The sequence below is a fragment of the Oncorhynchus tshawytscha genome, linkage group LG09, assembly GCF_018296145.1.
Source record: "Oncorhynchus tshawytscha isolate Ot180627B linkage group LG09, Otsh_v2.0, whole genome shotgun sequence".
NCBI lineage: Eukaryota > Metazoa > Chordata > Actinopteri > Salmoniformes > Salmonidae > Oncorhynchus > Oncorhynchus tshawytscha.
Genome location: NC_056437.1, coordinates 84,940,852 through 84,996,505, shown reverse-complemented (window position 1 = coordinate 84,996,505; position 55,654 = coordinate 84,940,852). Strand labels below are relative to the sequence as shown.

Below are 55,654 nucleotides of genomic sequence, written 5' to 3'. Positions count from 1 at the left end.
ACCATCTGCTCAAGAAAACATCAGTCCACGGCTGAATCTAGTTGATGATCCCTGATCTAAACCATGATCTCACACTTATCACCTCTTTGAAGCATTGTCTTATCCCGCTCATCACACACAAATCACATTGCCATGTTAATATACTGACTGGCAGCAATCCAGCTGATCAGCAACCTGATGTGGACTGTCTTTGGATGGGCAGAGGTGGACCTGACTGCCTGTCTAGAGGGAGACGGAGAAATGGGGCAGGTGCTTCGGTGCAGCAACGGCCAATTGCAGGGTAGAGGGCAGGGCTGGTCAGGGGGAGGGTATCAAAACCAGAATCGTATTTAAGGCGTGGGCAAACACTGGAGATGTCTACTTGTGCTGTGCCCCTGTCCAGTCGGCCAGTTTCTCTCTCTCTCTCCTTGTCTTTCTGTCTGTCTGCCTGTTTTTCTCTCTGCCGGACCAGGTCTCCTCCACCATGCTGGTAAAAGCGCTCCTTCAGACCTCGCTGGTCCTATGGCTGGCACAGCACACACTACAAGGAGGTAAGAGACATAACCAAGACTATCTGTGTGGAGGATAGAATGGCTGATGGAAGAGTGATGAGAGGAATGTGGAAGAGGGATGTGAGGGAATATGACAGAATATGAGAGAAAGTGAGAACATTGTCTAAAGGATGTAGATCACAGGTGAGAGAAGAGAGAGAAGAAGAAAGGCCCACATTTGTGTGAGGATTGGGAAGGATAGAAAGAGAGATGAAAACATGCCACCATCATTTCTTAATTTGTAGAGTTGATACATCAGAAATAGTATTTTTAATTCATGTTGGAGTAGTTTCAAGACTGTCTTTGTAGAACATTATTATAATAGCATTCAGACACGTTACGTTGTGTTGTGAAACACTGTACAGTAGGTGTCAGCACAGGACTGCTTGTTACCACCTTAAATCTTCACGGGTGCTTGCTGTGTGCACAGCAGTGTAAATTGGACTTAAATGTTTAAATGTCAATTATTTATTAGTTTATTGTAGTTTCCGAAAATATTGTATTGTTCTGTAAATTATGGATTTGCTTGTTTCTCAACTTAGATTAAAAAAATAAAAATAAAAATGTTTTTAATAATAATATTCATATTATATTCATATATGAAACGTGAACCCGTTTTGTTGTTGGATGTGTTGCTTTGTGGTCCACATTTAGTTACCTATTACGCACAACTTGCAACTTCCATAAAAAAAACTTGCCAATTTGAATTGTCCAAATTAAATTGAAATAACATTTGAATTATAAGATATGTTTAATATAACATTCATTCCCTAGTTGTGAAATTCCTTTGACACATGTAGTCAAAGAAGCTCTAAAATTCACAGAGAAAATCATCAAATAATTGCCAGCATAATTGCTTTAATTGAATAGTTGGGGATAAAATGAAAACAATTAAAAATTGTATGGAACATTTGAACAATTCAGAGTAACTACTTTGTTTTAAACCCTGACAACATGCATTTCATGTTTCTGGTGACTTTATCTGAGAGGTCTGGAAGGCCTGTCAACATACAGATGTAGGATCTTTATTTGAGCCAGTTTGCTACAGCAGAAAAATAATCCTGCAACAACAGGAAATGTGAATTATTATGTGGATTATAATTAATTGATATTTTCCTGGGAAAATCAAGTCTGAATTTTCAAAGTGAAAATTACAAACCTCAAATACACTACAAGTTTCACATTTTATGCATTGCAGGACATTTCTCCTGCAACATGGGGATCCAATTAAGATCCTACCCCTGTACAGCTGAGTGACAGATAGCTGTAGACATGTTGCTAAACTATCAGGAATCAACTTGGGTATTATGCTCAGATATCTCTGCAAAACCGCCCAACTGACATTTATGTGTCAAATTTCCAATGTCCGTGTCAGACCACGGAAAAAAATGGGCCTACGTGGTCCTTGCTTCCTGGATCTCAGTGAAAAAGACCTGCTCCAAGTCTGGTGACCCCGCTAAGCCTCTGTAGTTTCATCTCGTCTGATTGCTTTGAATCAAAGCATGGGAAGGTGAGGTGGCAGCAGCGGTCCAAATTTGACAACCTGTTGTGAAAGAAGCCTTTACAACCTGCACACAGTCCCTCCTTTTTGTCTGTCTCTCCACTCCATCAATGGGAATGTCTGTTTCTCTTGCCTCAAGCTGCCCAGTTGGAGCTGAGTTTGCATGGGATGGGAGTGAGATGTTCACTGCTCATCATCCGATGACATCACTTAATATTTAATCAGCTGTAGTGTTTCAAATGCTTACGTTATGGATGGTGTAACACTGGCACTGGCCAACAGGAAACGATGAAGGCCTTCATCTCTCTCCAAACCACAGCATAGCAGCATAGCATACTTCATAGAGTGATTTGCAATTCTGTTTTTCATCTCTATTAGGAGTGAAACCTCAAAGTGGCGGCATGGGGAAAATGCTACCCAGGGGTAAGTGCAATTATTAGTCTCTGTATGTCTGTCTGTCTCTCCCACCCCACATCTCTCTCTTTCTCTCTCTCTCTCTCTCTCTCTCTCTCTCTCTCTCTCTCTCTCTCTCTCTCTCTCCTCTCTCCTCTCTCCTTACACTGCTGTGCACTAAGCAAGCACTATGGTGCTCACTGATCACTGATGTCTCACATCTCCCTGTGGAACTTCCACCAACAATCAGCCCCTAACGGATTCTGTCTTATCTCAGGACTGCACTCAATTAACCCGTCTTGAGCATAGTCTAAACTAATTTGCTCAACTAAATATGGCTTCTGCTTAAGTTGTCTGGCATTTTTAGAATGAATTAAAAAACGGAAAGTGGTGCAATCGTCAGTGAGAAATCTGACTTAGATTCTGTCTTGCAATGCTCATCCTCCTTATTAATGATTTAATATAGACTCATATGATACAACGTTTAGATTTTTTTCCCACCATAGAGAAACATGCTCCACTATGATGCATCACTGATCACTGACGTCTCACATCTCCCTGTGGTGTCTTGTGGTCTTCCAGGGGCTGGTGCTCTTGGGATACAGGGAGGCTATGGAGCCAAGCCCGCCAAAACCGGAGGAGCTGGGGGTAATATTGATTGATTGCCATATTTATATTTTTAGTGCTGCCAATCATCATTTGTGATTTAATTTATGAACCATCATGACCTGTCTTTCTAATGAATCACAGGTGGTCGTTATCCAGGGGGGGCTCAGCAGCTTGGAGGAGGTGAGTTTCTCAAAGATAGAGCTAAAACGCGTACACTGAGTCTACTGTACCAAACATTAGGAACCCCCCCGCCCTAAGAACAGCCTCAATTCACCTGGACATGGACTCTACAAGGTGTTCAAAGTGTTCCACAGGGATGCTGGCTCATGTTGACTCCAATGTTTCCCACAGTTTTGTCAAGTTGGCTAGATGTCTTTTGGGTGGTGGACCATTCCTGATACACACGAGAAACTGTTGAGCATGAAAAACCCAGCAGCGTTGCCGTTCTTGACACAAATCGGTGTGCCTGGCACCTACTACCATACCCTGTTCAAAGGCACTTCAATCTTTTGTCTTGCCCATTCACCCTCTGAAAGGCACACATACACAATCCATGTCTCAAGACTTAAAAATCATTATTTAACCTGAGGCCCCTTCATCTACACTGATTGAAGTGACTTTAGCAAGTGACATCACTAAGGGATCATAGACTGACCAGGTGAATCCAGGTAAAGGCTGTGTCAGGTGTTCTTAATGTTTTGTATTCTCACTGTAAGTATTCTCTGTTTGATTCAGCTTGTGTTTATCTACTCTGTTCAATGTGTTATTTGTGTGTATCAATATGTGACATGTCTCCACTGTCTTTCCTAAAGGGGGATACAGAGGCCCAGGAGGGGCCGGGGCTAGGGGAGGATATGGTAACGGAGGCCAGGGAGGCTATGGTAATGTCTACTACTTTACTTAACAAACAGTCTCTGAACAAGGCTTGTTAAGATTAAATGTCTTAGTAACTTAGGTTTACATGAAATCCACAATGGTTATATGCCAAAAATGTCTAACTCTTGCAGCAGTTTTCCTTGTTGATTTAAATATTCATTCATTTATTTTAATAAATGTCTACATAATATGACTTCTTCCCATTTGTCTGATTGTAGGTGCTGGTCTGGGAGCAGGAAATGGCCAAGGAATGGGGACGGGAGCCGGACTGGGCTCACAGGGTGGGAAACCACGTGGAGGTGGAGGTGAGTGTGGCATTCAGGACAAGAGATGTTTTATTCCAAAGTTTGTACTGCCGAGTAAACATCATCTGTCTGTTTGTCTGTGTTTGTCAGGATATGGTGGTAATGGCTATGGCACACAGCCAGGTACGTGTTTGTTCTGTTACCTGGTATTTGTTTGTATAGAACACACAATATTTAAGATCCTCAAGACCGTCTCCTCTGTCTCTGTCTGTTGGATCTAATCATAGTTAAGTTGAATTTGTGACTTTGTCTGTGAGTGCAGATTGGTTCTCATCTAATAAACCAGAATGTGATCTTGGAATAAAATAATAATAACTCCAGGGGTGGAGATTTAAGCTTTCTGTTTGTGGTTATGTGGTTAAATGACATGATGTAAAGAGTTATGTGTTGCATGTCCTTTGACCTTGCTACTTGTCTTGTTGCTAGGTTACGGGCCTGGAGCTGGAGCCAGAGGCTATCCACGACCAGGTAAGCAGCCAATCCCTGCTGGCCTGAACCATCTAAAGGCCAATACTATAGTCTACTATTTTACAAGCCAGTGTTCATATCTTTTACAGCTCACACCTCAAGCACTTAATTCATTGAACAAACTGTCAATCCCAATCAATAAATCAGTGGGGATTTCCATACAAATTGTAATCTGCATACTGTACACTGTACAGTGTACGTTAGCCAGCTGGGTCCTACATAGACACCAAGCATCTGTAAACTGGCTTTTTAGGATCTTTTAAAAAGATTTTCCACTTTGAAATTTCAGACCTAATTTGCCCTAATGAGAAATGTATTAACCCCTACATAAATGTCCATTAAACTGACTGGTTTTGTTGGGTATCTTTTTATAATGTTACTTAGATTGATGCACAGGTGTGTCAATTTACTCTTAAAAATGAATTATTTTTCTGCTGTAGCAAACTGGCTGGAATTAAGATCCTACATCTGTACAAGCAAAGTGGTTGATTGCTGCAAAGCCTCTGTACCTCATACACTGCATGTGGAGTTCGATCATTCCAATTGACAGTGCCCCTTTGCAAACATTAGGTGCTGGAGCTGGGTATCCCAATGGACAGGGATCTAAGGGACCAAAACCGGGTAAACTTTCCAATCCTGCTGTGTCCGTCTGTGTCCGCATTCATGTTTGTTTGTTTTTACCAGCGTTTTTCAGCTTGTGCCTTCAGATGTGCTCTTCGTGTTGCCGTTTTCAATCTCTTCTGTGTAATCAGTATTTATGCCTTTCGCTGATTCACTCAGACATGGTGTAAATGCAGGTTGTTTGCTCAGTGCATTAACAGGTGTCTATCTACTTACCATCAATGGTTGTCTTTATTTTTCAGTTGCCATATTCTTTCAAATGGGCAGCCATATATATTTTGTTGTGGTGTGATTGGAATTGTGTTAGTAGTAAAGTATGTAAGTGGGTGTGTCTGTGTATGGTTATGTTTGTGGATCAGAGCATCGTATCTGCATGAGTCCGTCCTATAGTCGCCAGTGTTAAGTAATCACTATTGTGGTCTTCAGGATATGGTGCAGGAGCTGGAGTGCCCAATGGACAGGGTGCTAAACCCAATGGTAAACATCTGCTACCCTGTGGGTTTGTCTGTCTATGTGTGTCTTTGTCCCAGTTTCTGTAAAGGTGCACGTCGCATGTAGACACATTATGCCAAAATCATGATATTGATTGTGTAAGTTCACATACTGTCTACATATGGTGTAGGTATCATTTTCAGTCATAGTTTTGTTTGAATGCTATTGAGACACCATGCCAATATCTATTGTCATGTGTGGATCACAGCCCCTGTCGGCATGTTGTGGTTGTGGGTTTTGTTCCTAACTTTGTACAGGGATTTGGGTTTTTCTAACAGCATGGGTTTGTCCTGGGTCTTCTTGACCAATCACTAGAAAGTGACTCCTAACGATGATCAAAGTATTCTATTTTCAATATTTGAAATCACATTGTCATGTAGAATTCTAGCTTCATTTTGGGGTTCAGACGCCAGTCTTTTTATTGGTTGGTTTTTGGGTGAATCCTTTTGAATAACCACTGTTGTGGTCTCCAGGGTATGCTGCAGGAGCTGGAGGAGTTCCCACTGGACAGGGTGCTAAACCATCCAAACAGGGTAAACCTCGCTTTCCTTGTTTTCATGTCATCTCTTTATAATTATTAGTCTAGAACTTAAGGTTTCATACGTGCACCTGGTGGCCTTTCCTTCTTCTCTGATCTGGTTCTAAGTCTCTGATCTGGTTCTCTATACTTACTAAGTGCTTTCAAGGTTTCAGCGTCAGTGCTCGAGCCGCTGGTATATCCAATGGGCTTATGGTTTGACGTGGATGTTTTGTGAGTCTTGTGGAAGTTTTTTAATTTTTAATTTTACCTTTTTTTAACTAGGCAAGTCAGTTAAGAACAAATTCTTATTTTCAATGACGGCCTAGGAACAGTTGGTTAACTGCTTTGTTCAAGGGCAGAACGACAGATTTTTACCTTGTCAGCTCGGGGATTTGATCTTGCAACCTTCCGGCGACTAGTCCAATGATCTAACCACTACCAGATGGACAGGGAGCCAAACACTATAGACATACAATACCAGATGGACAGGGAGACAAAAACTATAGACCTACGATACCAGATGGACAGGGAGCCAAACACTATAGACCTACGATACCAGATGGACAGGGAGCCAAACACTATAGACCTACGATACCAGATGGAGAGGGAGCCAAACACTATAGACATACAATACCAGATGGACAGGGAGACAAAAACTATAGACCTACGATACCAGATGGACAGGGAGACAAAAACTATAGACATACAATACCAGATGGACAGGGAGACAAACACTATAGACCTTCGATACCAGATGGACAGGGAGCCAAACACTATAGACATACAATACCAGATGGAGAGGGAGCCAAACACTATAGACATACAATACCAGATGGACAGGGAGACAAAAACTATAGACCTACGATACCAGATGGACAAGGAGACAAAAACTATAGACCTACGATACCAGATGGACAGGGAGACAAAAACTATAGATCTACGATACCAGATGGACAGGGAGACAAAAACTATAGACCTACCAGATGGACAGGGAGCAGATGGACAAGATGGCCCGAGCCAAAAACTATAGACCTACGATACCAGATGGACAGGGAGACAAAAACTATAGACCTACGATACCATATGGACAGGGAATCAAAAACTATAGACCTACAATACCAGCTGGACAGGGAGACAAAAACTATAGACCTACGATACCAGATTGACAGGGAGACAAAAACTATAGACCTACGATACCAGATGTACAGGGAGACAAAAACTATAGACCTACGATACCAGCTGGACTGGGAGCCAAACACTATAGACCTACGATACCAGATGGACAGGGAGACAAAAACTATAGACCTACGATACCAGATGTACAGGGAGACAAAAACTATAGACCTACGATACCAGATGGACAGGGAGCCAAACACTATAGACCTACAATACCAGCTGGACTGGGGCTCGCTAGAGACTCCTCTTCACCTGCTATTGTTTGTTTTCATTGTTAGTTGTCAACTGGGATGCATATCATCTTCCTGTTGTTTGTCTATGGTTTCCTTCCAAAAGTGTTTGTGAATGTTGCTCTTCATCTAATTACAATGTATTAAATCTTAAAATTTATCTCAATCAGTGACTAACTCCAGGTGTTCATAGAAACCTCTCTTTAGTATGTGCATATCAGCTGTCTGAGGTTGCTAATGAATTTGATATGGTGTTTTCTTCATGTGTTATTTTAACATGTTATCTATGTTGTCTCTCCAGCGTCTTTGTCATCCAATGTCTTCACTTTTACGCCTGCCTCAATTGAGTTCTCATTTACATTAACACTATCAGTAGTTCTTGATTTAATATATCCAGATTGGGAAAGCATTTCATTCAGTTGTGACAAAAAACTTGAAGTGACCTTCAATTAACATTTACTTGACTTCTTAGCTGAACATGTTGAAGTGTTTAGTGAAGCTATGTGACTGTGTGGTAAAATGTGTATAGATTTAGCAGGTGGAAACTTGTGGAATAGACACCGCCTGGAATGAACTTTTAACCAATCAGCATTCAGGTTTAGACCCACCGATTGCATAACATGCATACTGGTTGTTTAGGGACTGGTGATGGTGGAGCAGAGCAACCTATTGAACAGGGTGCTAAAGGCAACCGTGTGTTTGCCTGTCGTCCCGTCTGTAGCTCAGTGTGTGATCCTGTCTGTGTCTGTGCCCTGGTGCCTGTTGTGTGTTTGCCTGTCGTCCCGTCTGTAGCTCAGTGTGTGTGATCCTGTCTGTGTCTGTGCCCTGGTGCCTGTTGTGTGTTTGCCTGTCCTCCCGTCTGTAGCTCAGTGTGTGATCCTGTCTGTGTCTGTGCCCTGGTGCCTGTTGTGTGTTTGCCTGTCGTCCCGTCTGTAGCTCAGTGTGTGATCCTGTCTGTGTCTGTGCCCTGGTGCCTGTTGTGTGTTTGCCTGTCGTCCCGTCTGTAGCTCAGTGTGTGTGATCCTGTCTATGTCTGTGCCCTGGTGCCTGTTGTGTGTTTTCCTGTCGTCCCGTCTGTAGCTCAGTGTGTGTGATCCTGTCTGTGTCTGTGCCCTGGTGCCTGTTGTGTGTTTGCCTGTCCTCCCGTCTGTACTCAGTGTGTGTGATCCTGTCTGTGTCTGTGCCCTGGTGCCTGTTGTGTGTTTGCCTGTCGTCCCGTCTGTACTCAGTGTGTGTGATCCTGTCTGTGTCTGTGCCCTGGTGCCTGTTGTGTGTTTGCCTGTCGTCCCGTCTGTAGCTCAGTGTGTGTGATCCTGTCTGTGTCTGTGCCCTGGTGCCTGTTGTGTGTTTGCCTGTCGTCCCGTCTGTAGCTCAGTGTGTGTGATCCTGTCTGTGTCTGTGCCCTGGTGTCTGTTGTGTGTTTGTCTGTCGTCCCGTCTGTAGCTCAGTGTGTGTGATCCTGTCTGTGTCTGTGCCCTGGTGTCTGTTCTATGTATCAGTGTTGCACCACAGAGGACGGCTTGGTTCATTCAAAACTCTGATTTACATGCTAATCCAAATTCATCCCCCTGACTCTGACGGTCTAAATATAGAGTCTCTGCTACATCCTCAGTTTAGCTTTCGTTTAGAGTGAGTGTCACAGTTTAATAGTGAACACTGCTTGTTGCGTGCTGGGGTGTTCAATATGCTGTGTCATATTGGGTTCCTGAAGTATATGTATGGTTCATATTAGTTGCAGTACAAGTGTCGCTAAGACTGCATGCCCATGACTAACGTACCGATTCAACAACTTGTCAATATGTTAGCTTTTATGTCACGTGTTTGGTCTGTTTTTATATATTTTTGTACCTAATGAGTCATTGTTGTGGTCTTCAGGATATGGTGCAGGAGCTGGAGTGCCCAATGGACAGGGTGCTAAGCCCAATGGTAAACATCTGCTACTCTACCTCTGTGTGTCTGTCTCTGTCAAACGTTTAAACTCTAACAGCAGGAAGATATGACGTTACAGTAAATATATTACAATCAGATAGCTGCTGAATACCCTGTTTTAGGTTGTGTTGAATAACCAGTATTATGGTCTCTAGGAAGTGGTCCAGGATGTGGAGTGCCCAATGGTCAGGGTGCTAAACCTAAACCCCATGTTAAACCTCTGCTACTCTGTCTGTTGTTTCTCTGTCTGTTGTTACTCTGTCTGTTGTTTCTCTGTCTGTTGTTTCTCTGTCTGTTGTTTCTCTGTCTGTCTGCTACGTACAGTATTGCATGATGCTGGTATTTATGGATGATATTGCCCTTCTGACAAATATCACTGTCTAGTGTGTGAATATCAGCTGGTGACCTGCTATGATCTGTTAGGGAGTTTTAAGTATACTGTTGCTGTACATTTTGACTGGATGCCTAACTTCCCTATTGTTGCTATTGTGGTATTTGATGCAGTTTTACGCAGTGCTCAGGCATGCATTCTTTAAACGGTATGTGGTGGTTACTAACCAGTGTTGTGGTTTTCAGGATATGGTCCAGTTGCTGGTGATCCTAATGGTGCTATACCCAGTGGTGCTAAACCCAGTGGTGCTAAAACCCAGTGGTGCTAAACCCAGTGGTGCTATACCCAGTGGTGTTAAACCCAGTACGGCCCAGTGATGTACTGGGCCGTACGCACTACCCTCTGTAGCGCCTTAATGCCGGTGTTTGCTAGATATTTGTGCATGGCTTTAACCTATGCGATGAAATACTAAGATCAAGGGCAGAATGTGCTGTGCAGGTGGTATTGATCAATTGTCTATAAGCAGTGTTGAGTAACAGTTGTTGTGGTCTCCAGGGTATAGTCCAGGAGCTGGAGTTCCTACTGTATCTGGTGCTAAAAATGTTAAACTTTTGCTACCCTGTAGTTGTTTCTGTTTCTATGTTTATGTCCCTGTGTCAGAGGTGATCTGCACACTCTCACTGTATTGCATGTTTGGTGATACCAATACGAGTAGGTCTTTGTCAGTTTATGTGTCAAGACCATTTGAATAGATTTGAGAAGGTAGCGCTAAGTAACAGTTGTAGTGGTCTTCAGGATATGGTCCAGGAGCTGGAGTTCCCAGTGATCAGGGAGCCAAAGGCAATGGTAAACCTCTGATACCCTGTCAGTGTGTCTCTGTCAGTCTTTGTGCAACTTGTCTGTCTGTGTCAAGGGCAGCATGCATTGTGTTTGCAAATGCTTTTCATTTATGTTTTGTTGTTGTAACAACTGTTGTTGGTTCCAGGATATGGTCCAGGAGCTGGAGCTACCAACAGTGTTAAAAGCAATGGTAAACCTCTTTCTGAGTGTTACAGGTCTATCTCCATCTCTGTTTCTTTGTTGCTCTCTTATGATAAGATACATCACTTCTGCTTATAGTAAGTACAGAGCTAAGATTAATTGAGTAACAAGTGTTCAATAATAGTTGTTGTGGTCTTCAGGATATGGTCCAGGAGCTGGAGTTCCCAGTGATCAGGGAGCCAAAGGCAATGGTAAACCTCTGATACCCTGTCTGTTTGTCTCTGCCTTTGTGATGCATTGCTGCATGTCTGTAACCTCAACTGTTTGTTAGAATTAGCATATTGAGGCCTTTGACAGATAGAGTATGCCCAAGCCAGTGTGATAACACTAAATGTTGATGCTGGTTTGGTCTGTTGTAGAACAGGGTTGAGTAAGAGTTGTTGTTGGTTCCAGGATTTGGTCCAGGAGCTGCAGCACTAAATGGTGCTAATCCCAGTGGTGCTAATCCCAGTGGTGCTAATCCCAGTGGTGCTAATCCCGGTGGTGCTATACCCAGTGGTGCTAATCCCAGTGGTGCTGCTAATCCCAGTGGTGCTATACCCAGTGGTGCTATGTGGTAATCCCAGTGGTGCTAATCCCAGTGGTGCTATACCCAGTGGTGCTAATCCCAGTGGTGCTAAACACAGTGGTGCTATACCCAGTGGTGCTAATCCCAGTGGTGCTATACCCAGTGGTGCTAAACCCAGTGGTGCTATACCCGTGGTGCTAATCCCAGTGGTGCTATACCCAGTGGTGCTATACCCAGTGGTGCTAATAGTGGTGCTATCCCAGTGGTGCTATACCCAGTGGTGTTAATCCCAGTGGTGCTAAACCCAGTGGTGCTAAACCCAGTGGTGCTAAACCCAGTGGTGCTATACCCAGTGATGTTAATCCCAATGGTGATAAACCCAGTGGTGCTATACCCAGTGGTGCTATACCCAGTGGTGCTATACCCAGTGGTGCTAAACCCAGTGGTGCTAAACCCAGTGGTGCTATACCCAGTGGTGTTAATCCCAATGGTGATAAACCCAGTGGTGCTAAACCCAGTGGTGCTATACCCAGTGGTGCTAATCCCGGTGGTGCTAATCCCAGTGGTGCTAAACACAGTGGTGCTAATCCCAGTGGTGCTAATCCCAGTGGTGCTATACCCAGTGGTGCTAATCCCGGTGGTGCTAATCCCAGTGGTGCTAAACACAGTGGTGTTAATCCCAGTGGTGTTAATCCCAGTGGTCCTATACCCAGTGGTGTTAATCCCAGTGGTGCTAAACCCAGTGGTGCTAAACCCAGTGGTGCTAAACCCAGTGGTGCTATACCCAGTGGTGTTAATCCCAATGGTGATAAACCCAGTGGTGCTATACCCAGTGGTGCTATACCCAGTGGTGCTAAACCCAGTGGTGCTAAACCCAGTGGTGCTATACCCAGTGGTGTTAATCCCAATGGTGATAAACCCAGTGGTGCTAAACCCAGTGGTGCTATACCCAGTGGTGCTATACCCAGTGGTGCTATACCCAGTGGTGCTATACCCAGTGGTGCTAAACCCAGTGGTAAACCTCTGTTACCATTACTAAATGTCAGAGTCTGTATCTCTATTGCTGTATCTTTCATGACTTCAGACTGAACCCAATGGTCATTGACGAGATCTACAGAGCTAACTTGTATTGAATAACAGTTGTTGTGGTCTTCAGGATATGGTCCAGGAGCTGGCATTCCCAATGGTCAGGGTGCTAAACCCAATGGTAAACCATGGTTACTTTGTCTGTGTCTACGGCCCTATTCAATGTGTGTCTTTCTATCTCAAAATTGAGGTTGAGCTGAATGGTGCATGCTGTGTGGTAATGCAAACGTTTGTAGCATATTATGCTTGCATGGTCTGGTCATTTTTAGAACAGTTTTGAATAAGAGCTGTTGGTTTTAGGATATGGCCCAGGAGTTCCAAATGATCAGGGAGCCAAAGCCAATGGTAAACCTCTGATAACATGTCTGTGTCACACTCTGTATCAAAGTGGAGCTTCTTTGACTGTATGTTGCATGATAAGTACTACAAACGTTGGTGCGATATGACTCCTGAACGTTGAGAAGGATTAATATATTTGTGCATGGCCAGAGGGGAAAGGTCCCAGGGCAGCATGTTTTGTGCTCATGCAAGTGATTATTCACAATAAGTCAGTGTTGACAGTGTTGCGTAACAGTTGTTGTGGTCTCCAGGATATGGCCCAGGAGTTGGAGCACCCAACGGTGGTAAAGGAAATGGTAAACCTCTTTCTGAGTCTTCATCAGTCTCTATTTCTCTGTCACTTTAGAGGTAAACTGGCACCTTTCTCTTAGTCCACCAATCACTGGGTGACACTCTTTTTCCTGGTCCTTCGAGCCAGACATTTAAGTACTCTGAACCATTCCATCAGGCCAATTAAACATGTTATTACAGTGAAATGCTATAGCATCTCTTATTATAAATAAGGTACAGAATCTCGGATGATAAGATCTCCAGAGAAAACTTATGTTGAGTAACATGTATTGAGTAACAGTTGTTGTGGTCTTCAGGATATGGTGCAGGAGCAGGAGTTCCCAATGGTCAGGGTGCTAAACCCAATGGTAAACATCTGCTACCCTGTCTGTGTCTACATCTGTCTTCAATGTTTGTCGTCCATGTCAAAGTTGAGGTCGAGCAGGATGCTGCATGCTGTGTGATAATGTTACAGTTTGTAACATATTTTTGCATGCCTGTTGCCAGTTCATTGAGCATATTGTAGAATTTGACCGATCCATGGATGCTGGCCTGGTCAATTGTAGAACAGTGTTGAGTAAGAGTTGTTGTGGTTCCAGGATATGGTCCAGGAGCTGGAGCACCTAACGGCGCTAAAAGCAATGGTAAACCTCTGATACCCTGCCTGTCTGTGTTGCATGCTGTATGGTACTCTATCTTTAGAAGAGTATTGGTGATAAGCGCCTGAACACATCCAGCTGGTGTTTGCTAGATATTTGTGCACGGCTATAAGCTATGGGATGAAATACTAGGATCAAGGGCAAAATGTGTTGTGCAAGTGGTTTTGATCAATTGTCTATAAGCAGTGTTGAGTAACCGTTGTTGTGGTCTCCAGGATATGGTCCAGGAGCTGGAGTTCCCAATGGTGGTAAAATCAATGGTAAACCTCTTTCAGAGTGTTACAGTCTCTCAATCTCTATTCATCTGACACTCTCCTATGTTTAGCTACAGAACCTCTAATGATTAGATGTACACAGCTAACTTGTGTTGAGTAACAAGTGTTCAATAATAGTTGTTGTGGTCTTCAGGATATGGTCCAGGAGCTGGAGTTCCCAGTGATCAGGGAGCCAAAGGCAATGGTAAACCTTTGATACCCTGTCTGTGTGTCTCTGTCTGTCTTTGTGCATCTTGTCTGTCTGTGTCAGACAACATGTGTTGTGTTTATGCAAGTGGTTTTGATTTTCTATAAGCAGTGTTGAATAACAGTTTTTGTGGTCTTCAGGACATGGTCCAGGAGCTGAGGTTCCCAATGGTGGGGCTAAAAGCAATGGTAATGCCAGTTTAAATCTCTGAGTTTAAATAACTGGATGGCTCTCATTATCATAACCTACAAAACGTTTGATAATAAATTCTACAGCACTAACTTGCTTTGACCCAGTGTTAAGTAATAGTTGTTGTGGTCTCTAGGATATGGTCCAGGAGTTGGAGCCCTCAACGGTGGTAAAAGCTATGGTAAAGCTCTATCTGAGTGTTACAGTCTCTCAATCTCTCTTTCTCTGTCACTCTTGTATGATAAGCTACAGAACCTGTGACTATAATCTTACTTGGCTTGTTGAGTAACCAGTGATCAGTATCAGTAGTTGTGGTCTCCAGGATATTGTTCAGGAGCTGGAGTGTCTACAGGGCTTGTTGAGTAACCCGTGTTCAGTATCAGTAGTTGTGGTCTCCAGGATATGGTTCAGGAGCTGGAGTGTCTACTGGGCTTGGTGCTAAAAATTGTAGACTTCTGCTACTGGGTTGTTTCTGTTTCTCTGGCTGGTCTTCATCAGTGGTGATCTGCACATTGTTCTGCATGCTGGATGGCACTGCCACTGCAACAATTATGTCTTTATCAGCTTTACAGTTAAGACCATATTGGAATAAGTCTCGCTTTAACCTCTCTGGTACCAGTGGTACCACTAGTGTCCCACCTCAACAACAGCCAGTGAAATTGCAGGGCGCCAAATTCAAAACAACAGAAATCCCATAATAAAAATTCCTCAAACATACAAGTATTATCCACCATTTTAAAGATAAACTTCTTGTAAATCCAACCACAGTGTCCGATTTCAAAAAGGCTTTACTGCGAAAGCACACCAAACGATTATGTTAGATCAGTACCTAGTCACAGAAAAACACAGCCATTTTTCCAGCCAAAGAGAGGAGTCACAAAAAGCAGAAATAGAGATAAAATTAATCACTAACCTTTGATGATCTTCATCAGATGGCACTCATAGGACTTCATGTTACACAATAAATGTATGTTTTTTTTCGATAAAGTTCATATTTATATCCAAAAATCTCAGTTTACATTGGCACGTTATTGTAAGAAATGCATTGTCTCAAACAAACATCCGGTGAAAGTGCTGAGAGCCACATCAAATAACAGAAATACTCATAATAAATATTGATAAATGATACAAGTGTTAAGCATGGAATTATAGATAAACTTATCCTTAATGCAACCTCTGAGTCAGATTTCAAAAATGCTTTACCGCAAAAGCACACTTTGCGATTATGTTAGGTTAGCTCCTAGCCACAGAAACCCATACAGCCATACAGCCAAACAAGAAGATGTGTCACAAAAGTCAGAAAAAGCATTCAAATGAATCACTTACCTTTGATGATCTTCATCTGGTGGCACTCCCAGGTCTCCATGTTAGACAATAAATGTTTGTTTTGTTCGATAATGTCCCTCTTCATGAGCAAAAACCTCCTTTTTGTTCGCGCGTTGTGTCCATAATCCGAATGCAGAAGGCGCATGCACTAATTCCAGGATGAAAAGTTTTTTTTTAAGTACAATTAAAGTTAGTAGAAACATGCCAAATGATGTTTAAAATCAATCCTCCGTTTTTTTTGTCATAAATAATCAATAATATTTCAACCGGACAAAAGCTTCGTCAATAGGAAAGGAGAAACAAGAAAGGCACGTTCACTATCAGGGCGCATGGCTGATGAATGGAAATTTCCACTGGCCACTAATTGAAAGTGCTGTATCTCCTTCATTTTTAAGAGTAAAAGCCTGAAACAATGCCTAAAGACTGGTCACATGTAGAGGAAAGCACAGAGCTCATGAACTGGGTCCTAAGTCTTTGTATGGTGGATAGGCTTTCAATGGAAAAACAGCATTTCAAAATAATAGTACTTCCGGGTTGGATTTTCCTCGGGTTTTCACCTGCCGTATCAGTTCTGTTATACTCACATACATTATTTTAACAGTTTTGGAAACTTCAGAGTGTTTTCTATCAAAATCTACTAATTATATGCATATCCTATCTTCTGGGACTGAGTAGCAGGCAGTTTAATTTGGGCACGCTTTTCATCCAAAATTCAGAATGCTGCCCCCTACCCTAGTAAAGTTAACCCAACAGACTTATTGAATGCCTATAACTGTTCTGGAAAGGATGTAACCGAGCTTTCCAATGGTCGATTGTAAACAGTGTTGAGCAAGTAGTGTAAAGTAATCACTAGTGTGGTCTAGGATACGGCCCAGGAGTTCAGCAACCCAGCGGTGCTGAAAGCAATGGTAAACCTTTGATACCCTGTCTGTGTCACAGCCTGTCTCTGTCTCTTTCTGTATTGAAGTGGAGCTGTATATTTAGAACTATCTTAAAAAATATATTTTTGGTGACACGAAATTTGCTGATATCCTCCCAAATGCTAGTCAGCTAGTCTCTGTGATATTTTTTTTGTGCATGGCTAAGAATCTATGTTTTGAATTACTAGGATGATTTTTCAACGCCGATACCGATTATTGGAGGACCAAAAAAATCTGATACCGATTAATCGGACGTTTAAAAAAAAATTGTATTTGCAATAATGATAATTACAACAATACTGAATGAACACTTTAATTTTAACTTAATATAATACATCAATAAAATCAATTTAGCCTCAAATAAATAATGAAACATATTCAATTTGGTTTAAATAATGCAAAAACCAAGTGTTGGAGAAGAAAGTAAAAGTGCAATATGTGCCATGTAAAAAAGCTAACGTTTAAGTTCCTTGCTCAGCACATGAGAACATATGAAAGCTGGTGGTTCTTTTCAACATGAGTCTTCAATATTCCCAGGTAAGACGTTTAAGGTTGTAGTTATTATCAGACTATTACTCTCTATACCATTTGTATTTCATATACCTATGACTATTGGATGTTCTTATAGGCACTTTAATATTGCCAGTGTAACAGTATAGCTTCCGTCCCTCTCCTCGCCCCTACCTGTGCTCGAACCAGGAACACATCGACAACAGCCACCATCGAGGGCATCGTTACCCATCGCTCCACAAAAGCCACGGCCCTTGCAGAGCAAGGGGAACAACAAGTTACGCCACCAGATTTTAAGAAAGGCATTGATGTTTATAGTTAGGTACATTTGTGCAACGATTGTGCTTTTTTCGCAAATGCGCTTTTGTTAAGTCATCCCCTGTTTGGTGAAGTTGGTCTTCACACAGTTCGCAACGAGCCAGGCGGCCCAAACTGCTGCATATACCCTGACTTTGTTGCACAGAAAGCAAGAGAAGTGACACAATTTCCCTAGTTAAAAGTAATTCATGTTAGCAGGCAATATTATCTAAATATGCAGGTTTAAAAATATATACTTGTGCATTGATTTTAAGAAAGGTGTTGATGTTTATGGTTAGGTACACATTGGTGCAACGAAGGTGCTTTTTTCACGAATGTGCTTGTTAAATAACCATTTAAGTAGGCTATGATTCAATGATAAATTAACAGGCACCGCATCGATTATATGCAACGCAGGACAAGCTAGATAAACTAGTAATATCATCAACCATGTGTAGTTAACTAGTGATTATGTTAAGATTGATTGTTATTATAAGATACATTTAATGCAAGCTAGCACCTTACCTTGGCTCCTTGCTGCACTCGCATAACAGGTAGTCAGCCTGCCACGCTGTCTCCTCGTGGAGTGCAATGTAATCGGCCTTGATCGGTGTCCAAAAAAAACGATTGTTATGAAAACTTGAAATTGGCCCTAATTAATCGGCAATTCCGATTAATTGGTTGACCTCTAGTTGTAACACTTGTTGTGGTCTCTAGGATATGGTCCAGGAGCTGGAGTTCTCAATGGTGCTAAAAGCAATGGTAAACCTCTTTCTCAGTCTCTGTAACGTCACTGTGTCTGAGCACCATCCAGTGAGGGTTGGACACAGGGAGAGGTACTGTTTAAAGTGGGTCCCCTGTTTGGACAATGACACAGTAGGAGGAGACAGGGCGATATGTTTCTTATTTTAAACCACTCTCTGGGTGGTGGTGTTTTTCATGGTCCTTCGAGCCGGACACAGAATATATAATAATATATGCCATTTAGCAGACACTGTTAACCAAAGCGACTTTAAGTCACGCATGCATACATTTTATAAATGGTTGGCCCCAGCAGGAATCGAACCCAGAACCCTTAGTATTGCAAGCGCTATAACAGAGGGACACTGTTTCTGTTATTATAAGCTACAGAGCTAACTTGTTTAGTGGTCTCCAGGAGCTGGAGTTCCCAGGGATCAGGGAGCCAAAGGCAATGGTAAACCTCTGTGTCTGTCCCTTTTTTCTATTTTCCTTCGTGTCTGTAATATTGTGAAGGTAGCAGTGTCGAGTAACATTTGTTGTGGTCTCTAGGATATGGTCCAGGAGTGGGAGAGCCCAATGGACAGGGTGCTAAAGCAACCAAAACTGGTAACCCCATACAATCTAGCAGTCTGTGTGTTATATCCACCTGCATGTGCCATTAACTGTTGTTTGTAGCGATCACTTTGTGTCAATGGCTAAAGTGCCCTAGGAAAGTATTCAGACCCCTTGACTTTTTCCACATTTTGTTACATTACAGCCTTGTTCTAAAATGGATTAAATAAATAAAAAATCCTCATCAATCTACGCACAATACCCGATAATGACAAACCGAGAACAGGTTTTCAGACACAGATCTGGGGAAAGGTACCAAAAAATGTCTGCAGCATTGAAGGTCCCCAAGAACACAATGGCCTCCATCATTCTTCAATGGAAGAAGTTTGGAACAACCTTGACTCTTCCTAGAGCTGCCTGGGAGAACCTTCCAGAAGGACAACCATCTCTGCAGCACTCCGCCAATCAGGCCTTTATAGTAGAGTGGCCAGACTAAAGCCACGCCTCAGTAAAAGGCACATGACAGCCCACTTGAGTTTGCCAATAGGCACCTAAAGGACTCTCAGACCATGAGAAACAAGATTCTCTGGTCTGATGAAACCAAAATGGAACTCTTTGGCCTGAATGCCAAGCTTCACGTCTGGAAGAAACGTGGTACCATCCCTACGGTGACGCATGGTGGTGGCAGCATCATGCTGTAGCGATGTTTTTCAGCAGCAGTGACTGGGAGACTAGTCAGGATCGAGGTAAAGATGAACGGAGCAAAGTCAGAGAGATCCTTGATGAAAACCTGCTCCAGAGTGCTCAGGACCTCAAACTGGGGCAAATGTTCAGCTTACAACAGGATAACGGCCATAAGCACACAGCCAAGACAACATAGGAGTGGCTTCGGGACAAGTCTCTGAATGTCCTTTAGCGGCCCAGCCAGAGCCTGGACGTGAACACGATCGAACATCTCTGGAGAGACCTGAAAATAGCAACGCTCCCCATCCAACCTGACAGAGTTGGAGAAGATCTGCAGGGAAGAATGGGAGAAACTCCCCAAATACAGGTGTGCCAAGCTTGTAGCATCATACCCAAGAAGACGCAATGCTGTAATCGCTGCCAAAGGTGCTTTAACAAAGTACTGAGTAAAGGTTCTGAATACTTATGTAAATGTGATATTTCCATTTGTATTTTTGATAAATTAGCAAAAATGTCTAAAAACCTGTTTTTGCTTTGTCATTGTGCGGTATTGTGTGTAGATTGAGGAGGGGAAAAAACGATTTAATCAAGTTTAGAATAAGTCTGTGAGGTAACAAAATGTGGGAAAGTTCAAAGGGTCTAAATACTTTCCGAAGGCACTGTTTATGATAATACCCTCTATGAATGATGCACCGGTCTTGTTGGCTCTATGTTTGTGTTCTAGAAGCACACTGGAAGCTTTTGATGAATTGCTTTAGGGATGGTTGACTTGATATTTGACCTGAGTTGCAGGTTTGTCTTATTTTCACTGTGGCTTGAATTTGTGTAAACATATCTTTCTGATTGGTCACAGTTATGTGGTAAGCATGGATGTTGAGTGTCACAAGCTACGGCCTAATCACAGTGATATATAATGTGCATGGATGTTGAGTGTCACAGGCTACAGCCTAATCACACTGATATGTAATGTGCATGGATTTTGAGTGTCACAGGCTACAGCCTAATCACAGTGATATATAATGTGCATGGATGTTGAGTGTCACAGGCTACAGCCTAATCACAGTGATATATAATGTGCATGGATGTTGAGTGTCACAGGCTACAGCCTAATCACAGTGATATATAATGTGCATGGATGTTGAGTGTCACAGGCTACAGCCTAATCACAGTGATATATAATGTGCATGGATGTTGTGCTCTGCAGGCTTGGAGCCAATAGCAGCATTATGTGATGAGTGCTCGCTGTATGTTTTCCTCCACAGGTAACAGGGTCAATCACAATGCGATGAGTTTAGGGATCGTGTCACTCAGTCTCAAGTCAATCACAGGGTTTTGTGCTGAGCTTTGTTGACTTATTCCACAGGCTACGGTGCTGGAGCAGGCAGCTACCCTGGGGCAGGAAACAACGGCTATGGAGCAGGTAATGGAACTGACACTGACAGACAGAAACCTAACCAACATATTCTCTCCTTTCAATGGATAGCTCACTATTCTGTGGCATAAAGAAAGTAATTGGAAACTCAATCTGGCACAGGTTCCATGTTACCTCTTCACAGTACATTCTAATGCATGTTAGGTGATGTAATTGAAATTATTTAAAAAGTAGATGATCGCTTGAGTAATGAATGCACCTATGCTACAGGTCTTGGACAAGGAGGATACCCCCAGAATGGAGCAGGCAAAGCTTTTCGCTTTGTCTTTCTATTTCTGTCTCTCTTTATTTATCTTTGTCTTTCTATTTCTGTCTCTCTTTATATATCTTTGTCTTTCTATTTCTGTCTCTCTTTATATATCTTTGTCTTTCTATTTTTTCTATCTAAATCCATTTTTCACTCTTTCTCGCTCTTGCTCTCTATCTCAGGTGCCAGTCTGGGACAGGGAGGATACCCCCAGGGTGGAGCAGGTGGATACCCCCAGGGTGGAGCAGGTGGATACCCACAAGGTGGAGCAGGTGGATACCCACAGGGTGGAGCAGGTGGATACCCACAGGGTGGAGAAGGTGGATACCCACAGGGTGGAGCAGGTGGATACTCCCAGGGTGGAGCAGGAGGATACCCCCAGGGTGGAGCAGGTGGATACCCCCAGGGTGGAGCAGGAGGATACCCCCAGGGTGGAGCAGGTGGATACCCCCAGGGTGGAGCAGGTGGATACCCCCAGGGTGGAGCAGGTGGATACCCCCAGAGTGCAGGAAAACCAGGCAAAGCTGGCGGTGGTGAGTCTTTTACTTTGTCGCCATGTTTTTCTCTTTATTTCTCTCTTTCTTTCTTCTCCCTCTCTCTCTCTCTCTCTCTCTTTCTATTCTCTTTTTTCTCTTTCACTCTCATTTGCCCTCTTCCTCTCTCTCTCTCTCTCTCTCTCTCTCTCTCCCTCTCAGGTGCTAATCTGGGACAGGGAGGATATCCCCAGGGTGGAGCAGGAGGATACCCCCAGGGTGGAGCAGGCAAATCAGCGGGTAAGGACTATTAATTATCACACTTTTGCACTCTCTAGTTCTAATTTTCTATCTTTCTCTGTTTCTCTTGCTCTCTTATTATCTCTCCCACCTTTCATTTTCTCTCTCATTTCCATTTGCCATCTTCTTCACTCTTCTTCAATCTCCTCTTTTCTCTTTATGAAATATCCCACAGTACTCTCTCTATGAATGATGTGCTGTGCTCTAATGTTTTTTGGTTGTCCTCACAGGTTATGGTGATCAAATGGGAGGAGCATACCCCGGGGCTGGAGCGGGCAACGGCTATGGGAATGGTGAGTCAGCATGCTTCCTCTTGTCAAATGCTAAGGTCAAATTCCTTTATTAAGGTCAAATGCCTTAAAATATAACTACAGTTAGAGGACACTGTAGACTGAAGTATAGAGCTGAGGCATTGACGATGAAATATTGAATAGATATGTTGGGAATGACTGAGGATTACAGTAGCAGTGTGAAACATAGCTGCCTCTCTAGAGACGGAAGACTAACTGCACCAAAGTTGTCACTGAGAAGTGATCTTAAATGAGAGAAGACAGATCCTCAGGGTCTGTACCACCAGGAAGGGACCTTCACTTCTTTTGTTCTCATGCAGGTGGAGGCCCAGCTGGGGGGGCCAATGCAGTGCCTGCAGGTATTTGGCGCCGGCATGTGTCTCTGTCTGCCTGTCTGTCTGTCTGTCTGTACATGGCATGCACCTGTCCTTATCTGTTAACCTTTCTATCCCCTTTACAGGAAGTACTGTTGTGGAAAACTTCTGCCACAACATTTAACAAGCCCACGCTAAAGCTAGAGGAGCTGGAAAGCTGCATGCAGTGTTGTTTGGGGACTTTGTTTTAGACTAAATGTCTGCTTTCTTGTCAAGGTTTTTAACATGCCCCCTCTTCTCCACAGGCTATGGCAATGGCTACGGTGCTAGTACTGGAGGCAATGGTTATGGACCCGGTAGGTCTCATCAACTATAGCCAATCAACTAACATCTGTGGGTGGCTGACCAACTAACTGACCCGCTCACATACAGACATAATTATAATTGATTGATGATTATAATTATGTTTCAGGGATTGGGTACCCAACAGTGTTAGCGGATGGTGCTGCTGGGCTGGGAGGCAAGGCAGGGAAGGGAGCAGGAGGTAACCATTCATAAACCAGTAATAACTCATTCTTTTTTTTATTTCACCTTTATTTAACCAGGTGGCCAGTTGAGAACAAGTTCTCATTTACAACTGTGACCTGGCCAAGATAAAGCAAAGCAGTGCGACACAAACAACACAGAGTTACACATGGGATAAACAAACGTACAGTCAATAACGCAATAGAAAAGTCTATATACAGTGTGTGCAAATGTAGTAAGATTAGGGAGGTCAGGCAATAAATAAGCCATAGTGGCACAATAATTTCAATTTAGCAATTGAACACTGGAGTGATAGATGTGCAGAAGATGAATGTGCAAGTAGAGATACTGGGGTGCCAAGGAGCAAAAATAAAGAACAATATGGGAAAGAGGTAGTTGGGTGGGTTATTTACAGATGGGCTATGTACAGCTTCAGTGATTTTTGCAATTCGTTCCAGTCATTGGCAGCAGAGAACTGGAAGGAAAGGCGGCCAAAGAGGAGTTGGCTTTGGGGGTGACCAGTGAAATATACCTGCTAGAGCGCGTGCTAAGGGTGGGTGCTGCTATGGTGACCAGTGAGCTGAGATAAGGAGGGCTTTACCTAGCAAAGACTTATAGATGACCTGGAGCCAGTGGGTTTGGCAACGAATATGAAGCGAGTGCCAGCCAAAGAGAGCGTACAGGTCGCAGTGGTGGGTAGTATATGGGGCTTTGGTGACAAAACGGATGACACTGTGATAGACTACATCCAATTTGCTGAGTAGTGTTGGAGGCTATGTTATAAATGACATCGCCGAAGTCAAGGATCGGTAGGATAGTCTTTTTTACGAGGGTATGTTTGGCAGCATGAGTGAAGGAATGCCATTGCGAAATAGGAAGCCGATTCTAGATTTAATTTTGGATTGGAGTTGCTTAATGTGAGTCTGGAAGGAAAGTTTACAGTCTAACCAGACACCTAGGTATTTGTAGTTGTCCACATATTCTAAGTCAGAACCATCCAGGGTAGTGATGCTGGACAGGCGGGCTGGTGCGGGCAGCGATCGGTTGAAGAGCATGCATTTAGTTTTGCTTGCATTTCAGAGCAGTTGGAGACCACGGAAGGAGAGTTGTATGGCATTGAAGCTCATCTGGAGGTTTGTTAGCACGGTGTCCAAAGAAGGGCCAGATGTATACAGAATGGTGTCGTCTGCGTAGAGGTGGATCAGGGAATCACCAGCAGCATAAATAATAACTCAATCTGGTAACTACTCTACTCTATGGGAACTTGACTCGCTCTCAGTAAGATGAGGAAGGTCAGTAACACTTTCTATGAGGCAAATATACAAATAAGGCATTATAGTGCATTATAAAACTTGCATAAGCTGTCATAACAACTCATAAGTAGTTATAACATCATAATTTAGGATCTTACTTAGGCCTACTCAAAACAAATAACAACCATTCAAAGTCGGCATTGAGAGAGGTAAGAGGAAAGTATTTTGTCAGGATATAATCATATAACATGCCATGTGTCATGTAACAGTGTGGACACTAGGTGTAATGTAACAGTGTGGATGCTAGGTGTAATGTAACAGTGTGGACACTAGGTGTAATGTAACAGTGTGGATACCAGGTGTAATGTAACAGTGTGGACACTAAGTTTAATGTAACAGTGTGGATACCAGGTGTCATGTAACAGTGTGGACACTAGGTGTCATGTAACAGTGTGGACACTAGGTGTAATGTAACAGTGTGGACACCAGGTTTAGTAACAGTAATGTAACAGTGTGGATGCCAGGTGTAATGTAACAGTGTGGACACTAGGTGTAATGTAACAGTGTGGACACTAGGTGTAATGTAACAGTGTGGATAGGTGTAATGTAACAGTGTGGACAGGTGTAATGTAACAGTGTGGACACTAAGTGTAATGTAACAGTGTGGATGCCAGGTGTAATGTAACAGTGTGGACACTAGGTGTAATGTAACAGTGTGGACACTAGGTGTAATGTAACAGTGTGGACACTAGGTGTAATGTAACAGTGTGGATGCCAGGTGTAATGTAACAGTGTGGACACTAGGTGTAATGTAACAGTGTGGACACTAGGTGTAATGTAACAGTGTGGACACCAGGTGTAATGTAACAGTGTGGACACCAGGTGTAATGTAACAGTGTGGATGCCAGGTGTAATGTAACAGTGTGGACAAGGTGTAATGTAACAGTGTGGACACTAGGTGTAATGTAACAGTGTGGACACCAGGTGTAATGTAACAGTGTGGACACCAGGTGTAATGTAACATTGTGTGGACACTAGGTGTAATGTAACAGTGTGGATGCCAGGTGTAATGTAACAGTGTGGACACTAAGTGTAATGTAACAGTGTGGACACCAGGTGTAATGTAACAGTGTGGACACTAGGTGTAATGTAACAGTGTGGACGCCAGGTGTAATGTAACAGTGTGGACACCAGGTGTAATGTAACAGTGTGGACACTAGGTGTAATGTAATAGGTGTAATGTAACAGTGTGGACACCAGGTGTAATGTAACAGTGTGGACGCCAGGTGTAATGTAACATTGTGGACACTAGGTGTAATGTAACAGTGTGGAAGTGCCAGGTGTAATGTAACAGTGTGGACACTAGGTGTAATGTAACAGTGTGGATGCCAGGTGTAATGTAACAGTGTGGATGCCAGGTGTAATGTAACAGTGTGGACGCCAGGTGTAATGTAACATTGTGGACACTAGGTGTAATGTAATAGTGTGGATGCCAGGTGTAATGTAACAGTGTGGATGCCAGGTGTAATGTAACAGTGTGGACGCCAGGTGTAATGTAACATTGTGGACACTAGGTGTAATGTAACATTGTGGATGCCAGGTGTAATGTAAGTGTGGATGCCAGGTGTAATGTAACAGTGTGGACGCCAGGTGTAATGTAACATTGTGGATGCCAGGTGTAATGTAAGTGTGGATGCCAGGTGTAATGTAAGTGTGGATGCCAGGTGTAATGTAAGTGTGGATGCCAGGTGTAATGTAACAGTGTGGACGCTAGGTGTAGCAATTGTCTCCCATATGGAAATAACTCTGAACCATGCCAATGTTCTGCCAACCATGTCTTGTCAATATCTCCTAGTTGTCTTATGTGGGATTTTCTTCATCACTTTAGGGGACCTCTATCTAACCACAGAGTTACCGCCCAGGGGTTCATCGTTTGTTTTATTCCTCTGCTAACAAGCAGGATGTACACATGGAAGGAGAATAACTTTCACCCTAATTGATGTCACTAATAATATCACACTCCAAAACATGTATGCTAACGAAAGCAATGAAACGCTTCCTGGACATGTCACGGTGGAATACCTAATCACTCACTCTAAACACTCCGAATTACCATCAGGAATGACCATCTGAAACATAACTGATCAATTCATCCATAATCATGTGATAATCCATAAACGTGCACCATATGGATGACCCCTTTAACCAGACAGTTATGTTTGAAAAACATCTGTTTCAGGAATGCCAGCTCATCAAAATATGCATGTTCAGCACATCATTCATGACATCATCTGGATGATTACATCTACATATATCTTCATTCTAAAGGACACATATCGAAACAAATTGAAGTCTCTCCATTTTATGATTACCTTCACACAATCATACACACATTCTGTGTTTCACTTCTCATCTGACATAATCTCTATGCTCACTCTGATCAGCACTGTGTAATCTGTGTAATCCATCTCTGTTTAACTCACATGCCTCCTCCTTCATGCAGTACCCTGTGTGTGTCTGTAGGGGGTGCTGGCTCTGGTCCTGGTAGTGCTCTGCCTTATGGGGGCCAGCCTGTGGTCCCTGCTGGGCTGTGGCCTGATGGTGGGAAGTTGGGCGAGTACGGCCCAGAGCCCTATGGGTTTGCATAGCCTATGGGGCTGGGGCATGATACTGGCCTGGGTAAATACACTCTAAAGAGAGGGGAGGGTGAACAAAGGAAGAACAAGAGAAAATAGAGGCAGAAAAAGGACTGAAAAAACTGAGTGGTCAGGAAAAATAAAGAGGTAGAGAAAGGGTGAAAAGTAGAGATGGAGAGAAGAGAAAGATTAGACAAAGAAAAAAGCAAGTCCGTGATGAACACTGAAGCAGCAACAGAGGGACTCAAAGGTCACTGTCACAGGAAAGCCAGTAATCATTGTCATTTTACACATTTGCATACAGTTGATGCCATAATTGAGTCATATGTTTTCCATGCATTGATGTGGTCTGTGGGGTGGGAGGAGAGATGATGAGACTCTATAAGCGACCCTTGTGGTGTTCCACAGGGGGAGGAGTCAGTCAGCTTCCTTACAATGGAGCCCCAGTCAATACTGCTGGACTGGATGGTAAGAGCATTGTGACCCAAGGAATCTTTTGTATTACAATTCTTTGCTGTGACTTGTGACCCTGCTTATACAGTGTGTGTGTGGTTGTGAATGTTTATGTGAGGTCTTGTTGTAACAGTATTAGACACAATTAAATACACTTGTTGTAATAAACTCTCCCAGCAGGTGATGGAAGCTTCCCTTATGGTGCTCAGCAACTGGGCCTTGGTGGTGATGGAGGCAAATCCTCTGGCAAATATGGTGAGACTGGTAGTGTGTGTGTGTGTGTGTGTGTGTGTGTGTGTGTGTGTGTGTGTGTGTGTGTGTGTGTGTGTGTGTGTGTGTGTGTGTGTGTGTGAGAGAGAGAGAGAGAAAAGAGAAAGAGAAAGAGAGACGGAGATTGTGTGTGTACAATGTGCTTGTTTGTGTGGTGATTTCTCTCTAAACTTGTCTTGTTTCTGCTGTCTCTGACTATCTCTCTAAAGGCAACGGTGGATTGCCACAGGGTGCACAACAGGGTGCACAGCCTTATGGACCTGCGACTGGTGGTGGGAAACCACCTTGCAAAAATGGTACATGTCTTTATGTACATGTCCGTTTGTCCTATATGTGTCGTCTGTCGTTATATGTATGTGTTTGTGTGTCCGCACGTCCGTCTGCTCATGTGCTATATATGACTTTGTGTGTTTTCTGTAGTATGTCTGAATGTGTTTGTCGTTGTTCCTCCTATTTACATGTGGGTACTTGTCTCTTGTCGTTTCAGGAAACGGAGGGGGCTTTGGAGCACAGCCAGCAGGTGATTAAACTCACACTCACAACCACATCCCATACACTGCTTGCCTCAGGAAATTATGTGTGTGGTAACTGCTTAAGGTGTGAATGCATGTGGGTGAGGAAGAGCACACATTTTTCAGTGTTAGTCTGTTGTGAGTGTTCTGTGCGTGTCTTGTAAATGTCCCTTGTGCCTCTGTGTGTCCTGTTTGTGGTAAATATTGTTACGACTCATCTTGTCACTGCTTAGGCTATGGTCAAGGACAGCTGGGTGCAGGTCAGAGTGCCCCGTACAGTAACGGTAAGTTATAAAGTCACATTCCCTGACTGAAAGTCCTGCTCTCTTCTGTCAGAATAACCATATTAGTTACTATCAGTGGAGGCTGGTAAGCGGAGAACGGCCCATAGTGATGGCTGGAATGGAGTAGATCATTATAGTAATTATAGTATAGAGAGGGAGATTATTGGTTGGAATGGAGTGGATGGAATGGAATGAAATGTGTTGCATTCCATTTCATTGACTCCATTCCAGCCATTACTGTAAACCATCCTCCCCTCACCAGCCTCCACTGGTTCCTACAGCTAACCAGGGATGTCCATTAACACCGTTGCATTTTTGTTTGTTTTGTTGTTTGGTTGTTTTGTTGTCTGCTGAACTAACAAAACCTAAACCTCTGACTGTGTGTCTCCTTCAGGAGCAGGAGGGAAGGAAAGCAAATATGGTGGTGGTGGACTGACTGGATTCTTTGGAAATGGAGGGTACAAAGGTGGGTGGGATGTGTGTTTGTTACTCATTTATGCTTGTCTCTGTGACTGAGCACATAAAGTCACCTTACTAGTCATTTAGATCAGAGCTTCATGATCTACCTTGTTTTATTGTCCTCTTTAACCAGCTGCTTCACTTAACAACATTTCTTCTCTCTCTCTCTTTCTCTGTCCAGGTTAAGTCAATCAGCTGAGGCCTTCTTGAAGTGAATATTTGTTCCGTTCAGTCATGTGTTCATGGTGATGTTTGTTGTTTGGTCTGTTGTTACATTTAACTATTCCATTTTTGTTCTGTATTTGTCTGGTTTTTTGTTCATGGTCCTTGTCTTTTGTGTTGTTGTGTGTCTGTCCCCTCTCTTCCTCTACTGGTTTTGGAGATTGTGTTGCCAGTGTGTTTGTGTTCATATCCATTTCACACTAAAGGGCAGAAAGCAACCGTATAATGTCTGTCAGTCTCCTCATTCTTTTAACCTTGGCACCAGTATTGTAAATGTACTGTACATGTGATGTGGGGGTTGAGTTTTAAGACTGAAGCTCTATGAGTTTAAATCAACACCAAATAAAATACATTTTAATGACCTGTTCCCAAAACCTGACACCTGAATTCTTCCGAGGTCATTATAAAGAGAAATATTCTCTGGGATATTGTGATGGATTTTCAATACAGAAGATATAATGTGTATGAAAAACTATTCCTTAATACCTCAGTATGCCAGTGGTGTTTGTTCATGACATAGTACTTCTTATGTTACTGTATTGCTATTACTGACAATGTATTTCCAAAGACCTTTATCATGTTCCACAATGGAAATAGTTTTGTCGTTATCTCAACACGACAGTTTGTTTCATTCGTCTTGTGCATGGCGTCCCCTAAACTTTATCCGTGCACAGGAAACCATAGCCCTTCCTCTCTCAAGTAATGCAACTGTGCCTTCAAACAACTGATATCTCACATACAGTAAACAAAACCAAATGCAACATAACGTAACAATACAACACCTGACAGAAAAATAAATGACAGCTATGCACGTGCTCATCTTGCATCAACATGTACATATTGCCTGATTGTTAACTTCAGAGAACTTTGCATTTGAGACATAAACGAGATCTCCCTGTGTGTGCTATAAGCATTTTATTATGCATAAATTAACCCAATCATTCAACAATCTGAAACTGAATGCAAGCTACCTTGTAAATAAACACAAACAACTACAAAACAAGCAACTAATACTCAAATAGTTTTATTTTGTTTAAATGTAACCTTTATTTAACTAGGCATGTCAGTTAAGAACAAATTCTTATTTACAACGACGGCCTACCCCGGCCAAACCCAGACAATGCTGGGCCAATTGTGCGCCGCCCTATGGGACTCCCAATAATGGCCAGATGTGATACAGCCTGGATTTGAACCAGGGACTGTAGTGACACTTCTTGCACAGAGATGCAGTGCCTAAGACCGCTGTGCCACTCGGGAGTTCAAAGATACAGTATAGAAAACAAAACACATTTTACCAAAACATTTATTTTATTGTTTTAGGTTGGAGAAATCTACCTGAAAAATATCTGGGGTTTTGACATGGTTCTGTTAAAGGAATTCTAAATTCCTATATGTTTCATAGCCAAAATCAAATTAGCACTCTCTCTATTCATTAATGAGTTGTAAATTCATTAATTATGCATGAAGTAGATCGAGACCAGTCTTAAAAGCCAGGTAACAGCGTTTATTGCAAGAGAGTACTGCCACATACACATATTTCCACAGGTTATAAACTGAAAATGACGTCAGCGTTTTCTAAACGTTCTATCTATTTCACCAGTAGAGGGGCTCTCTAGCTCTCGAGCCTTCGCGTTATCAGCACGAAGTCAAGGTCAGTCAGTATAAATCAGCATTCTAGACAGTCTGGAGATCGGCCGTTCCTGCCACCTGGAGATTGTACAACTGAATGAACTAAGGAACAGACCTTCATTGTTACTAAACTCCTGACTACATTATATACAATTGGGAATGGGAGCAAGAGAGAAAATTCATATGTACAGTACATTATAGCATTTGGAGTAGTCAGTTCTGATTGGAATGTATACATAATTAGTCATTTCAACCATAATTTCCTCTAACAGGTTCACCATGCATACCTCTAAAATCGACCACACTCTCTGTTCCCTGGACTGAGGCTCTTGTTGCCATGGAGATTGGGTCCGTCCACCAACACTCCCATACTCACCAGCATGTCCTTTGGAATGAGACGGGAGTGGCGAGACACATAAACCTTCTCCAGGTGGGGATTCATAGGGGAGGGCACATAGTCCATACAGGCAGAGCCACCTAGACTGGGGGCACACACTGCCTCCCACTTGTAGAACATTTGGCCATGCTGGAGGTTGCAGAGATCCTCCTTCACCCCGGCTGTCAGCTCCTTCTCACATTCTCCTAACAGGTCGTCGTTCCACTTGTCGTCCTCGTCCCACACCTCAAATCTCAGCTTCTTACTGGTTGACAGATCCACGGTTCCCAGGTCATAGCTCATTGCCCAGCTGGGGTTGTTGTTGTTGTAGATAACTTTAGTGCGTCCGATTGTCTGGCCTGCGAAAGCCACCTTCACGTAGCCGTCAGTGGCAGTGGTGTGGTCTCCCCACAGGTTGGCCCCTCTCTGAACAGTGATGACCACCCGCGCCAGGCCCTTGCGGGTGGGGCAGCAGTCGGCACTCACCCCGGGGATGTTGTGGCAGCTGCAGACGCAGGAGTCTCTGTAGTCACTTTTGATGCCAGTTTGACAGGGTTCAGAACAGTTCTTCCACAAGGCCTTCTCCAGGATGTAGTCGCTGATGGCCTTGCGCAGGTGCTTCCGAGCTGGGTTGGTGGTGGGCAGCAACTCATGGAGAGATTCCAGCGAATAGGAGACAATGTCCGGATAGTGTGGTAGGGACTCCAGCCATGCCTTGTAGGAGGCGGGATCTTTTTCAGCAGAGAAGAGGAGCTCTGGTTCTGTGGTGTGGCCACCTTTCACCTCTGTGAACCTGTAGGTTGTCAGAGGGGGAAAAGGTTTTTGTGAGGGGCAGTACACATTTCAGCAAGGGAGACTATGTATTGATTAGGGAAGTGTGAAGAGAGAGAGACAGAAATAAAGAAATTGTGTGAGGGAGAATCTATATGTGAAAAAGCAGCAGATTATAATTCCCCACCTATCATTGAAGACACTGGAGAAGCTGGCCTTGCTCTCTGTCTTAGACTTATCCTCCTGACAGTGCTTGAACTCAGTCTTCAAGCTGTTTCTGTCACCCACACTGGCAGACGCCTCCACATCCAGACACATCTTTACCTCCTCCGCACTGAGACCCTGCAGGCTGGCCTGGCACTGCTTGATACTGGTCACAGACTGCACCGTTCCACCCAGGCTCACCTACACACAGGATGAGAGGTAGAAAGTAATGTAATTTCCCAGAGAGATGCCAGTAAACTGCACATCTAGGGGCAAACATCCCTAATTTTGATATGTAGTTTGTGTGCCTATTGCCTTGATGATTTACCACATTGATGTTGACCATCTCTCTCCCTCACCTTGGTAATGTAATGCGTGCCAAAGTTATCAATAAGCTTGTAATAATGTTGTTTGTTTTCTTGTTGATATATTTTGGGGAGATTCTTCACTGCTGTCTTGAATTCTTGGTGTAACTTGGGCTGGCCAGATACTCGATAGCTATTTGTGGAGAGAGAAAAGAGAGAGAGGGGTTAATGTTGTATGGATACAGACAAGCCCTCATAAAATGAAATGAACATGCAAAAACACACTTGTATTTACAATCCCCAAAGGAAACTGAGATGAGGTTTCACAGAGACACATGGGTAAAATGAGCTCATGCTGTGTGGGCCACCTGATGTTTACCTGTAATACCCGCAGGACACACTGTGGCTTGTGAAACTGAACTTGTCACTCTTGGTTTTCTCCATGGAGTACTCAGCCAATTTGGAGTTGGTACCAGCGAGCATAATCTTCCCACTTATTGATCCCTTCTCTAACTCTAGATTGACCTGCCAGTTATTCTCCACAGAAGAGCCACTGGAGCTGACGAGAGACTCACTGGAGCGATGGAGTTTACTGGACACTTTCATACTACAGTGGTGGTTTGGTCTCCAATCCACCACTGCCAAAGGAAGCCTCTGTTGTTTCCCTTCCAGATAGGGATTCTTACAGAGGGTGCAGGTCTTGTCTTTGCGTTTCCACACGTTCATGTCAATGACAAAGGCTCCTTTGCGTTTCATTTTGGTGATGTCAAAGCCTTCCCCTGCTAGGTTGGTTCCAGGAGCAAATTCTGCCTCTTTGCACTCATTGGCTGAGCCGATGGTGCATGATTGGCAACTGGGATGAGGAATGGACAACATAAGCCCTGCCCAGAGGCACACTATCAATAAGGACATCCTGGATGAGGTGAGATGTTTGCGACGGGCACCTACCTACAAGTCACTGTTTCATGCTGAAGAAAAGAAAAGTTATTTGTGAATTAAAGGTTAATTATTATAATGAAGTAAAACAATTATTGATAACCAAGATATAATATACATAACGTATTACAAGTCAGCATGCAAACATAACCTATAGGCTAGATCATAAGCTAACAATGTTTACCATATTTTACACAAACATGAAAACTTGGTGCTGGTCTACATGGAACTTCTACAAAAATATTCCCAATTTACATCATGGTTATTGTTGAATTCTAGTTCCGTCATCATATTCATTCCCTGAATTGAATCCTCAATGGAAATTAATCTTGACCCTCAACTATGAAATACATAATAGGGTATAAGCATAACACTTGCATAAACTCAATCTTGTTCTATTTCATCCCACTTGTTATGTATTTATTTATTTATCCATTTCATAGGCCACTCTCTTAATGACTGTACAGTTTTTTTGGTGCATATTTTGTTCAATTTCTCTTCCTTTTGTTATCTAATGTGGTAGTAAATGTGTTACCGCAGCCTACTATCAAAGTCAAATCCAATTATTAGAATGTGTACTCAAAAATTATATTTTTTGTCCATATTCACATATCTACTTGTGTATGTTTCCTTTCTATAAAAATGGTGTGAAGCAAAACTAAATATACAGCATTAAAACTCACCTTTGACCGGTCTGTCCACTATGTGATGGATGTGAGAGTGAGAGGCTGGGGCAATAATGTACCGTAATTAAGTTCCTTTTTGATATAGGAAAAGGTGTGTTCGTACTCAAACGGGACGAGCAAATGGAAGGTTGAGGGGATGTTGGTCTTAGTATAGACGACGCAAAAGAGTGTCTACCACAGAATAGAACATTCTGTGGTTTCAGAGAGCGAGAATTGAGCGGAGGAGGGGTTGGGGTGGTGGTCTGGTGTGCTGCTCAGTGGAAAAATACGACAGTGGTCTTTCAGTTAAATGCCTTCATCTGACAGACCATTTACTTTGTAATTTCTCTGAAGTGGTGGTGTGGGTTGATAAAATGAAACTGTTGAGAAGATAATGATAGCCTACTAGGTCTAGGAAACCCTTGGTAATGTGATATAAGAAGGATTTTACCTTCTCAATTATAGAACAGCTAATTCAATATAACAATCTACATGTATGTTCTGGAATGACCAAATATAATCAGTTTGTTACAGTAAAAGAGGCAGAGCAATATGAGCTGGCCATACATTTATTTTGTCAATAAAGTTTTTTAAATTTTCAATATGACATTACACCATTACACTAATAACAACAAACACATAACACACAACAAGACAGAAAACAAGACAGCAATCAATCAAATGTATTTATAAAGCCCTTCTTTCATCAGTCACAAAGTGCTGTACAGAAACCCAGCCTAAAACCCCAAACAGCAAGCAATGCAGGTGTAGAAGCATCGTGGCTAGGAAAAACTCCCAAGAAAGGCTGGAACCTAGGAAGAAACCTAGAGAGGAACCAGGCTATGAGGGATGGCCAGTCCCTTCTGGCTGTGCCGGGTGGAGATTATAACAGAGCATGGCCAAGATGTTCAAATGTTCATAGATGACCAGCAGAGTCAAACAATAATAATCACAGTGGTTGTAGAGGGTGCAACAGGTCAGCACCGCAGGGGTAAATGTCAGTTGGCTTTTCATAGCCGATCATTCAGAGTATCTCTACCGCTCCTGCTGTCTCTAGAGAGTTGAAAACAGCAGGTCTGGGACAAGGTAGCACTTCCAGTGAACAAGTCAGGGTTCCATAGCCGCAGGCAGAACAGTTGAAACTGGAGCAGCAGCACGGCCAGGTGGACTGGGGACAGCAAGGAGTCATCAGGCCAGGTAGTCCTGAGGCATGGTCCTAGGACTCAGGTTCGAAAAAGAAAGAAAGAAAGCACCCTTCAAGCATACAGTACCAGACAAAGGTTTGGACACACCTACTCATTGAAGGGGTTTTCTTAATTTTTTACTATTTTCTACATTGTATAATAATAGTGAAGACATCAAAACTATGAAATAATATATATGGAATCATGTAGTAACCAAAGAAGTGTTAACAAAATATATTTTATATTTGAGATTCTTCAAAGCAGCCAGCCTCCCTTTGCCTTGATGACAGCTTTGCACACTCTTGGTATTCTCTCAACCAGCTTCATGAGATAGTCACCTGGAATGCATTTCAATTAACAGGTGTGCCTTGTTAAAAGTTAATTTGTGGAATTTCTTTCCTTCTTAAGGCATTTGAGCCAATCAGTTGTGTTGTGACAAGGTAGGGGTGGTATACAGAAGATAGCCTTATTTTGTAAAAGACCAAATCCATAGTATGGCAAGAACAGCTCAAATAAGCAATGAGAAACGACAGTCCATCATGACTTTAAGACATGAAGGTCAGTCGATGCGGAAAATATCAGGAATTTTGAATGTTTCTTCAAGTGCAGTCGCAAAACCATCAAGCTCTATGATGAAACTGGCTCTCATGAGGACCAACACAGGAAAGGAAGACCCAGAGTTACCTCTGCTGTAGAGGATAAGTTCATTGGAGTTACCAGCCTCAGAAATTGCAGCCCAAATAAATGCTTCACAGGAGACTGCTTGAATCAGGCCTTCATGGTTGAATTGCTGCAAAGAAACCACTGCTAAAGGACACCAATAATAAGAAGAGACTTGCTTGGACCAAGAAACACAGGTAATGGACATTAGACCAGTGGAAATCTGTCCTTTAGGCTGAGTACAGGTTTGAGATTTTTGGTTCCAACTGCTGTGTCTTTGTGAGACGCAGAGTAGGTGAACGGATGATCTCTGCATGTATGGTTCCCACCGTGAAGCATGGAGGAGGAGGTGTAATGGTGTGGGGGTGCTTTGCTGGTGACACTGTCAGTGATTTATTTAGAATTCAAGGCACACTTAACCAGCATGGCTACCACAGCATGCTGCAGGCTGATCATTTTCAAATGTGAAAATTTTGATGTGTCAATCAGAACTATCAAAATAGATACAATGGCATCAAAACAAAGAGACTGATATTTATGGCAAAACCCATCTGTAGGACAACTATTGAAATGTTGAACTGGCCGACACTCAAATAATTTAGCATGCAGAGCAGAATTAGGCCGATACCCACTAATTATCCAAATCCAGAAAAGAGACATTAAATTCTACAACCACCTAAAAGGAAGCGATTCCCAAACCTTCTATAACAAAGCCATCACCTACAGAGAGATTAACCTGGAAAACAGTCCCTCAAGCAAGCTGGTTCTGGGTCTCTGTTCACAAACACAAACAGACCCCACAGAGCCCCAGGACAGCAACACAATTAGACCCAACGAAAACAAAAAGATAATTATTTGACACATTGGAAAGAATTAACAAAAAAACAGAGCAAACTAGAACGCTATTTGGCCCTAAACAGAGAGTACACAGTGGCAGAATAACTGACCAATGACCTGACTGAGCCAAATTTATGTTTCTATTTTGGTTTGACTATGTGATTTGGTGAGCATTCTATGTTTCATATTCTATGTTTCTTTATTTCTATGTTTTGGCTCTATGGTTCTCAATCAGGGACAGCTGTCTATCGTTGTCTCTGATTGGGAATCCCACAAAATTTTCCCTCCTTCAGTATTGGTAGTTAATTTTGTTTGCACTTCCCTAACCTCCTTGTTTCTTTCATTTGTTGTTTTGTTTGTGACATTTTAAAATAAAGGAAAAAATCCAATATAAACTCCCCACGCTGCACTTTAGTCTACTTCAACGCACCCGTGACAGAATAACTGACCACTGTGACTGACCCAAATTTAAGTGACCGTTGACTATGTACAGACTCAGTGAGCATAGCCTTCCTGAAGAACGCCGTAAGCAGACCTGGCTCTGAAATATGGAAACTATTTGCACTTCCTAACCTCCTTTGTATGACCATATTAGAGACACATATTTCCCTCAGATTACACAGACCCACAAAGAATTTGAAAACAAATCCAATTTTGATAAACTCTCATATCTATTGGATGAAATACCACAGTGTGTCACAGCAGCAAGATTTGTGACCTGTTGCCACAAGAAAAGGGCAACCAGTGAAGAACAAACACTATTGTAAATACAACCCATATGTATTTATTTCCCCTTTTGTACTTGAACTAGTTCACATCGTTACAACACACATAATATCACATTTGAAATGTCTTTATTCTTTTGGAACTTGCAAGTGTAATATTTACTGTTAACTTTATACTGTTTATTTCACTTTTGTTTTATCCATTTCACTTGTTTTGACAATGTAAACATATGTTTCCCATGCCAATAAATACCCTTGAATTGAATTGAGAGAGAGAGAGAAAGAGAGAGTGTGGAAACAACATTTTAGATTCATATTTAGAGAAACATTCATATGCTCCTAATAACTAAGTTATTACTTTTTGGTAAACAATTGTTTTTGTTATTGAATCACAATCTATACAGTCAATTAGAATTATTAAGCATACCTCCAACAATATAGGGACAATATATTTTCTCTATGCTTTGCCCTCTCACAACTACAGAGTCATATCAGATAGAAACGGACCCATATAATAATAATAATAATAATAATATAATAATAATAATAATAATAATATGTTACATGAACACACCCATGAATACAATTCTGCCCTCCAATTGGTTTAGTAATGGCGTGTTCATGTTATAGGCTTTCCTATTGGCTAATGAAGAGTGAACATAGAGCGCAAACTGCAAGGGCTGGTTGATTGACATGGCTCCCGCCACCCTGGCTGGCACTACAGTCAACCTTTCACCTTCTTATCCAATGCGCATTTTTATGTATTTTAAAGTAAACTTTGCTGTTGTAGGTCTATATTTGTTAACTACGTGAAAGTAATTAGAAAAATACATAGAAGAAGATGTAAGATTAAAGTACAAATAACTGTTTCTTCTTCATGTTTCCTAAATTCTAGAGAGGATCACCTAATTATTGGTCCAGCCATTATTAAACATTATTTCAAAATAATACCAGACAGTGACTGGTGAGGTATGTATCCCTGTCTCCCTTGTGCTGTTTTCTCATAAAACCCCACTGTCAGTCCCCCGCAATAATTCTCTTCAGTACCGCTCTATACCCACATTGGATTAAAGCGTCACTGTCCGGTACAGGGCATCAATCATCCGATGCGAGGGACTCGACGCCGGTGAATAAACGAGTCACATCTAACAAGAGTTTGGACGGCATCTTTATGGGAAATGGGGGTACCAATACAAGAAAAGATTTGGACACGAAAATCTGTATTTTTCGTGTCGGGTTGACATCTTCCTTATCCATATTTGTTTGAAATCTCCCGGTGCAAATCACAGCAGTAGCACGCTAACGCGTTCCATCGCACTACATCTGTAGTTGTTGGTCGGTGACAAACTAGCTACCGTTAGTTAGCTGTAACCAGAATATGGATATTTTTGTAAAGACAATAGAGGTGATTGTGCTCGAACGTTTAGCTGATTTTACGTTATGACCTGCTAACGTTAGTCCTGTATTGGAAATCTGACCGCTAAAAACCCATTCCTCTGTAGTCAGTGGTATCAAGGTGACGGATGGAAGTAGCTAAGCTAAAGCCACTGGACTTGTGAACCGGTGTAGATAAACTAACTATGGCTAATGCTATGTGCCGTGGAATGTTGTACGCTAGCTAGCGACACATTGAGTAACTAGCTAGCAGCTACCATGAATTATATTGTGTTAGCTAACCTCCGACAGATGTTGGGTGTTATGTCGGCAATCAAATGTAATATGTAATGTATACCACGGGCTTACACCATGTATGTGGTTGGCCTCGTCCTTGTCAACCCCTGTGGTTGACACATGTATCGGTTTTTAAAAGCAAACAGCGGGATAAAAACGCTGTCACCGGGTAGTGGTGCTGAAAAGAAAGAACATATTTTCTGTCGCTAGCTCGCTACAGTACTGTAGCAATGGGAGCTAGCTAGCTATGTAGCTAGCAGCACATTATAGCTAGCTAACCCCCCCAGATTTGATCAATGGTGTCTAATAAATTTTTATTCGCAATAATTCTATTATATGTGTATATAGGTGTACAGTCATTATTTTACTTTTTTGGCGGCGTCGTTTTAACTATTTTGGTTGCTATGGCATTTTTAAATGGACCCAGACTATTAGACTGGGCGAATTCACCTCCTCATCTTCAATTCAACAAATACGTCCTGACTGGATACCGACCAATATCTTCTGTCCAAGACTGTATAAGAAGCCTTTTTTACATGCACAACGAACTGGGAAACATATACACACATGGTGAGTTTAAATATTTTGAGATAAAGATAACTTGCTGGCTGGCTAGCTAAATTTCTCTAGAAGTAAATGAGTGGGTTTGCTAGCTAGCAACAGAGCAGTTCAGGCTTTGCTATGGAGCGATTTCAGTGCAAACAGAAACGATTTGAATTCAATATTTTTGTATTAAGATATTGAATTTGAATTCTATATTTTTCGATTTGTAATGCAAAAATTGAGTTATTGAATTCATGAATTGCACTTGTATTTCATGATTTGAAACTGAATTGAATGAATATTTCATTCCGTTTTAAAATTCAATTTCAATTGCATTAAATATTCAAATACAATATTTATATATTCAGTTTAAATATGGTATATATTGCTTTCATTGTCTGTGTATTAAGTTTACAAAATACAATTTCAAGTTTAGCAAAGTTTCATATATTCAACTTCTCAGATGCATTCAGATTCACTTTTCAAATTCAGTTCTTTAAATTCAGATTCAAAACTAGAGACATCATCCTGGTACTTTGCTAGCAAGGAATGGTAAAAAAACAAACAGATAGAATCACACGCTCCAGGGTTCACTCCAGGATATTTTAACAAGGTGGTGCAGCAGAGTACGGCTGAGGGGAGGCATGGAGCAGGGCAGTGACCCCCTTTGGACTTTTTATTTTTAACACGTGTAAGTGCCATTTCCTCCAATCTAAAGCAAAACATACTCTATTAAATGCTAACAAAAAAATATGTTTTTTACATAGTGGTGCAGCCAGTCTACAAGGTGGCGCAGCACCGCACTTACATTGGGGAGAACCATGCGCTCTGTGTTAAACAGGTTTCAGGCGTTTTCTAAAGCCAATGTGTCATGTTGAATTTATCTTCTTACAATGAATTTGGCTCTAGCGTTTGAACTCTTTGGGCTACAAGCTATTATGACCCCTTTGCTGAAAGCTAAAACTTGGAACATGGATGTGGTTTCTGTGACCATGTTTAAGTGATGAGAACCTTGCCTGAGATTTGAAGACGTGTTAGTCTGACATGTTAGACATATTAGTTTCAAGTCTCCGGCAAGGGTACTCATTATAATGTGACTGACTGGGTGAAGACTTTGTTAACCTGCTGAGCTAAAGCTTAGGAATTGGTTCTGTGACTTGGATGGGTCTCTCCGAGGAGGAGGTCAAAGGGGGTTGAAGTGTAACAGGTGGTTCATGGACCATGCTTGCATGATGAGTACTCTGAGACCTGAAAAGTTGCCTTGTCTGGCACACAGGATTTGTTAGAACCTAATCATGTCTTCCGGTCTCAGTCAAGGTTGTTCATCACATGCATGGATCACCAAACCACCGCTGTTGTGCTCTCATTAAATGTGGTAAACAGATTCTTATGCTTTTGTTTGCCACAGAAAGTGTTGTTCTCCAGTAGGCCTGAGTTCAAACCCAGTCAGTTATATTGGTGCCGTGAGTATGAGGTCAAATGTGGGTGAAATGTAACCAAGATCCACAGTCTTTTAATGAGTAACCTTTATTTTTTATTGAACCTTTATTTAACTAGGCAAGTCAGTTAAGAACAAATTCTATTTTTTACAATACTAATTGTGCACCGCCCTGTGGGACTCCCAATCACGGCCGGATGTGATTTAGCCTGGATTTGAACCAGGGATTGTAGTGCTGCCTCTTGCACTGAGATGCAGTGCCTTAGGCCCCTGCGCCACTCAGGAGCCCTTGCTGTAGACACTTGAAGACTTTTTAGCTTCCTGAACTCATCCATATGGGATTTAGCTAAGTGGGCTAACAAAGTCTATGACATGCTGGAGATCCGGTTCAAACCCAGTAGGTCACAAGAGCAAGATTAAATAGGGAGTGGAAAAGCTATCCTCAGAAGGGCTATGACAGGGCAATTCAACTATATTCTTATGGGGCCAAATTGCATTTATTTTTGTCACACTCTATTGCGTGTCCTGTGTGCATCATAGAGGGGAACAGAAGGAACGACAATATTCAAGAGAGTCTTAGAGAGTCCCATTCAGGAATGGGGTCATAATAGCTTATAGCCAAAATGGTACACATATTAGAGCCAAATTAATCGGAAAAAAATAAATTAAACATGCCACATTGGCTTCAGAAATCGCCGGAACCCTGTTCAACCTGTAGAACATTTGATTCATTCTGTTAACTTCTACCATTCCTTGCTGACAAAGTACCAGGATGTTGCTTCTGGTTTTGAATCTGAATTTAGAGAACTGAATTTGAAAATATATTGAATTAAATTGAAATTAAACATTAAATCTATTAATTCAATTCAGTTTTCAATCATGAAATACAAGTTAAATTTATTTATTCAATTTGTGCATTACAAATTCAAAAATGTTGAATTCAAATACAGTTTCTGTTGGCACTGAAGTCGCTCCGTACTGTGACCAGTGACAGCAGCCATGGGAAGTGTTAGCTGGCTAGCTAACTAGCAAGCAGCTTGCTATTGTAGTTAGTTGAATCACAGTAAGTTGCCAAAGACAAATCTCAACACCAGCTGATGACTAATATAATAAGCTTCATGTAAAGTTTTGGTTGCACTTGGTAGTACATTACAGCACAGAATAAACTGGTAATAACATGGTAATTATGTCAGAAAGTATGGTAACAAGTTTGAGATCTTCACAATGAATTTGCCCACATACTCTTATAATTTCAGTATATGTGTTGGGTAGAGAAGGAGAAGGCTCTCTGTGTCTCTAAAAATCCTCTTAATTTTCAGATTGAAGTGACCAAGATTGCATATGAAACCATGGTCTCTAGCATAGGATTCTTGATGACCTCAAGTGAAGTCAACTTGCTACGGTATAAAGGATGCTTGTGTACCAATGGAGTGTTCAGTTTTAGTGTCAGCCATCTCCTTCCATTTTACTTACAGCACACCTGCCAACAGTCATTGAACCAGACAGGATTAGTGATCACCAGGGCATGGGGGAATTTATTCCTGAAAGGAAGAGGAATCCTTTATTAAGACCAGGAATGATTGATTGATTGGCAGGCAGCTTAGCCTCTCCCTTACTATGCAATTTGTCATTCAGAGAAAGTAATTAAAAGAAAAAGGATGTTCAGAGAAAAAGGTTTGTCATTCAGAGAAAAAGGTTATTGCAATATTCTTGCAGCATAATAGCATTCAGAAAATAGGCTACATAAATACGGATGTATGACTCATTGGGTCTCATTGGGTAAAAGCGTCTGCTAAATGTATATATTTATATATTTCAAGTTGGTGAAGTCACACAGGTCCCATTTTTGGTAATATATGGCACCTGAAAACCAAATAAGATCACACAAATGGAGTCCACATGCTACATTTGCACAATAGGTTCAACAGCTGGAATACTTTTGGATAGAAACACGCAACTCCTGTCTAAAGAGTAGTGTTTACACAGGCAATCCAATTATATTTTTTACACTAATTGTTTTTTTGGCCAATCAGATCAGCTCTGAAAAATATCTGATGTGATTGGTCAAAAGACCAATTAATGGAAAACCCCCAGAATTGGGTTGCCTGTGTAAATGCAGCCTTAGAGAGCCTGTCCAGTTGTACTGCTCAGTCGTGCTGAGGGAGCGTATGGAGGGAGGGGTGCAGAAGAGATCAAACTCAAAATAGATGTTAGACAGGAGGCTGGTGTGAGAAGCTATAGGAGGACGGGCTTATTGTAATGGCTGGAATGGAATAAATGGAACATTATCAAACATGGAAATCACATGTTTGACTCCATTCCATTTATACTATTCCAGCCATTACAATAAGCCCGTCCTCCTATAGCTTCTCACACCAGCCTCCTGTGGTGTTGGATTGCATTGGCTGTATCACCTGGCCAGGACAAATGATTTTACATTCGGAAAAGCAGAGTGAGCGAAAGACGGGAAGAAGGCAGGATGTGGAGGAGAGTGATATGTGTGTATCAAATTTCAAGGACCTGATTTTGCTCTCCAAGCACATCCCAATAGCCTAAGTGAAGCAACCTACAACACATCTCTGTAGTTTAAGGGTAATTCCATGGTAACGGAATTACGCTGTGATTTTTCACAGGAAAGAACTGTGATCTTTGCATCTGCACTGTTTTCCAGTAAATGTTTTAATTGTATTTACTGTGCAGGGATCTCCCAGTAAGAGAAAAAAAACCCAGTGCCTTCAGAAAGTATTCACACCCCCGGACATACCTCTTTTTTTTGTTGTTACACCCTGAATTCAAAATTGTTTTTTTTTAAAATTCTCTCATCCATCTACACACAATACCCCATAATGACAAAGTGAAAACACGTTTTACATTTCTTTGCAAATGGGGCGGCAGGGTAGCCTAGTGGTTAGAGCGTTGGACTAGTAACCGGAAGGTTGCAAGTTCAAACCCCTGAGCTGACAAGGTACAAATCTGTCGTTCTGCCCCTGAACAGGCAGTTAATCCACTGTTCCTAGGCTGTCATTGAAAATAAGAATTTGTTCTTAACTGATCTTGCCTGGTTAAATAAAGGTTTAAAAAAAAACATGTTTTAAATAAATAAATAAATGCAGAAATATCTCATTTAAATAAGTATTCACACCCATGAGTCAATACTTTGCAGAAGCACCTTTGGTGGTGATTACAGTTTTGAGTCGTCTGGGGTATGTCTGTATCAGCTTTGCACATCTGAATTTGTTTTTTTTCTCAAGTTCTGGGAAGTTAGATGGGCAGTGGTGGTGAACAGCATTCCAACGCTGGAAAGCATTCCAGCATTGTTTGGCTGTATGTTTGAGGTCATTGTCCTGTTGGAATGTAAATCTTCTCCCCAGTCTAAGGTCGTTTGCACTCTGAAGCAGGTTCTCATCAAGGATTTGCCTGTATTTGACTCCATTCATTGTTCCCTCTATCAGTCTCCCAATCCCTGCAGTTGAAAAGCATGTCCATAGTATCATGCTGCCAGCACCATGCTGCACAGTAGGGATGGTGTTAGACGGTTGATGTTCTGTGCCTGGTTTTCTCCAGACATAGCGCTTTGCATTCAGGCCAAATAGTAAAATTTGTCTCATCAGACGACAGAATATTTTGCCTGATGCTATCAGTCTTTCACCTGCATTTTTGCTAACTCCAGGCATGCTGTCGTGGCTTTTTCTCAGAAGTGGCATCTGTCTGGACACTTTCCATTAAAGTGCTGTAGAGACTGTTGTCCTTCTGGCAGGTTTTCCCATCTCAGCCAAGGAACTCTGTAGTTCATTGGGTTCTTGGTCACCTCCCTGACCAAGGTCCTTCTTGCCCGGTTGCTCCATTTGGTCAGAAGGCCAACTCTATGCAGAGTCTGGATAGTTCCGTCTTTTTTTAATTTCCCAATGGAGACCACTGCTCTTGGAAACTTTGAACACTCTACAAGTTGTTTTATACCCTCCCCAGATATATGCCTCATCACAATCTTGGAGATGTACTAGTTCCTTGGACTTCATGGGATTATTTCACCTCTGACATATATAGACAGGTGTGTTTCTTAAGAAATCATGTCCAAAAAATTGAATTGGCAACAGGTGGTCCAATCAAGTTGTAGTGACATCCCAAGGATGATCAAAGGAAATTGAATGCACTTGAACTCAATTTGGAGTGTCAAAGCAAAAGAGTGTGAATACTTATCTAAATGAGATATTTCTGTATTTCATTTTGAATAAATTTGCAAAAATCTTGAAAAAATACGTTTTCACTTTGTCGTTATAGGGTATTGTGTGCAGATGGGTGAGAAAATACATCTATTTAATCCATTTAGAATTCTGTCTGTAACAACAAAATGTGGAATAAGTGAATGGGTATGGATACTTTCTAAAGGCACTTACACTCAGTGGCCAGTTTATTAGGTACACCCATCTAGTACCGGGTCAGACCCCCCTCTTGCTTCCAGAACAGCCTGAATTCTTCAGGGCATGGATTCTACAAGGTGTGGTTGGTGTTCAAACATGGCTCAGTTGGTAACAAGGGACTTAACGTGTGCCAGGAAAACATTCCCCACACCATTACACCACCGCCACCAGCCTGTACCGTTGACAGCAGGAAGGACCCATGGACTCATGCAGCTTAGGCCAAATCCTGACTCTGCCATCAGCATGACATAACAGCAACCGTGATTAGTCGGACCAGGAAAAGTTTTTCCATTCCTCAGTTGTCCAGTGTTGGTGATCACGTTCCCATAGGAACCTCCTCTGCTTGTTTTTAGCTGATAGGAGTGGAACCCGGTGTGGTCGTCTGCTGCAATAGCCCATCCGTGACAAGGACCGACGAGTTGTGCGTTCCGAGATGCCGTTGTACTGCTCCGTTATTTGCCCGTTTGTGGCCTGCCTGTTAGCTTGCACGATTCTTGCCATTCTCCTTTTGACCTCTCATCAACAAGCTGTTTTCGCCCACAACCGTTCTCAGTAAACCCTAGACACTGTCATGCGTAAAAATCCCAGGCTACGCTGGCTGAATGCTTTTTGTTTGTCGCACTGTTCTCAGTAAACCCTAGACACTGTCATGCGTAAAAAACACCTCCCAGGAGGCCACCTACCGGCACATTTCTGAGGTACTGGCTGACAATCGTAACACACGCTCAAAGTCACCTAGCTTATGTCATCACTAGCGTTCAATCGAACAGTAACTGGATGCCTGTTTGCCTGCCACATGACTCACTGTCTATAGGACCGAACCATTTAAAAAATATTTTTTTATTACTTAATTTGTTATCATATAAGGCCATTGTTTGCTCTAGATTGCAGGAAATTGCAGTTACAGGTGTTCATAAATCTTGGCTGTACTCTGCAGCACCTCCTTGTTAAAATATCCTGGGGAGAACCCTGGTGTGTAAGTTGGTCAAAGTAGTCATTGTACATAGTTGTTTTTTGCTTGCCATACAGTCTCTGTGTAATTCTGTTACCGTGGGATTGCCCTGTAGTGCAGCAGTAATTGTTGCTGAAGCTAAACAAGAGCTTGTGGAAGGTGAAAAAAGGTGTCTATGCAGTAGCGCTATGCCGTATTGCTAATGTGAATGGAAATTCATAACACATTTTAATTTTTTTGTAATTTCATTGGAATATAATAACAGGTGAAAATACACTATCCAGTACAGTAGTGAAAACTGCAAGCGTTTTGTATTGGTAAATCTGGTGCTAGTTGTCAGCAAGATTTAGGCCTATTTGACCGAACCCTGTTTATCCCCTTCACCCCTTCCTGACAGGTATCCCTCTGCTCTGCTTCCTGTTCCTCATCCCGCTCAACTTCCCCTGGTCCCAGATCAGTGTGACATGGCTGGGTGTGGTCCACTTCCTGGCCTGTCTGTCCCCCCAGCTGGGCTCTGTGCTCTACCACCTCTTCATGAACCACGAGGGAGGAGAGCCTGTCTACCACACCCTTCTCACCCTCGACATGTGTGGCATCTGCATGATCAACACGCTGGGTAAGCAGGGGGGCTTCTGGGTAGCAACTAAAAGCTCTCTCTCATTCTTTCTTTCATTCTTTCTAACTTTTTATCTCCTTCTCTCCTTTCTTTCTCTTCCGGCCTTTTGTTTTCTGTGTACACTCTCTGGCGCACTCTTTTTGTGCAATCCATTTTTAATTTACATATATGCAAATCATCTTGAGTATCCAATAACCAGTGGGTCGTTCCAGCAATTTGGTGCCTTTCAAGATGTGTAACTTGGTAGGGGAAAAAGTTTGATATCACACTTTGTCATAAAGAGCACATGCATAACCTAATAAAAATAAAAACATTTTCCCATCTCATAAATAATGACGATAGTAAGTACCTAATAAAGTATTATTATTATTATTAAACCTTTATTTTGACAGGCAAGTCATCTATATCAAAATCAAATCAAATCAAATTTTATTTGTCACATACACATGGTTAGCAGATGTTAATGCGAGTGTAGCGAAATGCTTGTGCTTCTAGTTCCGACAATGCAGTAATAACGAGCAAGTAATCTAACTAACAATTCCAAAAACTACTGTCATACACAGTGTAAGGGGATAAAGAATATGTACATAAGGATATATGAATGAGTGATGGTACAGAGCAGCATAGGCAAGATACAGTAGATGATATCGAGTACAGTATATACATATGAGATAAGTATGTAAACCAAGTGGCATAGTTAAAGTGGCTAGTGATACATGTATTACATAAGGATGCAGTCGATGATATAGAGTACAGTATCAACGTATGCATATGAGATGAACAATGTAGGGTAAGTAACATTATATAAGGTAGCATTGTTTAAAGTGGCTAGTGATATATTTACATCATTTCCCATCAATTCCCATGATTAAAGTGGCTGGAGTAGAGTCAGTGTCATTGACAGTGTGTTGGCAGTAGCCACTCAATGTTAGTGGTGGCTGTTTAACAGTCTGATGGCCTTGAGATAGAAGCTGTTTTTCAGTCTCTCGGTCCCAGCTTTGATGCACCTGTACTGACCTCGCCTTCTGGATGGCAGCGGGGTGAACAGGCAGTGGCTCGGGTGGTTGGTGTCCTTGATGATCTTTATGGCCTTCCTGTAGCATCGGGTAGTGTAGGTGTCCTGGAGGGCAGGTAGTTTGCCCCCGGTGATGCGTTGTGCAGACCTCACTACCCTCTGGAGAGCCTTACGGTTGAGGGCGGTGCAGTTGCCATACCAGGCGGTGATACAGCCCGCCAGGATGCTCTCGATTGTGCATCTGTAGAAGTTTGTGAGTGCTTTTGGTGACAAGCCGAATCTTCAGCCTCCTGAGGTTGAAGAGGCGCTGCTGCGCCTTCCTCACGATGCTGTCTGTGTGAGTGGACCAATTCAGTTTGTCTGTGATGTGTATGCCGAGGAACTTAAAACTTGCTACCCTCTCCACTACTGTTCCATCGATGTGGATGGGGGTGTTCCCTCTGCTGTTTCCTGAAGTCCACAATCATCTCCTTAGTTTTGTTGACGTTGAGTGTGAGGTTATTTTCCTGACACCACACTCCGAGGGCCCTCACCTCCTCCCTGTAGGCCGTCTCGTCGTTGTTGGTAATCAAGCCTACCACTGTTGTGTCATCCGCAAACTTGATGATTGAGTTGGAGGCGTGCATGGCCACGCAGTCGTGGGTGAACAGGGAGTACAGGAGAGGGCTCAGAACGCACCCTTTGGGGCCCCAGTGTTGAGGATCAGCGGGGAGGAGATGTTGTTGCCTACCCTCACCACCTGGGGGCGGCCCGTCAGGAAGTCCAGTACCCAGTTGCACAGGGCGGGCCGAGACCCAGGGTCTCGAGCTTGATGACGAGCTTGGAGGGTACTATGGTGTTGAATGCCGAGCTGTAGTCGATGAACAGCATTCTCACATAGGTATTCCTCTTGTCCAGATGGGTTAGGGCAGTGTGCAGTGTGGTTGAGATTGCATCGTCTGTGGACCTATTTGGGCGGTAAGCAAATTGGAGTGGGTCAAGGGTGTCAGGTAGGGTGGAGGTGATATGGTCCTTGACTAGTCTCTCAAAGCACTTCATGATGACGGATGTGAGTGCTACGGGCGGTAGTCGTTTAGCTCAGTTACCTTAGCTTTCTTGGGAACAGGAACAATGGTGGCCCTCTTGAAGCATGTGGGAACAGCAGACTGGTATAGGGATTGATTGAATATGTCCGTAAACACACCGGCCAGCTGGACTGCGCATGCTCTGAGGGCGCGGCTGGGGATGCCGTCTGGGCCTGCAGCCTTGCGAGGGTTAACACGTTTAAATGTCTTACTCACTTCGGCTGCAGTGAAGGAGAGACCGCATGTTTCCGTTGCAGGCCGTGTCAGTGGCACTGTATTGTCCTCAAAGCGGGCAAAAAGTTATTTAGTCTGCCTGGGAGCAAGACATCCTGGTCCGTGACTGGGCTGGGTTTCTTCCTGTAGTCCGTGATTGACTGTAGACCCTGCAGTACCAGTCAAAAGTTTGGACACACCTACTCATTCCAGGGCTTTTCTTTTCTTTTTACTATTTTCTACATTGTATGTTTAATAGTGAAGACATCAAAACTATGAAATAACACGTTTGGAATCATGTAGTAACCAAAAAAGTGTTAAACAAATCAAAATATATTTTCTATTTGAGATTCTTCAAAGTAGCCACCCTTTGCCTTGATGGCAGCTTTGTGTGCATGATTCTCTGGGATGGGAATATTTGTTGTGGTGTAGTTCAATGACTAACTGCCTCTGACTTTGTGTGTTGTGTTTGCCTCAGGAGCGCTGCCCATCGTCTACAGCACCTTGCTGTGCTACCCATTCACCCGCACAGTGGCTCTGCTCGTCTACATCCTGCTGTCCAGCTACGCTATCTACTCGGCCATCACGGCGCGGAGTAGCGTGCGGCGCCTGCGCTCCTTTGCCTGGCAGGCCCTGTTCCGCTTCTCCTTCTTCCTGCTGCGCTGGGTGGGCGTGGGCGGCGGCAGCCCCACCTCGCTGCAACACTTCCTCACCATGGATGCGCTGGCTGTACTGGGCGGGATCATCAACATCTCGCGCATCCCAGAGCGCTTCCGCCCGGGCCTCTTTGACTACTGGTGCAACAGCCACCAGATCATGCATGTGCTGGTGGTGGGCTCCATCCTCTACCTTCACTGGGGTGTGCTGGATGACCTGCTCTGGATCAACAGCCACCACTGTCCCTCAGACTGAGCCCCACCCTGCCTGGAGGGGGACCAGCGGGGAACAGGGTTTAGGACCTCTGTGGGGGGGGGGCGGGGGGCTGTTTCAATAGGTAATGCTTGGGAAGGGAAGATGGGAGGTGTTCATGAAGACGTGCATGGAAGGCCAGATAAAGTGTTTTACATAATAGGGATTGGTGCAGGCTTTGACACATGTGCAAGAATGTTCATACGGTATCTGTGTCCACCTTGCCATTATACATGCGTTGCTATTTATATTAGGGAACACACACAAGGATTTGGAAATTGGCTCACTGGTCAACACACACACACACACAGCAGAGGATCTGTGAAGATTACACACAAAGGAGATTAAGGATTTGATGTCAGAAATACACATAGAAATGTCTACCAAAAAAATCATGATATGCAAGTGAAGTTACACTTGAGCAATAGTTGATTTGCTGTTGACTTATCCTCATGTGTCAATTACCATTTCAACCTATGTCTTTTATCAAAGTGGACCTTCAATGATGCATTCATTCTTTCTGAAGTATTTTTCAGATGTCATTCTATTGCAACCTATGCAGCACATAGCATATAAACGTTAGAACAAACACACACACCGCACACACTCACAGCGTAGCATGCATACATGCTAGTAATGCACAAAGCACTCCCAGACCCGTCACAGAGTCCTATGGAACTACTTGAGTTACTGTGTATTAGAGAGGATATTCTCCCTCTCATTATTTCTTCCATGTTTGTTTGTCTTTCTCCCTTCTCTCTGGCTTTGTCTGTCTCTCTGTGGTCAGGTATGGGTGAAGGGTATGGGTAACTGGGTGAAGGGTATGGGTGACTGGGTATGGGTAACTGGGTGAAGGGTATGGGTAACTGGGTATGGGTGACTGGGTATGGGTGAAAGGGTTCATTCCTTGGCTTGTGAGTGCTCATTTTGTTTGAAGTTTACCTCCCTTTTAGTGCAGTCCACATAGCCTAAATGCTAGACTGAACTTGGATGCTTTGTGCCATTGAAAATATAACCATTTTGAATAGGGGATCATGACAGATTATTTACGTTTACAATTGCTATTGTTGAGTTACATGAAGTTACTCTTTATTATTGGTTAACCAATTAATCTTGTGAGACAGTGCATTTTATTTATTCATCAATATCTATATTTAAAGTGACAATTCCTCACATTTAACTGAGGAATTTGAATTGGTTTTGAATCCGGATTATTAGAATTAGTTCATGACTATAAAGTTAAAAAAATATATTTTGTTGTTGATTATTGTAATCATGTTTGGCACATACTGTAGTCAATGAAAAGGGTACATAACGTCTTAAATGAAGATGCCTAAAACAGACCGGATGTCTCTCTTTATAATACCTGAACAATAGTTACATGGATCTTGTAGCAAGATGGATCTTGTTGACTGAAAAGGGAAGTTCTGCCACCAAACAGATACCAAATGTTTATTACTCTACGGTATTAGAGAGACAGTTTGTGATGAGGGTTTTTAAAATTAGAATGCACTATTATTATTTGACTACTAGAAACCAGTAGGTTCCCCTGGGAGGGTGGAAATGGCCGACAGCTAGGCTACTTTCTAGGCTTTTAACTGTCCGAGGCCAGATAATGATTTGGTATGAGGCACTGCATTCTATGCCAAAGCTGGACATTATTACTACATAACATTGCCCAGTTGGACTCTTTGCACTTTGTTACCCTTAGAGAGGTACAATACTGTAGTACCAAGCTGACCTGTGCCGTATAGTATTTCATTAGACAACTGCAACCAAGCATGAATGAACCCCTAACCCTCTCACCATTTTCACAACCAGTAACCCTGAGCAAACTATTTCTGGTTACTTTAAAGTCAAAACTGTTGCCACTAGTTTCTGCACTGGCATTTGAGTTTATGCTCTGAGGAACAGTACAATGTTTACTTTTTGGATTACTTTTGTGTTTTATAGATTTTGTTCAACGATTGACTATGTGGAAGGTTGAGACCAAGCGGTTTGTTTTATTAATCTGCTTTGTTCTGAGGGAACTTTAACCTAGCCATCCCATGGACTAGTTAAGTTTGCATGTTTCTATGTAACATTGCACTTTTGTAACCTAGTGCACACACTCACACATAACCACACTAATAACCACTTCACTCACAAGTTGCCAAATGATGTGTCGAGGGCCTCCGTTGTAGCACATACTTTGCTCACATTGAGTCAAGGGTGAGGGAGAATGTCCCAGCCTCTCCCACACAGGCCTCAGACTGCAACCCGACCCTGACTAGTGTTAAACCGTTTCTCAGCCCCCTTATGAAACCACCCCTGTCATGGTGAGTACATTACAGCCATGGGCCCTTGTATCGTCATAAGCTGAAATTGTATTACAGTGCACTGAATGAAACTGATTATTAATGCATGTTGGTAGCTCTCAAACGGAAAGTCATTGTCTCATACGAGGACTTTAACTTAGTATTAGCCAAATGCTTGTGCATTGTAACATATGACACGTCATGTGTCAGTCACTCCAGCTAAGAGCTTTACATGCTGTCAGGGCAGTGGACCATGAGTGTTAAGAGAGGAACATACTACATACAGTATATACTAATACAGGAATATGAGGGACTAGAGCAGAGGCAATACAACTATATCAAATAAACTGCACTGTTTATTTATTTTCAAAAGGGCTTTGGATCAAAGTGAATACCAGTAATGAAACTTATTTAAAGTCCATGTAAATACATGTATGTATGTAGATTATATATACATACAGTGCAAACAGTATATAACGCTGATACTTTTTTATACATGTAATTAAAGTAAAGAAAGCAGAAGTAGGAACCTGGAATTTAACCTGTATGTCACCTCAGACAATGCTCTGTGTCCGAGGGAAACGGGACCTGAGGGGTGGTACTACTGTGTATTTAATATCAACCACATCCAACCTATTTACTCAAATATGTGAACCCAGATAAAACGGATTCTTTTCAGTTCTGTTGTAGAGATGGGTAACCGTGTGGGTTTTTGAGAGACCCAGGGTTTAAGAATGCTTTTGCTCGATTAAATATAACCTCATAAAAATAAAAGATGGGGAAGATACAGGAGGGGGGGGGCTTGTATGAATACCTCTGATTACAACTGGATATCTATGCATTATCAGATACAAATACATTTACACTGTCTGAAGTGGATGTGTGTTCAAGTGGTGTTTCTCAACTGTCACAAAAAAACAAAAAGGGTCAGTTCTCTACTCAAAGGGACTCCACCACCCTGGGTTTTCCACTTCTCAGGGTGCTATAGCCGTAGCTGTTACGTTGAGGCCAGGGGGTTCCTCTCTGAAACATGGCTTTTAGAGCCACACACCACAGAGGCCACTGGGTAGGGGTCAGAGGGAAGGTAAGAGTCAGCAGTAGTAGTAGAAGTAGGGATTATTTAGGGATTCTTGGGGTGGGCTCTGATTAAACGAGGTGAAATGTATTTAAAGAGCGGTTGAGAAAAGAGTAAGACTGTGGAAACGGGAAGATGGGAGGGGAGGGAAGAGTGGTGGGAGAAAGAACTAAAAAACATTTTTTAGAAATGGAACCAGGCCCACCAACAGTACCATTTTTCAGAGATGGAACCAGGCCAGCCAATGGTCATTGTTTTAGTCTGTATATTCTGCTATTCTATGATGATAATGATGACATGATATATGAAACACTAACAAAATGTAATGTTTTTTTTTTTTTGTACACAGGTGCCAGCTAGCCTGTTTCTGACTATTTATAAAGGATTAACTGTCCACTATTGTTATACGATGATGATGATGATGATACTTATTATTATTGATACAATTACTCTGTGGAGGGTTGGTACTAATTATGATACTGTCTGTACTGATAATGAAATGCCCTTTTCCTCTTGATGAAGGGAGCTTTCTTGAGGGTCTGTCTGTTTCTCTGTTTGTCCTTGTCTTCGGTCTCTCTTGGTTTTTGTAAATGAATTGAATGGCTGTTTATTTGGCCCCATCTGGTGGACATAACTCTGTAACGTTGCAGTCTATTGCAGGCATCATATTGTATCGTATAAAGGCTCACCGCCAACCGTTCTGTGTCTGGCAGAGGAAGCCCAGTTCTGATATTTTCACTAATTGATCTTTTGACCAATCAACTCTGAAAAAGATCTGATGTGAAAAGACCTGATGTGATTAGTCAAAGGACCATTGGTGGAAAACAAATACCAGAATTAGACGTTGCTTTTACACAGGCAATGTGACTGACTGACATACTTACTACTCAACAGTGTTAACATGCTAGGAGTGACCAAACCCTGCATGTTCAGGGTTGCACAAACCAGTTATGAATGTATATTTATGGACCCTGTATGTTTGAATATATGAGCTGTTTTAAGATCTCATACTTCATGTGTGAAATCTGTGTTTTAATGTGTTTTGTCTGTCCTGCTCCATGTCTGGGTGCAAGTTGCATCCTACTGTGCCTCATCGACCCGCCTTGTGTTCTCACCAACGCTTCTGTTCATTTATGGCCATCTTGTATCTCCCTGTGTCTAGTTTCTCTACGTGTCCATCTGTAGTGTCTTGCATTATACAGACAGGCCCTCCCACTCCTCAGTCTCCAGCAACGATTGTGCAATAAACTGAAGTCTATATTTTTAAACCTGTCTCTGGCCTTCCATTCTGTCTTTTTGGTCTCTCCTGTTCTGTTCTCTTGCTTGTTTTAATGGAGATGTTTTCAGGGGGGTTGAGGGAGCAGGGTCTGGTTAAAGGATGCATACATGTGTCTTTAAACAGAGCCTAGCTGTGCCATGGCATTCTCTGTTTGACTTCATCCTGTTATCCATACATGTGTCTTTAAACAGATCCTAGCTGTGCCATGGCATTCTCTGTTTGACTTCATCCTGTTATCCATACATGTGTCTTTAAACAGAGCCTAGCTGTGCCATGGCATTCTCTGTTTGACTTCATCCTGTTATCCATACATGTGTCTTTAAACAGAGCCTAGCTGTGCCATGGCATTCTCTGTTTGACTTCATCCTGTTATCCATACATGTGTCTTTAAACAGAGCCTAGCTGTGCCATGGCATTCTCATGTTTGACTTCATCATTGTTATCCATACATGTGTCTTTAAACAGAGCCTAGCTGTGCCATGGCATTCTCTGTTTGACTTCATCCTGTTATCCATACATGTGTCTTTAAACAGATCCTAGCTGTGCCATGGCATTCTCATGTTTGACTTCATCCTGTTATCCATACATGTGTCTTTAAACAGATCCTAGCTGTGCCATGGCATTCTCTGTTTGACTT

The 55,654-nt window shown here is 42.5% G+C and overlaps 3 protein-coding genes across 52 annotated transcripts; 2 read left to right on the top strand and 1 right to left on the bottom strand.

Annotated features, from left to right (window-relative positions):
* Positions 1 to 340: 340 nt before the first annotated feature.
* LOC112259004 (glycine-rich cell wall structural protein 1.8) lies at positions 341 to 29,602 on the top strand. 50 transcript variants are annotated; one of them, XM_042327783.1, is made up of 38 exons: positions 341 to 530; positions 2,410 to 2,454; positions 3,007 to 3,072; positions 3,175 to 3,213; positions 3,846 to 3,914; positions 4,128 to 4,214; positions 4,305 to 4,337; positions 4,641 to 4,682; positions 5,253 to 5,303; positions 5,730 to 5,780; positions 6,269 to 6,328; positions 9,597 to 9,647; positions 10,967 to 11,011; positions 11,163 to 11,213; positions 12,687 to 12,737; positions 13,207 to 13,251; positions 13,543 to 13,593; positions 13,825 to 13,869; positions 14,100 to 14,144; positions 14,293 to 14,343; positions 14,487 to 14,534; positions 14,672 to 14,716; positions 18,879 to 18,935; positions 20,929 to 20,985; positions 21,427 to 21,468; positions 21,754 to 21,777; positions 21,940 to 22,017; positions 22,248 to 22,310; positions 22,628 to 22,666; positions 22,927 to 22,977; positions 23,094 to 23,165; positions 27,444 to 27,503; positions 27,666 to 27,743; positions 27,968 to 28,054; positions 28,246 to 28,278; positions 28,504 to 28,554; positions 28,949 to 29,020; positions 29,195 to 29,602. In XM_042327783.1, the coding sequence occupies exons 1-38, from the start codon at positions 464 to 466 to the stop codon at positions 29,197 to 29,199; spliced, it is 2,007 nt and encodes a 668-aa protein (XP_042183717.1). In that variant the 5' UTR covers positions 341 to 463; the 3' UTR covers positions 29,200 to 29,602. The 50 variants fall into 50 exon arrangements, with proteins under 50 accessions (XP_042183717.1, XP_042183715.1, XP_042183706.1 ...); XM_042327781.1 differs by having other exon boundaries at positions 21,427 to 21,492; XM_042327772.1 differs by having other exon boundaries at positions 21,427 to 21,660.
* A 1,122-nt stretch (positions 29,603 to 30,724) lies between these two features.
* Positions 30,725 to 34,293, bottom strand: LOC112259008 (perforin-1). The gene is made up of 5 exons (XM_024433751.2): positions 34,140 to 34,293; positions 32,900 to 33,488; positions 32,575 to 32,713; positions 32,199 to 32,416; positions 30,725 to 32,033 (listed from the first exon to the last, which is right to left on the bottom strand). The coding sequence occupies exons 2-5, from the start codon at positions 33,430 to 33,432 to the stop codon at positions 31,154 to 31,156; spliced, it is 1,770 nt and encodes a 589-aa protein (XP_024289519.2). The 5' UTR covers positions 33,433 to 33,488; positions 34,140 to 34,293; the 3' UTR covers positions 30,725 to 31,153.
* A 4,291-nt stretch (positions 34,294 to 38,584) lies between these two features.
* Positions 38,585 to 50,392, top strand: paqr4a (progestin and adipoQ receptor family member IVa). Its single transcript, XM_024433784.2, has 3 exons — positions 38,585 to 39,768; positions 46,947 to 47,165; positions 49,936 to 50,392. The coding sequence occupies exons 1-3, from the start codon at positions 39,495 to 39,497 to the stop codon at positions 50,367 to 50,369; spliced, it is 927 nt and encodes a 308-aa protein (XP_024289552.1). The 5' UTR covers positions 38,585 to 39,494; the 3' UTR covers positions 50,370 to 50,392.
* Positions 50,393 to 55,654: the final 5,262 nt, after the last annotated feature.

What these genes read in the sequence shown, in the direction of transcription:
- LOC112259004 (XM_042327763.1), top strand. Translation starts at nt 464, where the DNA reads ATGCTGGTAAAAGCGCTCCTTCAGACCTCGCTGGTCCTATGGCTGGCA. An exon ending in TCAGGGTGCTAAACCCAATG is followed by an intron (nt 12,738 to 13,206) that starts GTAAACCATGGT and finishes TGTGGTCTCCAG; the next exon opens with GATATGGCCCAGGAGTTGGA. An exon ending in GGCCAATGCAGTGCCTGCAG is followed by an intron (nt 22,667 to 22,926) that starts GTATTTGGCGCC and finishes TCTTCTCCACAG; the next exon opens with GCTATGGCAATGGCTACGGT.
- LOC112259008 (XM_024433751.2), bottom strand. Translation starts at nt 33,432, where the DNA reads ATGTCCTTATTGATAGTGTGCCTCTGGGCAGGGCTTATGTTGTCCATT. An exon ending in GTGTCCTGCGGGTATTACAG is followed by an intron (nt 32,714 to 32,899) that starts GTAAACATCAGG and finishes CTCCACAAATAG; the next exon opens with CTATCGAGTATCTGGCCAGC. An exon ending in GCACGCATTACATTACCAAG is followed by an intron (nt 32,417 to 32,574) that starts GTGAGGGAGAGA and finishes TCCTGTGTGTAG; the next exon opens with GTGAGCCTGGGTGGAACGGT.
- paqr4a (XM_024433784.2), top strand. Translation starts at nt 39,495, where the DNA reads ATGGTGTCTAATAAATTTTTATTCGCAATAATTCTATTATATGTGTAT. An exon ending in GGGAAACATATACACACATG is followed by an intron (nt 39,769 to 46,946) that starts GTGAGTTTAAAT and finishes CCTTCCTGACAG; the next exon opens with GTATCCCTCTGCTCTGCTTC. An exon ending in CTGCATGATCAACACGCTGG is followed by an intron (nt 47,166 to 49,935) that starts GTAAGCAGGGGG and finishes TGTTTGCCTCAG; the next exon opens with GAGCGCTGCCCATCGTCTAC.